Below are 63,295 nucleotides of genomic sequence, written 5' to 3'. Positions count from 1 at the left end.
GGGTGTTTCATCGTAGAGGCTGAATTTACCGACCGTCGTGCTAAAGATACCTTCTATTCACACCCTGACGTTAAAGTCGCCAAGCACGATTTTGACATCGTGGCGGGGGCAGCGCTAATAGGTGTGCTCCAAGCGCTCATAGAAGACATCTTTGGTCACATCGTCCTTCTCATCTGTCGGGGCGTGAGCGCAAATCAGCGATATGTTGAAGAACCTCGCTTTGTTGCGGGTTGTGGCTAGACGTTCATTCACCTCGGCGACGGAGTCTCTCTCCCACCACGGATCCCACACCAAACTTGCGCTCCTTTATATGGCCACTGTAGTAAATGCCACAAGGACCTACTCGTCTCCGTCCTTGTCCCGTTCATCGCAATTTCTTGGACGGCGGTGATGTCAGCCTTCACTTTAACGAGGACGTCAACCAGCTGGGCAGCGGCACCTTAAGGATCCGGACATTCCAAGTGCATGCCCTCAAATGATAGTCTTTATTTCGTTTGCTATGGTCGTCTTCAAAAGGGGGGTCACTCATCCGAGGCTGTCGTTTAGTTTTCATTGATACTGTTTTTTATACGGCGGCTTCCAAAACCTGCACACAACCCTGTGGAGGGAATGTGTCCCTTCTCACTTTAGCTCGCCTTCAAATGGATGTTCTTAAGCTACCCAGAGGATACTTGGTCAAAGACCGGAAGTCCTGAGCTGCTTGAGCCATATGTAAAATAATCGTTTCTGCTCACTCCCAAGTGAATGGCGATCAGAAAACTTTTCCCACTTGCGTGAACTTCTACACATGACTCCATCCACCATGGTACATATTACTACAGTCTAATATGTTTAGTGAAGGTCAATCGATAGCTTTAAACATATATTTGACTAATGTAGGAGACATGTTAAAAAACCAATTTGTATCTTCCGAAAAATGTTTAATCAATGCTATACTACTTTCCGTCGGCTTTGCTCAGCCCTATCTCTATATCACGTAAAAGTTTGTAGAGAGCAATATTATTGTTTACAGAAAGGTAAACATCAACTAATCGGGTTAGATATACGTTTATATGTATTTGTATAAATCATCAGCGTGAATTCCGAGTGACAGACTGTCCGTCCGTGCAAGCGATAATTTTAGTATAGATTAAGAAATCGCGGTACACGGGATCTCTGACATACTGAAGAGGTTGGCATTGCTAATGGAGCAAAAAACTATAAAGAGCTATAACTAAGCCACAATTTAGGTACAAAACTGTGATTTGGTTCAGCGAATCGCACTAGATACCGACTAAGTGGACCATAGTGTATATGATTGAAAAATATCGGAAACTACATATATTATTGGAATACGGAGAAAGTGTTTTTTTAGATCATAGTGTGACTTTGTGATAAAAATATGTAAAAGCGGATCAATACTTCTCCAAGCCCCCAACTGGAACGTACTCTAATATTATTGTATTAATTTTTTCTACCTGTTCGTTTTTGGACGCTGTGACAGCCATCTACGATTTTGAGTGTTTGAAAACTAATGAGGACTCGGATTCTAGCCAGCATCAACTGTACACATAGCACACTTTGAGTGTTATTGTGTACGGCATAAATTCCACCCAGGGCATCTGAGGCTTTCACACCAGGCCAACCATCGACAGGTGCGCCCTGGACGGTAAGTTTCCGTTCTTGTCTTGACGGTCAAGCCAACTCGTCTTTCTGGCACGGGTGGAAAAATGCGGTAAGGGTACTAATAGACAGTGTTGTAACTCGGTCTCGCAGGTTTGTCTCTTTAAAATACACGATTTGGTGGTGCACTGCAAGATGGGATGTCTTTCATTTAACGGTAAAATTAGTGTTCTCTATGCCTCTTTGTTATATATAGGCATGCCCGATATATCATCGAAGATCGTAGCGTTACTTACCTGTCTCACGGTGAAAATTTATATATTTTTAAGGCGATGACATGAATATCATTAGCCGTAACAACCGCGTCATTAATTCTATTTTCTCCATGTTGGACAAAGAAGCAAACCAAATGGGTTTTGTGGTGAATGACGACAAGGCGAAATATCTCCTGTCATCAAACAAACAGTCGTAACTTCGAAGTTGCAGATAATTTCGTCTATTTTGGAACCAGCCAACAACAACGTCAACCTTCAAATACAACACAGAATAACTCTTGCAAACATATTCTACTTCGGACTGAGAAGTAAGGTCCTCTTTTGACGAACAAATACCAAATTCAACAAGCCACCCATCATCCCCGTCCTGTTATATGGTGCAGAGGCTTGGACGATGACAACATCTGATAAATCGGCGTTACGAAGTATTGGATACCGTCTGTCAGTTTTTGCGCCGTCGTCTCCAATAAAATACACCTGCAAAAATTTATAGTGGTGGCAACAGTGATCCTATTTTGTGATGTACTTGGCCTAGCACTGGGAACGTACGGGAAAATTCAGTCATAGCGAAAATCTTGTCCTACTCGAATGTCGTCTTTTTTTACACGGTTTACTCGAGATTCATCATCATCTAATGTCTCAGAAGCACGCCATTAGCTGGCCATACTCTCGGCGTAGAAAAATTGCTACATCAGGTGTTTTAGTGGACCGCTGAGTGACCATATGCTGTGCGTTTTACCAGAATAGTATTTCTTAAAATAAGTCTTTTAAAATATAATATCAATTTTTACTTTAAACTAGTTATTAACGAATCGTTTAAAATCAAATATTTTAAGATTTTTTATTGCTTGAGGAACTTCCCAAAAACAAACAAAAAATACAATAATTGTCCTCTTTGTTTAAAAGTCGATAAATAAAACACAAAGATTATAATTTGTATGCGTTCGATAACGTCGTCTACACTCATGTGTCAGCCCGTATACGTCAACGTTATTTGTAGGAATATCAAAATTCGCTTACATCTGAACTTAGCCCATCCTTACTTGTTTAATATAAAATTTTGCCAGCACCTCAAGGAATTTCCTGACTCTTCCATACTTGTTCATAAAACATTTTACCAATACTTGAAGGAACTTAGCCGGATTTGATCCCTGTAAGCAGCAAAAGTATCACATGTTCGGTTACACCCGCACTTAGCCCTTAATTACTTTTTATACTCCTGCAACATGTTGCTGCCGAGTAAAGTTTTTTTCACCTAATGGTTGTTTGTATCACCTAAAACTAATAGAGTAATCTGATAAATGATCAGAATGAAAAACTAGTTGAATTTCGAGTGAATATCTGTCTGCCTACATATCTGTCCGTCTATGCAAGCGATAATTTAAGTAAAAGTTAAGATATTTTAATGAAACGTGGTTCGCGGATGAAATCGTCCATTACTCATAAAGCAAATCTTTTAAAAACTAATAAAAGAGCCAAGATGGTTTGAGAGGGCTTTATATGTAGGTATGTTAGGTTTAGTTAAGAGATTGACCTGAACAGGGACCTCACTTGGGCAGCTTATAACACCGGTCCGTTGTGGTACCGAAAAATACCCTTCTAATAACTATATCATAAGATGGCAGCTAATATCTTCAACTAACGCATAGTGAGGACAGATAGGCCTTCACTAGCTTTGAGCACATAGTTAGGGAGCTCAGAGCTAATATTACTGCTTTGCTGTCAGAGGGAATGCTTACCTCTCTGAAAAAAGCTGCATTTCGTAGCAGTACGTCTACCACCACCTTGACAGCAGCCACTTCTGTCTGAAAACCACTACGGTGGTCCGGTAGCCTAAATCTAAGATTGACGTAGAGGTGAAACTCCCTCTGCAACCTTCGTGTGTACTTTTCGAGCGCCTTCCACCAGATGAATTCACCTCAGAGCATTATTAACTTGATTACAGTTTCGTGCAGCCAAAACACCACCTTTGGTGAGAGTCCCCACCTTCTCCCTATAATCCCTCTGTAGCAATGTAAGGTAACCGATGCCTTTCTAACGCTTTCCTTAGTATTTGGCCTTGAAGAAAGCTTTCTATCAAGGATAAGTCGTAGGTATTTCACATTATCAACAGGTTGAAGACATTAACGCCGAAAGAGGGAAGAGGCATGTTGAGGATCTTATACCTTCTAGTAGGTAAAATCATGCCAGATTTACTTGGGTTGACGGCTAGGCGGCTTCTATTCACCCAGTTTAATACAACGTTGACACTACATCGCGCAAAGTTTTGTCGATCGACCTGCCTTTAATACAGTCATGCTGAGCACTTAACAGTTTACAAGTCGGTATTCTGTTCCCAACGTACAGATTCATAAGAATCTCCAACGTTTTAAACAGAACGAGCCCTGAAATCCTTGACATCAAGTGAGATCTTTCTGGACCTCGGTATAACGCAAACTTAACCAGTCTCAAGATCTTCAACACATGACCTTCTTTCACTGCTTGCGTAGATGATGGCCAGCTAATAACACATTAACCGTCCGCTGCAGTTTCGCCGGTATGATGCCATCAGGGCCCGGGTACTTGATAGCTTTGAAGAAATTCAGCGCCCAGGTAAGTTAACGTCTATCCAAAAGGTGTAAGAAGTACAACTTTTTGCTAGAATGCGACTAAAGCATGAGGATTCATGACAGCCCTCTTAAGTTCCGGAGAAGACTCTCTTAGGTTTCCTTAATTCGGACTTGTATAAAGCCAGACGTGCCTTATACAGCGCCTAATCGTCGCTAGAACCACTTCTACGGGCTCTATTGAAGAGCTTTAAAGTCTTCTGACCTAACGCCTGATCTCCGTTGTCTCTCTTTGCTTTTCTGAGTTTTCAGAGGACAAGAGTTGTCAACAGTAGCTCTACCAACAGAGCTAAACTCACAAAATTAAAGAAGTTTCCCCTACTAAGATAAAAAATATATTGATTTTCACTATATTCTGGTTCTTGTTCTATCTTAATAACAGGTCACCAATAGCTTGAGACTCTTATCCCTTAATTCACCACCTTACTTGATAGCTTTGAAGGAATTCAGCGCCCAAGTAAGTTAACGTCTATCCAAAAGCTGTAAGAAGTACAGCTTTTTGCTAGAATGCGACTAAAGCATGAGGATTCATGACAGCCCGGAGAAGACTCTCTTAGGTTTCCTTAATTCGGACTTGTATAAAGCCAGTCGTGCCTTATAGAGTAGCTCTACCAACAGAGCTAAACTCACAAAATTGAAGAAGTTTATCCTACTAAGATAAAAAATATATTGATTTTCACTATTTTCTGGTTCTTGTTCTATCTTAATAACAGGTCACCAAGAGCTTGAGACCCTTATCCCTTAATTCATCACCGGCCACCGCTTCGAGCATAACTCCCTTCCTTAACACCCGTTACACATCTTTATTCACCATAGAATATCTCTCCATCTCCCCTACTGTGGTCATATACACGACCAGCTCCACCCTTTTCGGAGGACGATAGGTGATAATGTCCCTCACGAGAGACTGTTCAATTTTACTGAGGTCTGTTTCGACCTACTTTCTCCGACGTCCCTATTAGAACCTTTGTCATTATTTACCTCCATTCAAAGCCGCTATTTACCTCTTATGATAAACTACCACGACCACCAGCCCAGGGTTCATACCAATCCCTCTAAAAGTCGAATCTGTGTCCATGTAAAGCTATTAAACATCTGTAAGAGTCTAAAAAGGCCGTCAAGGCCGCAGGTTATTTAGCGTTAAAACGATGGGAGCGTCATTTGTGTGAAAATGAATCGAAATGAAAATGACGGGCATCGGACTATGCCTACCACGCCTACTATGTACATAACAAAATTTTAAATTACAGATGATTCATTCACTTTCCAGTATGCAAATCAAGCACCATTTATCGAGGATATCGGGCAATCTGTGCAATATGTTGTTGAAATTCGGAACAAATCCATTTCTGTATGTCAAATATGCGTTAAATCAGATGAAGGCTTCCCCTTAGTCGCCATATACTTAATACAAAGATTTCCCAACGTCCGGTTTCCTTTAAATTATCTTAGTGAAAACGAGAGGACCTGTTTTACTAATAAGAGTTTATCTTTGCGCATATCGGACAACAACTGTTCAAGCCTAAAGACACCGAATATATGGACCCCAGTTCCTACAGCGAACATTTATCGAAAATATCGGCGAATTTATGAGATACAAGTATATTATTGAAAATCGAAGCAAATCCTTTCCTGAAAACAGGATGCTTGTATGCCAAAGATGTGAGTTATATATTTTTTAAATTACTTGTATGTCCCAAGATACCTGATCAATGTCCAAATTAGTACAATCATCTCATCACTTTCTCTGCCCTCAATATAGCATAGATAATGATTTAGTATTTTCCACCTGACTTTAAATCAAACAAGTCAAAACGTGTGCAATTAAATGGTCAAAAATTATATGATGTACCAATGAATATTAATGAAATTTTTGTAGATCTTGGTCTAAACTTCAAATGACTAATATAAACAATTTCGTTTTCCACATCAACTCAATACTTATTCGGTATAGTATGTATATCAAATTAAACTTTTTCGGTTCAGTTTATTTATGTATGTCACATATTATTGTGGGCAAGAAATAGTAAGACTTTTTAATTTCAATTGTGCGCGAATACCCTTTTTGTCGAATTTTTTTTCTATGTTGCTATGACTGTTAATGCCATCTGTGTCAACTGTCACATCAAACTTACTGTTATTTTTCTGAAGAACACAACATTTATTCTACTAAACGTGTTTTTGTAAGAATTAAATTTTGGAAAAATGTAGAAAACTTAAAAAAAATTGTAAAACCGTATCGTTTTGTTATCTCTAATTTAAAAGCGCTTTAGTAAAACAGCAGTCATTTCTGTTGAAAAAAAGGAATAATTTGCCGTCTTCGGACAATTCTGGTGGTGGAAAGTCGATGGCCAGAAAAGCATTGAAAAGATTGAGCTAGACAACAGAATATATCTTTCCTGTCCAAAAAAACATTGCAACTCGAGTTCAGTTCTGAAGAGAACGTAAAAGTATGTCAGTTAAGAACATGAACCATCAAAATTAAAACTTGTATCTGTAAAAGTTTTTTTGCGTTAACTGTTAAGTATTTCGGCACCTGCGATCCTTGCTGATTAGACCCGAACTTAGCCCTTCCTAACTTGTTTTTATTTAATAAACTGTCGGTAGTTCCGGATATATATTTTTATATAACGACTAATGTGCTGAACACATAGAGAGCGACAGACTTCAAGCGACATCTGTCAAATATTAATATGCACACGTTCTTATGGACACAGTTACTTAGACAGCTGCACGACAGCAGACTTTCAGTTGTCGCTCTCGCTAATTTAAAAATATTTCGAATTTTGTCGACGACAGTAGAGAGGAGTAGTCATGCCACTAATATGTAAAATTATTCAAAGCTCTAACAAACCTGACGTTATTTTACAAAGTGAAGCATAAAATAACTTTGTTTTATCATTTGTAATACCAATTGAGAATTTAAAACTAATAAATTTAAATAGGTAAATTAATAATAATTAATATTATTTTTTTCAGAAAAAATTTCACTTTGAACGAAATATTAAAATTTCAATGAAGTGAATGGTATTAGTATGGCAACAACGAAACTGTGTACGTACAAAATGGACAGCTGTGTTGTTTTGTGTACATGCCGGCCATGGTTATGCGGCTGCCTTCTTACAAATGTTCATGTAGTAGGCTTTACGACGCCATTTACAGTTCACTGTCTTGCTTCCTTGGTGTTCAGCACATATTTCTAGGAAATATTAAAAATATTGAATAATCCTTGCCTGTACTATTGGAAGACAGAACAACTGTGCAACAAGTTATTGAGCTATAATCTCTTAAATTCATGAATCTTCTTCGCATAAAGCTATATGTGTGGGTGCGTAGACCATAAGTGTAGTCGTATCAATGAAATTAGCTATGTGTTTTAAAAATAGCAACTGATAGAGGAGAATAATAAAAATATAAAAAAAATTGTCTCATCCAAAGCGTTAGACATATTATTATTATTACCGATGGTATACAAATGCGTATTTGTTATGTATGTACAACATTCATACATACCATATGTAAGTATGTATGTATTATACCTATGTGTACTCTCGTTTCCGCTGATTTATTTTTATACTCTTGCAACATGGTGCTACAGTGTATAATAGTTTTGTTTACATAACGGTTGTTTGTATAACTTTAAAATAATCGAATTAGATATAGGATTATATATATAAGTGAGCAGAATGATGAGACGAGTTGAAATCCGAGTGAATGTCTGTCTGTCCATCCATCCGTCCGATCAAGCTTAATACACGTGCTCCTTGGCAAAAAAAGTCAGGACGAGTTCGTAGATGAACGTAATTGGACCACTGTCTCGCCCACAAAACGCCATTAAATAAAAATCTATAAAGTGCCATAACCAAGCATTATATCAAGATATAATACCGTAATTTGGCACAGGGGATCGCAGTATCAAGGAACATTCGTGGGCTAAATTCTTTGAATTGAAGAGGTGTCATGTTCATACATATCTCCTAAACCACTTAAGATACAATATCCAAATTTACTGAGGACAAATACACCCAAACCAACACTGTTAAAATGTATGAAATCGGGTAACCCCGCCCACTTCCCATATGACGGTTCCGTTAAAAACTACTATAAGCACGATAAATCAATAAGTAAATACGCCAGCGACATTAAATTTTAAACCTAGTATGATACAAGATGAAATTAAAGCTGGACGATGAGTGTGGCACCGCACACATTTCCGTGAAAACCCTTATCTTAGTGCCTACCCGTTCGATATCGCCATATTTGGTACAAAATATTATCTTGCTATTCCCATGTTCCTGTGCGAATACAACCGAAAACGTACTACAATCGGACTTCTTCTTCTTCTTTATTGGCGTAGACACCGCTTACGCGATTATAGCCGAGTTAACAACAGTGTGCCTTTCGTTTCCTATTTTCGCTACGTGGCGCCAATTGGATATTCCAAGCGAAGCCAGGTCCTTCTCCACCTAGTCCTTCCAACGTAGTGGAAGTTTTCTAGCCTTGACAGACGGCAGCGTTAATCCGGATTAACTGCGCACTTAATCAGATCCAAATTTGTAGGTGACAGACGGCAGCTATGCGAATTTGAAACTCTTTTTTATAATATTTTCAATGAAAGTTGATAGAAGATAAACATTTCGGTTGTTTGCCGACCAATTTTTACCAAACCATTTTTTATTACAAAAGCATATCAACACATTATTTTTAAAACTGCATCATAACATAGAAGTTTTATTGATATTATATTGAGAATTTGATAAACAGCTGTCAGGGTTGCTTGTATTTCATTCACAATAGATGAAAATTGGCCATTTTTAACAATGTTGCCAACGAAAATCTCACAAACTCCCTAAAATTTTGAGAGTTATTTTTGGATTCAGCAATGGAGTTAGCTGTGGTAACTCCTGAATTAATCCCGAAAAATGCAATTAATCTGGTTTAACGCTGCTGTCTGTCAATACTATTCCTCTTCCTCCACTTTCCATTCGGACAACATTTAATTCGCTGAACTATGTCAATGTCGTCGTATATCTCATACAGCTCATCGTTTTATCGAATGCGATATTCGCCATAGCCAACGCGCAAAGGACCAAAAATCTTTCGCAGAACTTTTCTCTCGAAAACTCGCAACGTCGAGTCATCAGTTATTGTCATCGTCCATGCCTCTGCACCATATAGTAGGACGGGAATTATGAGTGACTTATAGAGTTTGGTTCTTGTTCGTATAGACAGGACTTTATTTCTCAATTGCCTACTCAGTCCGAAGTAGCACCTGTTGGCAAGAGTTATCCTGCGTTGGATTTCTGATATCTGGTTCCAAGATAGACGAAATGATCAACAACTTCAAAGTTATGACTGTCAACAGTGACGTGAGAGCCAAGTCGCGAGTGCGACGACAGTTTGTTTGATGACAGGAGATATTTCGTCTTGCCTCGTTCACTGCCAGACCCATCGGACTAATAATTAATAATTTCTTTTGCCCTATATACACTCGTGGCCACACAAATCTTACCACTATACTTCAATTTTGTTTTTTGTATGTGTTTGGTAAGCATAAGTAAACTAAATTATATTATCTAATTATAATTATAGTTTTTAATTTATTACGTTTGATGAGTAAAACACAAACTAACTTTTCTGTGCTTATACAAAAGCGCCCGATTTTGTTTTTTTTTAAGAAATACCGCGAATAAACTTCGTGTTATAATTAGAAAACATTTAATAAAACATTAATTGCAATTTTTATGTAAATGAAATTAAATTAAAAAAAAAAAATATCATTTTTTATCGCATGTCAGACTCTTACATTTCGAGCTCATTTTGTAAAGCTCACTAACTTTCAAATGATTTTGCATATAGCTTGGTTTTTAATTTTTAATATTTTTGATAAATAACGTGTCATTAACTTAATTCTAAATAAAAAATGTCTATACCGCAAAAATGACCGCTATAAAGTATACTCAAATTTGCACAATACTTGAACATTTTGAGTGGTAAGGTTAGCGTGGCCACGAGTGTACATGATAGAAATATTTTCGAACTTCCAGTTGACTTTATACCGCATACTATATATCGGTATTTACCCGGTTTTATTCCTAGAAAGTTCCGAGAATATGAAATGTTCGGTTACACCTGAACATAGCGTTTCCTTATTTGTTATTTGTTCAAACGAATTTTTAAAGTCAAGGCTTACGTTCATTATCAATTTTTGAATAAATAAACAAATAAAACATTATTAAATTAACTACAGACAAATAGTAAAGTTATACGATATATGAATTATTCCAAATTAGTTTAAATTTTCACCCTTCATTGGTTTAATGTACGTACATATGCCGACCAAATTTTTGAACATTTTAGAATCATCGGTTCGCTTGTCCGAAACTTCATGCGTGGAACATTCGCTTTTGGACAAATTAACAAAAAACTATATAATAAAAGTTTTTTTGGTAAATAAGCGATTTACATATGTTTAAGGACATCAATTTCAAATCTTTTGACACAAAAAGTAAAGCAAAAAGTTAAGTCAATGATCCATGAAACTGCTGCTACGTGACGCTGATAACCTTGATTATGTGGGCAAAGTTTTTTTTCTGTATTAAATTTCGTTGCAATTTTTCAGTTCTTCTTTAATTATGCACCGTTGCTAGCAAGCCCAAGGAATTGGTGATAAGATTCACCATGACATAAATATGGTGAAGGTTGTTCTGAATTGCAGAAAGAAGAATATTGCTACGTACATCCATACTTATATATAGATTTAATAAAGCAGACAAAGATGTTTGACGAATCCGGTTAAGGTCCATCTCAATATAATTAGAATTATAATTTTTTTACTTTCCTTGAAAAATAATCAACCAATTCTAAATAAATCAAGTAAGCAGAAATTGTTGAATACACTTACAGTATTGATCTTTACTTCCTTATGTAAAATTGCTTCCTGTTGTTTACTATAATATTAAATAATAACTAACTTCAAGTTAAGCGCTATTTGGAAATTAGAATCTGCATTTTCATTCCTAGACAGAGCGGAGAAGTTGGTAATTATAATAAATTCCATGACATTGAAATCTAAATTTAGGAATGTCCTCACTTAGCAGTCAACTTCAAACTTGCTAACGGGCGGCTTATTACACCGTACAGCGGTCAACAACATTTTAACATTCGCACGCACATACATATGTACATATGTAAGTATGTGCATACGTTATTTTTGATACTTTTATACCTCAAAATAAGAAAAGGAATAAAAAAAGTTCTGCATGTGATTTTATGTATAAAAATTAAAAAATTCAGCTCAATAAAAACATACAATAGACATTTTTTAATAGATAGAATGTTTAAATTTACAGTTTTCTTTTTCCCGTTTCTTCAATGAAAACTGGAAGTGTATTCGTTTCCAATACTGCGTACTGGCCTTTGTAACGTCTCCCTAATTCCATCCTGATGGAAGTGTTCTCCTTGTTCTTCCGAATAAGCTTCTATATTGTCTTTAAATTTACTTTTAAAATGAGAAGTAACATGCGCATCTTAAGAAACATTCTACATCCAATCATGGAGAAACGTAATCATGTCAGTAAGGGGAGAGCCTGCTTTAGAAGCTTCAAAAATCGTTTTATTTTTGCTTATTTAAGAATATGTCCTTTAAGTTATAAATGGGAATTCGAAGCTAGAAGGGAAATAGTGATCGAGCACTTAGCAGATATACATACTTATGTAATATATTAGCGCTTGGGCAGAGAGCGAAAACTTTGACGCGCGATTTCTCGCTTTTTCATTTTTACAAGTTTTTTAAATTGGCGGGCAGGAGAGAAATTGGGACAAAGTTTATTATCTTTGGTATTAATTATCTTCTATTTAAATTAAAAAAAACTAAGAAAAGTCAAGTTTAAACATATTTTTAAACAACATAAAATAAATTTTTTTTGGTCAAAAATCACTTTTTTCAATTTATAAAAAAAAATTCTGGAATTTTACACTTTTTTTTGGAATTTTCTTAGTTTAACTTGAAGATAAATTATTAAAAAATATGAATCTTTTTGAATTTTTTGTTTCCGATAGAAATTGCGACTTACATCCTGCCCGACGTCTGACAAATGCACATGCGAAATGCATCGGGCAATTGCTTCCCAATGGCAGAATATCAAAGATTTCGTATCCAAAAAATTTGTGAATGATGTTTAAATATATAACTATAAACCCTAGAAATTCGGCTTTAATCAATTATTTCTTTCCCTCCCAAAAAATCCTCAAAATAATCGATTTTTTGAAGCCTCTTAAGCAGGATCCCCTCTTAAATCAATAAAATTTTAATTTTGGTTTATGGATATTAAAAAACTGGATTTATTCACCACCAAAGGCCATATATGCATATATATGTATGTGAAAGAACACTTTTCTACTTCCCATAGTTCTCGTATCCCCAGGACTAAGGAGTCTCCTCGACCCTTTACAGACTACAGAGTTTGTCCGGAAAGCAATAGGGCAGATTTTCTTCGGCCGCGACTGTATTTTGGAGACGTTCCTAGAGGCTGGTCAGTTGTCTCCGAGCTCTTGGAGAGTCAGAACAAACATTTTCGCGCAACGTGTTTCTGTGAGTGGTGCAAGCCGAAAATGCAGCGTTCGTTAGAACAGCGGTACGCAATTAAATTTTATGGCAAACTCGGTAAATCTGCGACAGAGACGTTTGATATGATCAAGCAGGCTTACCCAGATGCTGATTCAGCAAAAAAATGGTGTGTTTCGGTGGCACCAGGGCTTTTTTTGTTCTTCCTGATCAAACTGTCAATGCCAAGTTTTACGTGGAAGTCCTCAAGAGACTCAAACGAAGGGTCAATCGGATCGGAGAAGACATCACAGCTGGGGAAGTTGCACCACAACCAGGAAGTTGCAACCAACAACCAGGCTCATACCGCCTTTCGTGTGAACAGCTACATAACTGAGGCTGGCATCCCAACGCTTCCGCAGCCGCCCTACAGCCCAGATGTGGTCCTCTCGGACCATAAATTTTTCGCACAACTTTTCTCTCGAAAACTCGACTCATCAGTTGATGTCATCGTCCAAGCCTCTGCATTATATAGCAGGATGGGAATTATGAGTGACCTATAGAGTTTGGTTTTTGTTCGTCGATAGAGAGCCTTACTTCTCAACTGCCTACTCAGTCCGAAGTAGTCCAAGCTGACATTGTTGGTGGTGTTTACACTGGTTCCCAAATATACGAAACTATCTACAACTTCAAAGTTATGACTGACAACAGTGACGTGAGTGCCATTCCGAGTGCGACGACTGTTTGTTTGATGACAGGAGATATTTCGTCTTGCCCTCGTTCACTGCCAGACCCATTTGCTTTGCTTCCTTGTCCAGTTTGGAGAAAGCAGAACTAACGGCGCGGGTCTTGAGGCATAAGCCAGTAGCTGTACACTCTTATAAAAGATTGTACCTGTTCGATTAAGTTCTGCAGCTCGAATTATTTTCTTCAGAAGCAAGTTGAAGAAGTCGCACGATAGGGAGTCGCCTTGTCTGAAATCTCGTTTGGTAGGCTCGGAGAGAAAGGTCCTTCCCGATCCTGACGGAGCTTTTGGTGTTGCGCAACTTCAGTTTACACAGCCGTGCTGTCGAAAGCAGCTTTGAAATCAGCGAAGAGGTGGTGTGTGTCAATTCTCCTTTCACGGGTCTTTTCCAAAATTTGGCACATGGTGAATACCTGGTTGGTTGTTTATTTTCCAGGTCTAAAGCCACACTGATAAGGTCCAATCAGTTCGTTGACGGTGGGCTTTTATATTTCATACAATACGCTCGATAGAACCTTAACCGCGATGTTAAGGAGGCGGTAGTTGGCGCAGATTGTGGGGTCTCCCTTTTTGTGGATTTGGCAGAGCACACTTAAATTCAAATCGTTGGGCATGCTTTCGTCACACCATATTTTACAAAGAAGTTGATGCATGCTCCTTATCAGTTCTTCACCGCCGTGTTTGAATAGCTCGGCCGGTAATACATCGGCCCACGCTGCTTTGTTGTTCTTCAGTCGTGTAATTGCTATTTGAGCTTCGTCACGGTCGGGCAATGGAAGGTCTGCTCCATCGTCATCGATTGGGGAATCGGGTTCGCCTTCTCCTGGCGTTGTGCGTTCACTGCCAGTCAGAAGGCTGAATAAGTGTTCCCTCCATAATTTAAGTATGTTCTAGGCATCGGCCACTAGATCACCTTTGGGGTTTCTACAAGAGTATGCTCCGGTCTTGAAACCTTCTGTTAGCCGCCTCATCTTTTCGTAGAATTTTCGAGCATTACCCCTGTCGGCCAGCTTATCAAGTTCTTCATACTCACGCATTTCGGCCTCTTTCTTTTTCTGTCTGCAAATGCGTCTCGCTTCCCTCTTCAACTCTCAGTAGGCGTTGATACGCAGCTTGTTTTCTTTCTGCTGCAACACGGCACTACTCGTCGTACCAGCTGTTCGTTTGCATTTTCCGAAAACCAATGGTTTCGGTTGCAGCTGTACGTAAGGAGCTTGAAATTCCGTCCCACAGTTCCCTTATACCGAGTTGTTGACAAAAAAGCCGAGTAGAAAATCGTTCGGCTATGTGTTGTGATTGCAGCTTCCGGACGTCGAACCTTCCTTGTGTTTGTTGACGAGCCTTTTTTGCTGCACAGAGGCGGTTGCGAATCTTTACTGCAACAAGATAGTAGTCCGAGTCGATGTTAGGACCTTGGAGCGCACGCACATCTTAAACACTGGAGACGTGTCTTCCGTCTATCACAGCATGATCGATCTGGTTGGTGGTTTTTCGATCCGGAGACACCAAAGTGGCTTGATGAATCTTCTTATGCTGGAATCTAGTACTACAGATAACCATATTTCGGGCCCCGGCGAAGTCGATCAGCCTCAACCTATTTGATGTTTGGGTGTTTCCTCGTGGAGGCTGAATTTACCGACCGTAGTGCCAAAGATACCTTCTTTGCCCACCCTGGCGTTAAAGTCGCCAAGCACGATTTTGACATCGTGGCGGGGGCAGCGCTCATAGGTGTGCTCCAAGCGCTCATAGAAGGTATCTTTGGTCACATCGTCCTTCTCTTCCGTCGGGGCGTGGGCGCAAATCAGCGATATGTTGAAGAACATCGCTTTGATGCGGATTGTGGCTAGACGTTCATTCACCGGAGTGAATGATAGTACTCGGCGACGGAGTCTCTCTCCCACCACGAATCCAACACCAAACTTGCGCTCCTTTATATGGCCACTGTAGTATATGTCACAAGGACCTACTCGTCTCTGTCCTTGACCCGTCCATCGCATTTCTTGGACGGCGGTGACGTCAGCCTTTATTTTCACGAGGACATCAACCAGCTGGGCAGCGGCACCTTCCCAATTAAGGGTCCGGACATTCCAGGTGCATGCCCTGATATCATAGTCCTTATTTCGTTGGCCATGGTCGTCATCAAAAGGGGGTCGCTCATCCGAGGCTTGTTGTTATTTTTCATTGGGGGTGTTTTTTTAAGTGGCGGGTCCCAAACCCAGCGCTCAACCCTATGTAGGGGATGTTTCGCCTTCTCATTTTAGCTCGCCTTCGAACGGATGTTCTTAGGCTACCCAGAGGATACTTGGTCAAAGACCGGAAGTCGTGAGCTGCTTGAGCCATATGTAAAAAAATCGTTTCTGGCCACTCCCAAGTGAATGGCGATCAGAGAACTTTCCTCACTTGCGTGAACTTCTACACATGAACCCATCCTCCTTCGTGATGCCTTCAATGTAAGGAAATCGCGCTGGCAGCGCTGCATCGCCGCAGAAGAGCGTATTTTGAAAGTTTTTGAAGAATTGTAACGATTGGTTCCAGATTTTTTTTTTAAATCGACTCAGTCTTAATACTTTCCGGACAAACCCTGTATTTTGATTTGGTTCAGAAAAATGTTCATTAAAGATTTTGGGTTGTGTTATTGAACGAAAAAAATTCGTTTTTAATATAAAACTAATAATTGGTAGAATAACTGCCTTAACACTAATGCAAATATACGATACTATACATATGTACTATATTTAATTATGAAGGATGTGAATGGCAATAAATAGAATTTTCCTTGCACTTAACGTTCAGATGACTGCAAAATTAAATGTGTATACATAAACATATTAAAATAGAATCATTGTCATATTTACATAATGTATGTACATCTCTACTTAAGTACGAGTGCTATACTACATAATAATAATATTCCATAATACATATATACATATGTACAAGTATGTACAGTACACTCACAGTGACTTGAACAAATAAAAGCCAAGTGAGCTCACAAAACATAAGAAACCGTATACGTACACATGATTTAATTCATTAATTTTACACACTTTAAAGTAAAAGGCTTTTATTATTGATATTAAGATACAGGACTGAAATTAAAAAAATTAAAATTTTAAGAGAAATAATTGGAGCTCAAAGTATTGCAAGGCTAATTTCCCATCAGTGTTATGCATTGAAAAAGTCGGCTATCTTTTTCTGCTGTGTTTTTCTAACATCTTAAGAACTGCTTTTTCCCTTAAGCGGCTAAGTACATTCATATAACTTTGATCCGCCATTGCATCCGCAGCCCATTGTAATGCTTTGTTAAAAATTTCAATTGCCTCTTTTGCCGCAATTTTCTCTATTTGCTTATCGTTAAAATCCTCGTCGTTACCATATTCGTTTCCTTCAATTTCTTGAATATCTGTGGAGTTATCAACAAAAGGATCATCATTCCACTTTTCAATCATTGATTGTGAAATTTCCACCCATAAAGTTTGAAAAACAAGTATTAGCTTGTCCTTTCTCGGTGTGTCGTAGTATGCTTAGTCTTTCAATTGAACTAAATGCGTTGACATTTGAAGGGAATAGGCACACATTTTTCAATATAAGGGGATTCCACGAACTTTAAATATCAAATTTAATAGATTTCAGAGTTGTTCATATACATACATATGTATGTGGCGGAAAAAATTTGTTTCACGTTACCGAGCCTTCAGAGTTTGTTCACGATACAGAGTAGTCATGCAAGAAAAAAGTGTGTTCACGTTAAGCGGTGTTCACGTTAGACGATGTTCACGTTACTGCGAGTGCACTGTATATAGCTAATCTAGTACTCTGTAGTAGCTGAGATGAATATTTATTATCTTCGATGGAGGTTTTTTGTTCTAGGTCAAAAGGTATTCATTAATTTCAGTTTCATCGTTCAAAGTCATACTTGATTACATACTCATATTATGTAGAGTATGTAAATATATGTATGTATGTGTCTATTGTGGCCAACAATGCGATCCGCTCTATTTCCAACACAACACCATCGAGTTCCTTATCAGAACACTGTTTTGAGATCTCCTGAAAATACTCACACCAGCATACGTACATACATATGTATAAATATATTCGTACATACGTACATGTGTATAAAAAGCTTGAGAAGATTTCCGAGAATTAAGTTGTAAACCTTTATAACATTCACTTTTCAATTCATTAATAAAAAGTTTGCGACGTTGAGAAGACGTTGTGGTGCCCCGAAAGATTTTATAAAAAGTGAAAAGTTAATTATATTGTGTAAACACAAAGATGAAGATATTCACAGCCATTGTTTTGGCAATCTGTGTCTGCATAGTCTCTGCAGGTAAATTAACAAAATTCATATTAATTAACCCCCAAATCGTTTATTTCGATATAAAAAAAAAACATATTTTGGATAGTAAGCAAGTTGCGATCGGGAGTTAACAAAAATAAAAACTGAATTAAAATTAGTATGTTATTCTAAATGAATTTAATCAGAATATGAAGAGAGGTTTATTATCCTGGGGTATAATAATAAAAATGGATTAATGGGAAATGATTGATTGATTGATTCTTTGATGAGCCAACCTTTCCAAATAAAAATATATCGTCTGAGTAATTAAAGTAGATATTTTATTATACATATGTACATATAATAAAAATAGTGTATAATATTTGGGAGAAATTGTTCATTAGACATAGCAAATTGCGAGTTTTTAGATTCTCGCAAAATTTTGCTATAGAGCTATATATGCATACATACATACACGATCAGGATGACGAGACGAGTTAAATAACGAGTGACTATATTTTTGTCCGCCGGTGCAAACGACAACTTGAGTAAAAATTAAGGTATTAAAATGAAATTTGGTACACATGTTTCTTAGCACCATAAGAAAGTTTGTATGACAATGAGCAAAATACAAGGTGCGTTCCAAAGTAAACAGGACTTAAAAAAACAGAACAAATGGTTTTTTTGGCAAAATCAATTTATTTTATTCAAAATAGTCTCCTTCTGCTTCAATACAGCTTTTTGCACGGTCCAAAAGCATGTCGAACGAGTGTTTTATCTCGTTGGACGGTAAAGCCGCCAGTATGCCGGTGCAAGCATTTTGAATGGCCTAAGTCTGCATAACGCTTTGATTTCATGGGCAATTGCATCTTTCCGAAAAGGAAGAAGTCGCACGGTGCCATATCAAGTGAATACGGGGAGTGGTTAATGGTTAAAATGTGATTTTTGGTCAAATAATCGGTCACAAGATGTCCTTCGATTGTTGGATTCTGAGCAATTTTTGGTCGTCAGTCAATTTGTGCGAAACAGACCGTGTACACACCTTTCGTAAGCCCAAATGTTCTGTCAAAATGCAATAAATCGATGTTTTGGAGATGTTCAATTCCATTTCCATGAATTTCAATGATGATTTCGGCTGATTTTTGATGAATTCACGCAAAGTTCCGATGGAATTTCCAGTGATCATAGATTTTGATTGACCCACATGTTGATCGTCATTTATGTCCTTACGACCACTTTGAAAACGTTGAAACCACTCGTGCACATCACCACTCGCCATGAACTTGTTTCATCAATTGAAACGTTTCGGTAAAAGTTTTACCAATTTTAAAACAAAATTTAATGTTGGCTCTTTTTTCGAAGCTCATTTTCGCACCACAAACATACTGACCCTTCGATAACACAAACATACTGACCCTTAAAACGCAATAACTTCACTTCCAATCGATGAAAGGTCATGCAATTCACTGGAAATCGGTAGAGATAGCAGATTCTAACGCACCAGTTGACATATAGATGGCGCCACCATGGGCGATCGTAATGTGTTATCTTCATAAAATGGTAGGAAACATGCCCGCGAATATACTTAAGTAATGCCCCAAGCTAACGCACTTAGGCCAGACCTTTTTTTAGCCCAAATGCACATATCGGCTGATTTCCAATTTCAGCTGACCACTGACTATAGCTGTTTATGTTGGTAAAACTAAGTAATAAGTTAAAAAAAAATTAAGAGGATTTCATAAAGTTAATATGGTCTAGCGTTGATTATAATTGTTACCGATCTAGACCGTGGTCTAACCCCTATATCCCTGGTATAATGATTCCCGTTTCACTAGTTGATTTTTTTTTTATATACCACATATACATATTTAATGTAGCCACTTTCGTTGAGTTTATATCACATATTTCTCATTTAAGTCTACTAAGTTTATTTGAATACCAATATTTTTTGTATGAAGCAAACTATACTATTAATGAAGCTATGTACCACCTATAATTTAAGTTAATAAGATTACAAAAACGATTGTAATCCTTTCACATTTTCGTCAAATAATGATTAAGGAATTCATTTGAACAATTTTTTATTAAATATAAATTTTTGCAAACACCTAAATGTGTTTCCCCGGTTTTGATCCAAGCAATTAACGAGTGTATAAACTATTCCTCCCTTACTTGTTCCTTTTAAAATCACGTGATTGTAATTATATTTTACCCGAAATTTAATTATAAGTTTTCAATTATTTATTTCGTAGTTCTATTGCTTTCAACAGTTGAGTTAAAAATTATTATTCTTATAGTTGACTATTAAAGAGACATAGAACTGCACGCTATAATAATTATGTCCAAAAACGAAGCAACAGTCAGCCGTACATACATATATTTCTTTATTAAAATGCATTATACGCGTAAAATCTTCTTTCAAATTCAAAAATACATGCATATACATATGTACATACATATGTACATACATACGTTAGATTAGGTCCATACGTGTGCAAAGCAACTAAATATGGTATCATTTTGGTTTCGATTACTGATAACTTTTGACCTTGGCAGACAATCTCGCCAATGCATTAATGCCGGACGTACATTGGTCCGTATAGTCGAGTACATATGTACATATATACAATACTATTTTTTTTGTATTTTAGGTAAGCATACATACATAGATTCTTATATAATTAGTTAGCTTGTTTAATCTATTTCTGAGCGACGCTACATAAAAGATAGAGAGAAATTATACTACCTTAAATGCGCTAGTTGAGATTTTTTTGTTTACATAACATACATATGTACATATATCATTATAAAATATCAATTTTAAAGCAATGTTTCAATCATATTTTAAGGGTCTTAAAACACCTAACCCCATATCCTCAACATATGAATGTCCTAAAGGGGCTGAAAAGTCCTTGGCAAGGAAATGAAATAACGTTTTTTAAATTAAACAAGAAAAACGTTAACTTTGGCTGCACCGAAACTAATATACCCTTCACAGGTGCATTTCTTTTAGCAATTATGTGTTCAGTTTGTATGGAAGCTACATATATGGTATAGCAATCCGATCTGAACAATTTTTTCGGAGATTATATTATTACCTTAAGCAATAATCCATGTAAAATTTCGTGAAGATACCACATCAAATGCGAAAGTTTTCCATATTAGCCCTTGATTCCGATCGTTTGGTTTGTATGGCAACTATATGCTATAGTAAGCCGATCTGAACAATTTCTTCCGATATTACATTATTTCTATGAACAATAACTCATACCAAATTTCGTGAAGATATATCGTCAAATGAGGAAGTTTCCTATGCAAGCATTTGATTCCGATCATTCAGTTTGTATGGCAGCTACATGCTATAGTTAACCGATCCTTAGAAAATAATCTATAACAAATTTCATGAATATATCTTATCAAATGCAAAAGTTTTCCATACCAGCACTAGATTCCGATCGTTCAGCTATATGTTATAGTGATCCGACATCGGCAGTTCCGACAAATGAGCAGCTTCTTGAAGAGAAAATGACGTTTGCAAAATTTTAAAAACAATATCTTAAAAACTGAGAAACTAGTTCGTATATATACAGACAGACGGACGGACGGACAGACGGACAGATGAACTTGGCTAAATCGACTCAGCTCAACATACTGATCATTTATATATGTATATATTTTATAGTGTCTCCGACGCTTCCTTATGGGTGTTACAAACTTCGTGACAAACTTAATATACCCTGTTCAGTGTATAGAAATTGCTTTTTTGTTCGATATAATCCATAGTTATAGCAATGCCTTTGTTGTGAGGGTATTTCATCTAAACCAAATAAGGAATTTGAGTGAAATATTTGTCCTGTGGGTCGCTATTTGACTCTTGAAGAGAAAGAAATAAAATATAAAATGTTAATTAAGATTTTTTTTCTTATCAGGAAACAATCTCTTATAAAAACTCGAGATTCCTTTTAGTTCATTGTAAATTAAAATAGCAAAGACGGCTTAACTTCGAAACTAATAACTTGAAAACGATTAGATGACTATCTTATAGTTTAGTTAACATTTTTCGATTTTTATAAAACCATAAACTCATTAAACAGGTTTAGAAATCATTCGCAAATATCGTCTGCAATACTTTAAGATCTACCGGAAGGCTTTGCCATTGTGCCCTCTACCGTTCCATCTTCAATTAAGATGGGTTATCACTTCAGACCTTAGCTTGTACAAAACTGTAGAATTTTTGAGTCAACACAATTAATATTATTTCGTAGTTCTTCTTCTTCTTTACTGGCGTGGATACCGCTTACGCGGTTATAGCCGCGTTAACAACAGCGCGCCAGTCGTTTCTGCTTTTCGCAAGGTTGGCGCCAATTGGAGATTCCAAGCGAATCCAGGTCTTTCTCCACTTGGTCCTTACAACGGAGTCGAGACCTTCCTCTTCCCTTGCTTCCCCCGGCGGGTACTGCGTCGAATATTTTCAGAGCTGTGGAGTGTTTTCGTCCATTTGGACTATATGACCTATCCAGCGTAGCCGCTGTCTTTTAATTCGCTGAACTATGACAATGTCGTCGTATATGTATCTCATTCAGCTCATCGTTCCATCGAATGAGATATTCGCCGTCGCCAACGCGCAAAGGACCATACATCTTTCGCAGAACTTTTCTCTCCAAAACTCGCATCGTCCTTGCCTCTACACCATAGCAGGACAGGAATAATGAGTAACTTATAGAGTTTTGTTTTTGATCGTCGAGAGAAGACCTTACTTCTCAACTGCCTACTTAGTCCGAAGTAGCACCTGTTGGCAAGAGAGGAGCAGAATACGTTGGATTTCGAGGCTGACGTTGTTGTTGGGGTTGATGTTGGTTCCTAAATAGACGAAATTATCAACAACTTCGTAGTTATGGCTGTCAACAGTGACGTGGGTGCCTGGTCGAGAGTGCGACGACTGTTAGTTTGATGACAGGAGATATTTCGTCTTGCCCTAGTTCACCACCAGACCAATTTGCTTCGCTGCCTTATCCATTCTGGAGAAAGCGGAACTAACGGCGCGGTTGTTAAGGCCAATGATGTCAATATCATTAGCATACGCCAGCAGCTGTACACTCTTATAGAAAATTTTACCTTCTCGGTTTAGTTCTGCAGTTCGAACTACTTTCTCCTTGGGCTTGGACAGAGCACACTTAAATTCCAATCGTTGGACATGCTTTCGTCCGACCATATTTTACAAAGAAGCTGACGCATGCTCCTTATCAGTTCTTCGCCGCCGTGTTTGAATAGCTCGGTCGGCAATCCATCGGCCCCCGCCTCTTTTTTGTCCTACAGACGGGTGATTGCTATTCGAACTTCTTCATGGTCGCGCATTGGAAGCCCCATCGTCATCGATTGTGGAATCGGATCGCCTTCTCCTGGCGTTATGCATTCACTGCCATTCAGCAGGCTGGAGAAGTCTTCCCTCCCTTAATTTTAGTATGCTCAGGGCATCGGTTACTAGGTCATCTCCTTGGGTTCTACAAGAGTATGCTCCGGTCTTGAAACCTTCTGTTAGGCGCCGCATTTTTTCGTAGAATTTTCGAGCATTACCCCTGTCGGCCAGCTTGTCAAGCTCTTCATACTCACGCATTTCAGCCTCTTTCTTTTTCTGTCTACAAATGCGTAGTTACCTTTTAGAATTTATAGTTGTTGACATATTGGTACTTAAGAATAAATAAGAAAAATTCTTAACAAAGTGGGCGTGGCCCCGCCCTCGAATAAATTTAATGTACATACATATCTTCTAAACCATTAAAGCCATAATAACCAATTACGTTGGAAGCATAACTTTTAGAGACCTACTCACCCTGTGAAAATGGATGAAATCAGATTATAACCCCGACCTCTCCCCATACAAATGTTTCGTTAAGAACTACTAAAACTTCGACAAATTAATAACTGAATGCGCCAAAGGCATTAAATTTTACTGGCAGGATGATACAAGATGAGAAATCAAGCACTAATGATTATATTCGGATAAATTTTGCACAAAGAGTGGGTAAAAACTTGCCTAAAAACTTAGCCATCCTTGCTTGTTTATAATTATATAAGAATATTGAATTGTGAAGCAATTAAATTTATTACAACAATATTTCTTTTTTTTTAGAAGAGCTCGAGAACAGGTAAGATTATACTCACATGGTATTCTCATACTCATGCAAATGTTTTACTTTTTATATCTAAATAGTATTTTAACTTTTTTCACCTTAAAACAAATTTGATAACATGTATTTACTTGAATCTCTTTATTCCTCTTCAAGGCGTGATTTTCACAAACTGTAAGTACCTAAACAATAAAGGAATAATTTAGTCACGATAATCTACATATATTCCTAATTGGCTTGGTACAAAATTTTCTAAAACAAAATATCGGTTTCGTTAAATTATAAAATAATGTTGAATAAAATCTAATCAAACATGTTTATTAAAATACTTGCCTTATCGCCTTTAGACACTACAGTCAACACCAACAAACTGTTCAAGAGGCTAAACAAAAGTTGGGTGACGCAGCTACCGGATTCGATGGGTAAGTTTATACTTAATAAACTCGATACCTAAAAGCTTTCGAAAACTGTTTTCTAGCGAGTAAATCGGTTTACAATATTTTATTATTAGTCTACTGAAGTTTACAATCGTAATGAGACTTCTAAAGTTTAAAAATATATTCAGTTTTTAATATTTATATATATGTACATTAATATTCTATTGTAGTCAACATCATGCTTCCTTTGAAGAGGTCAGCTCTTATGGTGGTGTGGGCACTGTCGGACTTTCTAGTGGTAACAGCGGCTATGGCAGCAGTGGTTATGGTAGCAGCAGCTACGGTAGCGGTGGTTATTCTGGTCTTCAAAGCTCAGCTGGTCTTTCAGCTCTTTCGGCTGCTGAATTGGCAAGTGCTTCATCTTTCGGTGCATCCAGTAACAGCGCTGCCTCGTTCGGTGCAAGTCAATCAGCGAGCTTTGGTAGCTCTTCATCATTCGGCGCTAACTCAAACTTTGCCAGCGGAGCCAGCAACGGAGCTTCTGTTGTGATACCGGTCTCAGGTGGTGCATCAACCAGTTTTTCAGAACAAACCGAAAATGTTCATCAGCAAGTCATACCGGAAGTCGTCGCTTCGGGAAGTGGCTCCAGTGGTCATGAAAGTTATATCCACCATGAAGAACGCCGAACTGAAAGTCAACCTGTCGTTACTTATACCGCACCTGTTGGTGGCTCTGAAAACTATGTTCACCACGAGGAACGTCGTGTACAGTCACAAACTGCAACACCAATAGTTACATATGCACCATCGGGTGGCCACGAAAGCTATGTACACCATGAGGAACGTCGTACACAAAGCCAACCTGTTATCCAGTACACTGCACCAAGTGGGGGCTCTGAAAACTACTATCGCCATGAAGAACGTCGCGTTGCTGCCCAGCCTGTTATTCAGTACACTGTGCCTAGCGGTGGTGCTGAAAACTATGTTCACCACGAAGAAAGACGCGTGCAAAGCCAAGCCGTGCCTGTAATTCAATACACCGCACCATCTGGTGGCTCCGAAAAATACGTAACCATTAAAGAAGAGCGCATTCAACAAGCTGCACCCGTTCAAATTATTGCTCCTTCAGGTCATGAGTCTTATGTTAAGTATCGTAAAGTAACCACTTCAGCCCAACCACAAGTTATTGTACCATCAGTTGGTGGCTCCCACTCATCTTACGTTCAACACTCTGCTGCTTCAAATACAGCTTCGCAATTAAGCAATCTGTTAAGTGGTGCATTGACTACAGGCCAAACAGCTTTCGGTAGCCTTGGTATGGTTCAAAAATATTATTATTTATCCTAAAAACTGAAGCTTTAATCAACTCATATCATATTTTAGGTTCAAGTGCTCTTACAGCTGCCAATTCTGGCTATGGATCCCAAAGTCATTTTGGAGCCCAAAGCGGTTTCGGTGCTCAAAGTGGATATAGCGCTCATCATGGATTTGGTGCTCAAAGCCAATTTGGAGCGCAACATGGTGCAAGTAGTGGATTCGGTGCGGCCAGCAATGCTGCGCTTACACAGGGTGCTGGTTTCGGCAGTGGCTTTGGCGCACAGTCCAAATTTGGGTCACAATTTGGTGCTGAATCTAGCTTTAACTCTAAATTCGGTTCAAGTTTTGGTGCAGATTCTTCATTCGGAGCAAGTTCAGGTCTGTCTGCTGGTGCAGGTTCTTCAGGCTTGCATCATTACATTGCCGAATCCGAGCGTTTGGCTAAAGCGCAAGCCCAAGATATAGGCTACGGTGGCGTACGCTCTGGCGGTAGTCAATTGGCTGACTTGTCAACAGGTTATGGTAGCAATGCCGGTCTTTCAGGCGGTTATGGCGGTTCTGCTGGCGGTTTTAAAACTAAATCTTGGGAAAAGGCTTCAAAATGGTCTTCACAATCAGAGGTAAGAATTTTCTTACTTCTGAGACGAGCTTTCAATCATATTTTATTTATTTTTTTGGTTCTAACAGTTTGGTCCCGACGGACAAGTAAAAAATTTTAAAGAACTCTCGACTGGTGAAAGCGAAAACTACGACATCAACGGCAAGCGCGTAGGCTACAAGGCAGCCACGACAACATTGGATGATAACGGCAAAGTCAGCAGCTACAGCCTTCATACATAAGCATCACTCCTGCTGTACAGTTTAAATACTTTTATGTGTTCTTTTACGCTAAGCTAATCCGCGTTTTTTTAATTCAATGTAAACATATAAAATACACTTTCGAAAATAAACGAAAATCTGTAAGATAAAATTATACATATACTTATTCAGTGGCGGATCCAGAGTAGAATTTTGGGAGGACTTTGTAATTTTGTACTTGCAACTCAAAGTCCCTATCTTCACGGAGTGTCACTTATGATGGAAATAATGTAAAACTTTCAACTTTTTTTTTCGGGTGACTCTGCGCAGTTCCCACCCCGTGGATCCGCCCCTGGCTTATCATTTACGCTTTTCGAACCTTATGCAATTAATTGCTTGAAAAGGGTTTCGCCAATTTCGCATCTACAACGTTAAGGACTGTATTTGTAGGTTGTGGAGCTTCTTTCATTCCATGCGTGTTCTCTCGACGCCTTCGATTATCTACAGCAGAGGTCATGCAGTAGCAAGGTTTCCAACTAGGCGTCCTATGACCAGCCACTGTATTGGGTCTATATTGCTCGCTGTAACTACGTTCAGTTGTCCATATGCTGGAAGAGGGCACATAACTATTCCAGCCATCTCCTCGCCTGTATCCCATACCACTACCGCCTCCACGTCCATCTCCAGTAGCTACGTAAACGGGCACATTATTTGGGTAGTATTGTGGGTAGTAGTAAGCTGGGCCTGTCGCATGACTTCCGCCTTCGTAACTACGTCGCTCCGAAGAGAAATTAGGATTCCATTGGTTTTTGGGATCGTACGGCTTTCGCGTCTTTTGCGTAGGACGACTCCGTCCTTTAAAAATGGGCACACTGGCATCCTCTAGAGAAATAATTTTATTAATGTTAAAAACAAATTGTATTGAAAATCACCTTTATCGCCATCTTGCGTTGCACTTGTTGCATTGCCGTCACTATCACCATCCGTCGATATTTCAAATGTTATATCCGTATGTATGCCGACACGCTTCTTGTGCTTTCCTACATCAGTTATCTCCACACTCTCTGTGTTCTCTAATTGGCATTTTTTTAGCAAAAAACTTTAAACGATTTTTCTAAATTGTTAAGATATAGTATAAAATAGTTTACCTTTCGACTTTCGTGTGTCTCCTGTATCGACAGTCACTCGCACACCATGAATTTTTGGACCGGATTTACCATTTCCACTGGAACCACCATTGTTGGTATTGGTGACTACATCAATTTCCCTTCCGCCCTGTTCTTTCCCACTTCTATTTTGATTGTCATCCACTCTGCCGCCTTGTCCCGTGCCAGGCACTACTGGCACATCTGAGCTGTTTTTATTTTCCGCTTCGTCAAAATCCAATTTCGGAGAAACCTTATTCGCTTGTGCTAAGAACAAAGTGAAAACAGAATACCAAATTAGTTAATTTGCAAAGTCGGGCAAGTTGTCATCATATGCATGTAAGCGAAAAATAAAAATTCAATGTTTTTGCTCATTCAAAACAGTTGATTCAGAAATCTCACATATCATGAAAAAAATGCTTGTAATTGAAATAAGTAAGGATGGGCTAAGATAGGTTGTAACCGAACATTTTATACTCTCGCAACTTGACAGAATTAAGGCCAGCTAAATACCTTCTAAGGCAGCTCTGTAATCTCCGAAGAAATTGTTCAGATCAGTTAACTATAGCATATAGCTGCCATACAAACTGAACGATCGGAATCAAGTTCTTGTATGGACAACTTTCACTTTTGACAAGATATATTCACGAAATTTGGTATATGTTATTTTCGAAAGCAACAATCTAATCTCCGAAGAAATTGTTCAGATCGGATTACTGTAGCATATAGCTTCCATACAAACTGAACACATAGTTACTAACAGAAATGCACCTGTGAAGGGTATTTAGCTTCGGTGCAACCGAAGTTAAAGTTGTTCCTTCTTCTTCCTGTTAACGGGGACACTCTTTTTTTTGTTTGGTTCTTGATTTATAATATATTATATTATATTATACTGGAATGTGAAAGAATCAGATGGAATTTAAAATGTGTTATATGAGGAGTAAGCGTGGTTGAAGTCGGTTATGCACTGCGGCATAGAAATATCATAACATCGATCAAAAGTTAATTATAGGTACCGGAATCTAAATATTCGGTACCTAAGGGCTTGAACAGCTTTATTTGGACTTAAACAATTTTTGATCATAAGATGGCACACAATAAAGACATTATCCATGCAAAGTTTTGTATGATTTGTGTACTGGGAAGTGAAAGAATCAAGTGGAATTTATAATTGTGCTATAAGGGTAGTAGGCGTAGTTGTTGTTCGATTTCGTCCATTTTCACAAGGTGACATAAAAATGTCAGAAGAATGTCATGTAGTAAATTTTGTCGAAATTGGTTAGTGAGCGGTGCCACGCCCATCGTCCAATTTTCACACCAGCTCCCATAAAGCTCTCTCATACCATCTCGGTGTTTTTTAACTATACCGTAATATGGGGAGTGAGCGGGGTTATCTTCCAATTTCATTCATTTTCACACTATCGGTAGAAGTTCTTATAAGATTTGTATTCAGCAAATTTGGTTATTGAGGCAGTATTCCGATTACACCCATCAACGAATTCTTATTTTTTGTGTATTAAGGATCCTACATACAAAGTTTCATCGAGATATCTCAATTTTTACTCGAGTTACAGCTTGCACGGACGGATGGACGAACGAACGAACAGACGGACAGACAGACAGCCAACCGGATTTCAATTTTTCTCGTCATCCTGATCGTTTATATATAACCTTATAACCTTTTGTTTTAAAATTGGTAAAGTTTTTACCGAAACGATTTAATTGATGAAACAAGTTTATGGCGAGTGGTGAAGTGCACGAGTGGTTTCAACGTTTTCAAAGTGGTCGTGAGGACATAAATGACGATCATGTGGGCCAATCCAAATTCGTGATCACTGGAAATTCCATCGAAACTGTGCGTGAATTCATCAAAAATCATCATTGAAATTTATGGAAATGGAATTGAACATCTTCAAAACATCGATTTATTGCATTTTGACCGAACATTTCGGCTTACGAAAGGTGTGTACACGGTTTGTTCCGCACAAATTCCAACATTCGAAGGACGCTTGTGACCGATTATTTGACCAAAAATCACATTTTAACCATTAACCACTCCCTGTATTCACCTGATATGGCACCGTGCGACTTCTTCCTTTTAGGAAAAATACATTAGTCCATGAAAGGAAAGCGTTATGCAGACGTAGAGGCCATTCAAAAGGCTTGCGCCGGCATACTGGCGGCCATACCGACCAACGAGCTAAAACACTCGTTGGACATGCTTTGGATCGTGCAAAAAGCTGTATTGAAGCAGAAGGAGACTATTTTGAATAAAATAAATTGATTTTTCCAAAAAACCGTTTGTTCTGTTTTTTTTAAGTCATGTTAACTTCGGAATGCAACTTGTATCTATCTCGCTTACTTTTAGGTGATACGCACAACCGTTAAGTGAATAAAAATTATAATATTTTGTAGCAACTGGTTGGAAAAGTATAAAAAATAGCGACATAGTTGCAGTATTAAGAAAAAGAACAACATAGTATTTGATCAGTGCGTAACAGCTCAGAAATATTCTAGAAGCATTGCACAGAGCAATCCAAGATTTAAATGACAGCAATTAATAACTATTGTCCGATAATTTCCGACAGATTCCTTATTAAAAATGGGCATATGTTGCTAGCAAAGTGATATCAAACTGATATCAGTAATATCTCCGTATTGATCCGATAGACGAAAAACTTGTTTCTTCGAATTTACAGTAAATATCAGTAATATATTCCTTCTATGACAGATCCTCCTATTGTGTTTCACGTTTCTTTGTTTTTTTGTTTTTTTTTTAAATACTAACTTCATTTCTTATTATGTTATTAATCACATTTATCTTTTACAAGAATAACGACTTAATAGCACACCTTCGACATTTCGCGGCAACAACGCGACAAAAATCAATATTAATAAGAAAGAGATCGATGTTGCCCCCGATGCCGAAAGTTGCACTTTCATTGTACGAGATTTATCCAATCACAAGACAATTTACTGGTATTTTACACAAAAGCTTTGTTTCGTCTAGAACAACGCTAAAAAGCTGGGTTTGTACAACACGATTACTTGCCGTTCACTCTTAAAGTTGGCTAACAACTAACGCAACCGATTGTTCAAGTGGTTCGCAGAACCATTTGTTGTTCGTCAGAAAATAAACAAAATCTCCAAACGATACGTACAATAGATTTGTGCATATATACTTAACTATGTATGTACTTTTGAAGTATTTGGATTTAATAAAAGGAAACGTACCTACAAAAAAGTGAGCAACACCATACAAATCAGTAAGAAACAATTTAGAATTGTAGAAGCAAAAAATCACAAAATTTTTAAATATCCGCTCTAAGCTCTGAGCTTCTAAGTTTTCGTGTTTGAAATTACCCGTAGTTAATTCTCTTATTAAACTGCCGCATCTTTATTCGCGCGCACAACCAACACCTCTACCGCCCACCGCCTAGCTATGGGCGCTTTCAACAGAACTATCGGTCAGCTTCACGTCGCTTGTAGTTAAGTAGATGTGCGTGCGAAGATACGTCGAATTCAAGCGGTAGTTGATAAAATCTTTAAGTTACCGTGCGCACCACTGGCGGTCCATCTACTAACAGCAAAGTGGTAGTGGCAACAAAAATGTATGTATTTTATTTTTGAATTGTTGTAACGACTGATATTGAGACTTCGATGTATGATGTTAACGTGTGTTCAACTAATGAGGTTGGTGTTGATGTGATGGCATCTCTGAATAAAGTATATTCCCGCGAAATTCAATAGTGAAATAGAGACGCGCTTGCATACTCGTAATAATACATTTATTAGTTCGTCGAAACTAACTAATGTTCGTTTTGTTGCGAAAATGTCAATAGTATAAGTTACTAAGTGGTCTGTATATGGTGAGTAAGTTGAGAAATTGTTTCGAAGCGCAAAACATCCTGGGCATGCATCAAAATACCCTCTTGCATCGACCAAGCTGTTTTAACCTCAGACAGTCTTAACAGTTATCTTCCGTTCAGATATTTAGTTTCCCTACATGGGTGAAATTCTTACATCTGAAGACGTTTGTAATCGCACAACTGTTATAACTAAACATAGTTAAAAGCAACGCTTACTTCGATTGCACCGAAGCTTCGCAAATACAAAAGATTCCTTACAAGAACTTGATTTTTATCGGACAGTTTGCGTGGCAGGTATATGCTATAGTGTCTCGACCTGAACAATTTCTTCTGGTACCATTGCCTTAGACAATTATCCATGCCAAATTTCTCTAAATTGTCTTATCAAATTAAAAAGTTTTCCTACAAGTACTTGATTTCGATTGATCAGTTTATATGGCAGCTTTTATGATATAGTGGTTCCATATCGACGTTTTCTTTTGCGTGTTACGAACTTCGCGGAAAATTTAATGACCCCAGCTTAGGGAATAATTCTTCTGAAGAGAATGCAATTATGAGCAGAATCTCTACTACATGCGGACGAACTTTTGTCAATCCGATCCCATTAGTATAACTCACCTTACGTGTACCTTAGAGTAAAGTTCTACTTATGAAACATTCAAATAGTAAACTTGAAAAATATTGACCAGAATTTACAGAGTAATTACATTTAATCATTTATGAAATCTCGTTTACTGTCAAACACATAACAATTACAATTATACATTCATATGTATGTTTAAACACCCTACTACGAGTACTTACAGTCCGCGGAAGTTGGATTAGTTGAGTGCGCAAATGCTATTCTGTGGATGATTGGTTTGAATCCCAGCTTAAATTTCGAATAAATCGTGGAGTGATCATGTTTATAAACAAAGAATTATCGGAATGACTAAAATTTGTTTAAATATACGTTCGCAGTATAATGTCGCGCACTTTAATATTTCGAACATAGATTCTTTCTCTATTTTGAAATATATTGAACAATCAGAAATTGAGGTGGTAATTTTATTTGTGTTTATGCAAGTGAAATGGTAAGATTTGGATTCCTCAGAGAAAGAATATTTTGCTTCCAGCTCTGTGCTAAATATTTAAAAAATATGGGCATTATCAGTAAATACAAAAACATTTGAACTTTTCTGAATGAATGAATGAATTCCATCATATGTAGAAAGATGTAAGACGTTATCCGCAAACGTTTTTTGAATATATAATACAGTTAAACTTCCCTAACTCGAATCACTATAATCCACAAAAAAATTCGAGACAGCGAGAGAGGCTTTGAGTTATGGAGAACTTCGGATTATAGATAGTTCGAATGCAACTTCAACTGTATATGAGTTATTTCAACACTATATGGATGGGCGCCGAAAAAAAACCGTTTTCTCGCACTGATTAGCTTGACGTTCGGCATCGGCCAGCCTCTATTCTGCGCTGGCTGTGCGATTTCGCGTGAAAATGTATGCACACAATTTTGACGCTTCTTTCTCCTATTCGTTAGCTTTGCGCTCGGCTCGGCTTTGAAGGCACCCTTAGGAGATTTGTGTCGGACTAAGATTTTATGCTTTGTAAGAAGAAGAAACGCGACAAAAATTAAAACATTTTGTTTCTTCTGAACTTTTAAGAACATAAAGTGGATTACGGATGATAATGGCGAGGCGCGGCTTTCATGATTTTGTAAATTTTTATCAGGCACTTCGCCACCGTTACTGCTAATCATTAACATAGCTTTGGTCAGCTCTAAATGCATAGAAAGTCGTGATGGACACACATCGTAACCAAGATATTTTTGGAATCATTTAAAAATCAAAGATTAATAAAAAGTACAAAGAAGCGCAAACTTACTAAGGATTGGAAACAGTCATTCACTAAGGGCTGTAAATTTTCATGATCATAGTTTCGGAGAAGCGAAGTTCAAGCGAAATGATTAAGCGGAACAGGAATAATGACCATCTCACTCGATAATTGGAAACGAGTATTGATAGCTACATACTTATATTTACTTTTGTTATGAAATTGGGAAACTTTCAATGGATAAGTATGTTGTTTTCAAAAGCGTCTCTCAAGAGTCTTTGTTGTTATTATCAATACTAATTGCTTTTCTTACAAGATTTAATCCATCCCTACGCAATTTTTGGATGTACAAAAAGCGTTATTTTAATTGCTCAAGTTTGATATTCGAAATTCGTATTGGAAATCTGCTACATACATACATATGTATAAAACAAGCTAGGTTTAATTTTTTGTGTGGTTAGGCAGTTCATATAAAAAAAGAAAGCAGCAGTATCTTCAGAGATTGTATTACTGTTAAAGAGGAGGATTCAATAATTGATGTGTAGCCCTCATGGATAGCGAAAAATATCTTTAAATCTATTGGAAACTGTAATTTTGCGACCGTCATCGTGCACTTTGGTCAACGCTAATTCCGTAAAATGAGGTCAAATATCAGTAATGCAATTCCTCTTCTTAACAATCAGGGACTTTAATCTGATGGAGATCATAATATTATTTTGTCTGGGTCTTTAGCGACAATTCTTTTTTCTACACAATATTGTTAAGAATAAAATATAAATTGACACTAAATCAACACTTCACAAGCAAATATGTAATTTAAAAGAATTTAATTTGTTTTTAAAAATTTCTAATTTTTATGTTCATTTACTGACGAAAACCAGTTTGCCAAAATTAACGAAATAATAATTCTTTGTTTTTTTCCGCAATTAAAATTTTAATGAGTGACATTGTTTGGCTTGTTTCTAACAACACACACATTTTTTGTACATACATACATATGTACGTTCATACATATACATATATTATTTAATACGCAAAATAAAGTCAGTTAAGCGGCATCTTTACAATAATTGGATTTTGCATAAGCACAATTGAAATTAAGTAAAAAATCTACAAAGTAAAAACAAAGGAAACTACCAAGAACAATAACACAACAAAAAATATTGTTGATCTTATCGGACCGCAGCGAACATAAGCTGACATTGACATCACGTAGGCGTCGTCGCCTCAACCGGTGCCTGGAGCGTTTGAGGCAGCGTGAAGTGTTTCATTTCCCTATCGTACATCCCCAGCTAGCGAGGTGATGAATATGCCCTGTCAGCGCAGCTAGTTGCAACTTTAGCCGCATTGAGCCGTCGTATTATCAGCCTATTCCAATAAGTGGCTCCCATTTGCTTATTTTTCATTGGACACACATATGTACATAGATGTTTGAAGTACAAAACGTAGTGTGGGAGCGCCAGTGGCATTACAGTTCATCTTACCGAAAATTAAAAAAAATAAAATTTTTATAGCCAGTTCGCTCATTTGGCCATTTAACAGCAGTCAATTACTATAACCTTGCAACCGAAAAACGAAGACTGCGTCTAGAATGGTAGAGTAACCGACTCCCATTAACTAAATTGAAATTAATAGTTGCTGAGAAAAAATTAAGGAAAGCTTTAAAAGGTAAAGAAGAAGCGCACTTAGGGTGTATTAAGGTTTATTTCTACTTTGACGTCGAGCTCTTCTCATAGAAACTCACTATGAAAGGTAGAGAAAAACTTTAAGCCACCAGTAGAAATTGAGAGACTACTCAGAGAAAAAACCGGTGTAGGGCCTATTCCGAAGAAGAAAAGGAAAGGAAAGGAAGATCTGGCAGATCATATTTGCGAAATATTTTACCCTCACACGGCAGTGAACAACCGGGAAAAGACGCAACGCATCATATCGACCAATCTACCCAAAATATCTTTTTTTTTGAATACGAAACTATTCCAAATCATCAGTTCGATTTTCGCGAGAAACATTGTACTATTGAGTAAATTCGCATTTGAGTTAAAAGAGTAGTGCTCAGCGATACATAAAGTTAAAATGACTTTGCCAGAAAACTTTCATCAGCTGTTCATATCAGAACTTACTAACAGGCGAATTTATCTTAAAGGGGTCGGCTTTAGTATACGATCCCACGATTTCAGGGTTAAAAGTGGTATGGTTGGATAGGGCTGATGCTCCAGATTATGAAAATATATAATTGTTGCCGCCGCAAACTTTTAGTTTCCGAGATATTTGCATTTAAAGTTGAAAATTTTGCAAATTTTATCTTGCAATCTCTCGATTGCTAGTAATTATTTAATTCATATTATGCCTTTTTTATGCACTTACACTTCACTACATTGTTTCTACATATTTTTTTCCAGTAATTATTTAGTTATTTGCTTAAAATAAACATTTTATATTTTACACAATTTTCATTTCATGCACAATAAAAAAAGTATTCCGTGTTGACAGATAATAAGTGTTGCCATAATTACACATTTATCAAACGAATAAAAATGAATAAAAAATAGGACTATACCCCAAATACATAAATCATTGCCCTTTTTCTAGATATATCAAGATTTTTGATACACCTCGGTGTTGGATCGGCCAGGGTTATTTTTTTGAAGCGCGGCCGAAGGCCGCCAATGCAGAAAGAAGTGGGACGCGAATGGACTAATGTTTACCCTAGTGTTGGATTGGCCAGGGTTTTGTAAGCGTGGCCGAAGGCTGCTAATGCACAAAGGTAATCTAAAAGTTATGTTAAATAGGGTATATCTCCCTCTTTATACTACATTTTCTATAATGGATATTGTTACAACTAAACAAGGTACCGTTCTTTTTGTTGTCCGTTTTGTCATTATATTCACATTTATCAATTCCGCGTTTCCCGTTTTTAAACTACATTTTCTATAACGGGTATTGTTACAACTAAACAAGGTACCGTTCCTTTTTCCCGTTTTGAAATAAGTTTCATATTTATTTCATTTGAATTCCGCGATTAGATGCAGCCATATATTCAGGATACAAATTTAAAGAGCATAAAATTTAAAATATATATAAATACATATATAATTATTAAAAGTTGAATTTTAATAAATGAGTGCAAATTCATCAGGTAAGTAACATAAGTTTTAAACTGAAAAAGATATAACTTAAGGTATTTAAATAGATTGTGTCGGAGCATCAAACAGCCGAGGTGTTATAAAGCGAACCAATGTGCTTAAAGCGGCGGAAGTGAAGTCAATGTGGAATATTGTAAAAGTACTCCAAACATTTGACACAAAAGAGAAATGTATTTCCTTTGCCGAAGAATAAGGTTTGATTTTAAAAGCCAAAATTTGCCGTACGCATAAAATGCCAGTGACGCTGTCGTTAAAAAAAAGTAGCAGTGTTGGGGTGTTCCGATGCCGGAAAGGGGGTTGTCGGAACTGAAGTGCGTTGGCAAGGTCGAGCGATACCTGGTTCGAAAACGTCAAAATCCCACTTCCGTAGGTATTTTATCTAATGTAAGTATGCGTATGCGTCTCATTGGTCACATGCGGAAGTGAGGAAAAACAGTTTTATCAGGGAAGCAGTTTTATCTAGCGCTACAATATGTGAGTGGTATAATTACTGCCGCGAAGCTGTAGTATTATACCAGGTTGACCATCAGGTAGCGGTAGGTAAAATTGGTGGCCTTGGTAAAACTGTTCAAATAGACGAAAGCAAATTTGGGAAGAGAAAATACTACAAAGGTAATAATAAAAATGTATTTTTTTTTATGTAATTAATATATCTTTTCTTATTTTAGGGCGGAGAGTCGAGGGCCACTGAGTTCTTGGGATGGTTGAGGATGGGAGTGACGACCTTAGGCTGGAGGTATGTCCCGGCAATGTCAGGTCTGTTGAGGTGCTCATACCTTTGATAAAGAAGCACGTGGCAAAAGGCAGTATTATATGTACTGATTGCTGGAGGGCATACGACTGTCTAGCCAGTCACGGGTATGAGCAGCGACCCCGATAATCCGTTCGTTGCCGAGGACGGGACGCATACTCAACGCATTGAGTCCCAGTGGCGAGTAATTAAACGTTTTTTTATTAAGGACAATTACAATAATAGCGAAGATTTTTCTAATTTCATTTATGAATATACTTGGAGAAAAAATATTGCAAATAATCATCACGATCCTTTTGTAAAATTATTAGATGCAATTAAATATACATATAAGCCTTAAAACTTTTTTTATTACAATGGAAAATTTATTTCAGATGGTATTTGTCTCTTGGTTTGAGTTTCTATATTCATTTTTATTCGTTTGATAAATGTGTAATTATAGCAACACTTATTATTTGTCAACAAGGAATAGTTTTGTTTTTGTGCATGGAATGAATGTTGCGTAAAATATAAAATGCTTATTTTAAGCAAATAATTACTGGAAAAAAAAATATGTAGCAACAATGTAGGAAGTGTAAGTGCATAAAAAAGGCATAATATGAATTAAATAATTACTAGAAATTTGCAAAATTTTCAACTTTAAATGCAAATATCTCGGAAACTATAAGTTTGCGGCGGCAACAATTATATATTTTCTTAATCTGGAGCATCAGCCCTATCCAACCATACCACTTTTAACCCTGAAATCGTGGGATCGTATACTAAAGTTTCCCCTCTTAAAGAAGTATGCAATTATGGATATTTTTTATCTCAGATATTCCAACGAGTGCAAAAGTACTAATCTCAACATTCGCAGACGATACCGCTACTATACTTTTGTCGAAGCAAATGCCTAGTGAAAACCACAAGCACGCAAGCAAGGTGGCTGTCAAATTGGCGCATAAAAGTAAACTAAAGGTGTGAACTTTCAAAACTGAATAGAACTATACTACATAGAGCATATGAAACGTGACTAAATGTATTCTTGCTTCAAGCGTTTGAAGTTAGAAATAGCTCTATGTAAAATTTGCCAACGCTTTTGACAATAGATGGTTGCAAGTCGGTACTTTTTTTCTTTTTATATTAGAAATATTTAATATACACATGTATATACATTAGGGCGGGTCGATTTAAAAATCGCCCATTGCTCTATGAAAATCATATTCTAGGGATCAACATAAGAAACTTTGCCGAAGGAACCATACCTCTAAAACGAATTTTGATGTCCCCTAATTTGGGTCGAACTTTTGGGTAGGGGCAAATTTTGAAAAATCCCACTTTGACCTATTTAGAGTGCTCCAATCGAGTCCAAATGTATGTCCGACCCCCACTAACTTTGGACGGCCGATCCACCCATGCCAGTGGCACACCTCCTGGAACTCCCCTGGGGGGTTCCCCATACAATCATTTCAAAAAATCACCATTTTTGGCCTTTACATGAAAAAATCAGCTAAATGGCTATGTTTTTTCTTTATTTTTATTTATTTATTTATTTATAATAATATAAGTATCTTTTTTCTCTTAAGAAATTTATTTAGTCAGAACATATGTAAATGAAAAAATTAATTTAAAGAAGTTTGAAATCTTTTTTACTGTCAAGTCTGGGCAATTCCGCACGGCTCTCTTGTATGTGTGATGGAATTTTTGGATCATTAACGGTGGATCATCTTGATTTAAATATTCTTTTAATGTATCGTACGGAATACTTCGCGTGAATGGTGGTTCAAATACGATATTTATATCATTCAAATTGATCATTTCCGAATAACTTGTGCAATTAAAGTTTATATCGGGTTTTTCATAAACTCTTAAGTTCCATTGGCTCGTCAACATCGGTTCGATAGCGTAGAATTTTCTTGATGGCACAGTCGCGCTTTTCTTTTCTATCATCAAACAACATTGATAACAAGATATTTTCCGAATGCGCATAATATGAATTATCTTTAATTACTTGATTGACAATTTTGCGTAAACGAGGTTCTAGAAATCGTGACCAACCAATGAACTTGAAGAATAATACACTGCCGTACACGACAGAGCTGTAATACTTGATATTAAAGTACATTGGCACATAAAGCTTAGTACGCAGCTCTCAAGAAACGTAAAAACTTCATATAAAAAAACGCTTAAGAAACGGTCAAGATACTTTCCTGCGACAAACTTACTTGTGCTAGTACGCAGCTCTCAAGAAATCTAGTACCAATTTTTGATACTTTTTTCCAGTAAAATGTGAATATGGCAAACCTTGTTTTGCGAAGAAACATCAAATCAACAATTGTTTCTTGAAGGAAATTCGAAGTAATCGTCAAATTCATCCTAAATTAGTTGAAATCATTATTATGAAGTATATTCCATTTTGAGATGTTGTATAAAACCTACCATTCATCAACAACATTTCTTAAATCTCAATGAAAATATTTATGTTACCATATACATACAAAAAAAAGTTTGTTTTCTTTGTTTATTCTCTCTTGCTCTTCTAATGTAGATCATTCACAATGCGTAACCAGCTGCCAAAATTACTTGAGAAATAATGTATTTTTTTTCTTGAGCAATTACTTGAGAGCTGCGTACCAACCTTAACATTTAATTATAAATTCAACCAGAATCCTTAAATTTGCATCTGGATTTTCCGTTGTCACATATAATCGCAATAATCTAGCGGCCTTGATGAGCCACCGAGAATGTACAATTTTTCCTGGTTTGATGTTAGCCAGATCCACCGGAACCACGCCGCTAGAAATTGCATGGGCCATGTCGTATAAGTACTTCGAATCGGTGGAAAATTCTTTTTTTTCTGGAGCGGGGGCATATTTTACAACTCAATTTTCTGGAAGCCGTCCACCACCTAAAAAATATATAATAATAAAATAATTAAAAATGGTTGACAATTATAATAAATGAGTGATAGCAATAACTTACCGGAAGAGTTTCACAAGTTTCGATTTGACGGCTCAGTTTTCCGGTTGCCGATCTTGGTCCAGTGCTGGTTGATTTATCCAAAGCTTCAAACAAATGCCGAAACGGAAGTTCGTTGAAGTGTAGAAGGCAAACAAACTGGGTTCTCTCAAAATAACAAGATGAGGTTCCGTTACCATCCTAGTATGATACTTCTCATCAATTTTATCTATCGTTAAAGTATCATCTTTTCTGCCATGGAATGAAAACGCTAACAAATTGGTATCATCTAACCGTTTGCGAACCACTTCTTGTCTGCATTTCTCTTTTTCTCTGCGAACTTTCAATTTATCCATGATGAGAGGTTTCCCATGCTTATCTTTAATTTTAAAATCTTGCAAAAGAGCGGTTCCCAATGCTGATGCTACTCTGTCAGGCACACCAAATCTGTCACATACCAAGGCAAAGTTAAAACAATCGTATCTCTCTGTGTATTGTGAACTTGTGCTTCTATCCATATCTTCTTGAACCGGTGGCGGTACGTATGTTGAATCATCGGGATCTTGGTATGTTGGCATTGATGACATAGACGTTGCTTCTTGCTTTTCAGTTTCCATCATAAATGCATTCATTGTTAGTCTTTTCTGATTATGTTGATAGTGCATGAACTCTTTGAGGCGTTCGGGAACCCAGCCGCATGCACATGGAGCTGCCTTCAAATCGCATTTACATGTTCCAATGTAAAAAAATGTTTCCAGAGATTTTACATACTCTGTAAATTGTTGGGTGTTGTTTCTTCTCTTGTTGTGCTCTTGATACTTGTCAAGCAATTTATTCAATTTATTACATACACTTTTTTTCAGCATTATTTCCATACCAAGTTTTTCCCAAATTCCAATCAACTTATCTTGTACTTGAATAGTGAATGATTTATGGGAACACTTTTTTGTTTTAGCACATTCGCTTAAGTAAAAATAATATCTCAAGATATCCAGATGGGTTGGTAAATTAAGATCAGTCAAATCAGTAGACACACCAAGAACAGTAACATCATGCTTGGGTATATGACTCATTGGGTTTTCGATAGTTGTTGATGTAGTTGCTTCATCTTGCGGTGTAGAGGACGGTGGATTCATTGTAAACTTTTTGATTTGGAATGTTCACTTCACTTATTATTTTTTTTTGAAATACCATAGTGGTTATTGCTTTAGTTCTCCTCACTTTCAGAGGTAATAAGAATGAAATGGTAATTTCAATTCTATTTCAAAATTTGCCCCTACCCAAAAGTTCGACCCAAATTGGGGGACATCAGAATTCGTTTCAGAGGTATGGTTCCTTCGGTAAAGTTTCTTATTTTGATCCCTAGAATGTGATTTTCATAGAGCAATGGGCCATTTGTTTGCCTTCCCACAAATCGACTCGGCATAATGTACATATATGTATGTATACATAATAAAGTAACGTTTGAAAAAAACTAGTTCAAATTAAATTTAAAAAAATACTCAAACTATAACTAATGTTTTACTTCGCGTTTTGATCCACAAGATATTATGTAAGTGGCAAACGTGCTTGTAACATATCAAAGCGCTTATTTGGTCATAAAAGCATTCAAAGTACAAAAAGTCAACGAAAGCAAGTAAAGCCGGCCAGCATTGGGCATAGACCTTAACAAAAGTGCAAGCATTACGCATTCAATGAAATTAAAAAAGGTAGTGACGAAGTTAAATTCCTTGGCATTCACTTTGATAGGGGTTTGATTTTATGACCTCAAACTTGAAACCGCCAGCCTAAATTGGTTATTAGGGAAATATAGGTTTGAATATTTACCCAATAACCAATTTAGGCCCTAAAAATTTTATTTACAATTCATCTATAAAGTCAGTATTGATGTATGGTTTACAATTATGAGGCTCTGCCTGTGCAACTAGTATCCATAAAATATAACGATTCCAATTAAAAACGCTACGAGACCTGACAGGTGCACTGTGGTACGCAACGAACTCTTGCTCTTGCAAAACCCTTAGATGGATTTCAGAGTTTCCCCATTGGTGCAACGACACAACAACAAGGCACACGCAGAAAAATATTTGCAATGGCTGGAAAATATTTTGGACCATGTTTGTTTTCGTGCAATGACACGTAAAAAATAATTGCAACCCTGTGCCAGCTGACATAAGACATTTTTCACTGTAAAATTATTTGGGAAGGTTAAATTGTTGAGGCTAAATTGTAAAGGAAGGTAAGTTGTTATAGTTTTTGCTAAGAACGAATGGAGAAGGTGCGCCACCCGATTAGAGGAAAAGGCAGCAGCGAAATAAAAACTGGAAGGAGAGTGAGGTGATCTCTCCAATTGCGCAATTGTTTTATAAGCGATTTTTGTAAAAATCGCATTTGGGTGCCTCATGTGATCTAGTCCATTTGAAGGTTTTGCATTTGAAAGCGCAGTACCGTAAAGCCAATGACTATCTCGCGTCAACTGGTGCAGGACTGCAAGAGGAAGCTGATGGTAAAACCATCGAAGGTTAGTATAATATTGATATTGTTAATTTATTGTAGATAAATAATTTTTTAATAATTTTAGTAAAAATAACTACAATGTAAACCTGATGCGCCATCAGATGCCGCACCTTCCATCGCACCAATTGTCCCCGCCCCCCTATCAACATTACAACGGTCAATCAAAATCTTCCATTGTACAATTAGAGGCTATCCATCTGCCAAAATTGCAGTGGAAACAAAGAAACTTGAATTTGAAAAATAAAAGTTTGAAAAATAGAAGAAAATTCTAGAAAAAATTGGTATGGATTAAAAAAATTAGAAACGGAAGAAAAATATAAATTGTTAGATTTAGAAGTGAAAGAAAAAGTGGCTAAGTACGAAATTGATAAAAAATAAAAAGTAATTGAATATACTAGGTTATATTTCCATTTATTTATGATTATTTATGGCATTTAGCTTACATAAAAATTAATGTGCATACATATGTATATCAAAAATAGAGTTGGTATACCTAATACCACTATTCACATACTTATGTATGTACCTATGTATATTCTATTCTGTAGTCAATTAAAACAAGAAAAACGTTAACTTCGGCTGCACCGAAGCTAACATACCCTTCACAGGTGCATTTCTTTTTGTAACTATGTGTTCAGTTTGTATGGAAGCAATATGCTATAGTAATCCGATCTGAATAAATTTTTCGGAGATTATACCACTACCCTAAGCAGTAATCCATGTAAAATTTCGTGAAGTTACCACTACAAATGCGAAAATTTTCCATACAAGAACTTGATTCCGATCGTTCGGTTTGTATGGCAGCTATATGTTATAGTGGTCCGATATCGGCAGTTCCGTCAAATGAGCAGCTTCTTAAAGAGAAAATGACGTTTCCAGAATTTCAAAACGATATCTCAAATACTGGGGGACTAGTTCGTATATGTACAGACAGACAGACGGACATGGCTAAATCGACTCAGCTCAACATACTGATCATTTATATATGTATATACTTTATAGGGTCTTCACTTCCTTCTGGGTGTTACAAACTTCGTGGCAAACTTAATATACCCTGTTCAGGGTTATGTATTTGTATATAAATTTGTATACAAAGATTTACGCTTGGCTGAATATGCACCCGATTCTTCGTCGCTATCGACAACCATATTGTATACGTATTCAATATCGTTAGAAGCTAGTAAGATGTTTTGCAATATATACATTACATTGTATATATGTAGCAAACAATGAACAAGTCGAAACGTACATATATATGTATGTGTACTTTGACTTCCTTCGTTCTGAATACGTATTTGTCGGGGATTTTGTTCTTAGATGATTCTATAATTTAACACTTTACACATTTTTTATTACTCCAACTCAATAACTTCATTTCATACTTTTTATTAATATAGCACAGCAAGATCTGATCCTTTTCGAACTGAAGTGCTGAACACATGCAGCGCGATACGACATGACAGCACGACAGTGAAATGTAAATGGTGTCGTGAATCCTTTTACATGAACATTTGTAAGATGGCAGCAACATAACAATGGCCGGCATATATACACAACACAACACAGCTGCCCATTTTGCATGTACACAATTTCGTTGTGGCCATAATAATACCTTTCACTTCAATGAAATTTTAATATTTTGTTCAAAGTGAAATTTTTTATGCAAAAAATAAGTAAACAGGTAAATTTATTTGTTTTAAATTATAAATTGTTATTACAAATGATATAACAGAGCTATTTTATGCTTTTATTTGTAAACTAACGTCAGGTTTATTAGAGCTTTGAATAATTTTACATTTTACATATTAGTGGCATCACTCCTCTCTACTGTCGTCGGCAAATTTAAGAATATTTTCAAATCAGCGAAAGCGACAACTGGCGGTCTGCAGTCGGGTAGTCGTGCAGCTGTCTAAATAACTGTGTCCATAAGAACGTGTGTATTGTAATATTTGACAGATGTCGCTTGCAGTCTGTCGCGCTCTATGTGTTCTGCACTTGATTTTGCGAGGACACAGCGCCTAATTATTACGCACTCTTTCATTACTCTAAAAGTACCTAACGCTTTCAGCCTATGTTCTCTCTATTCGCAGAATACGATCAGACCTCTCTCAGTAACAGTTTCTCTATTCTTGCTACTATGCTTATTTGCGCATTTACAATCCAAAGAATCGTAATATATGCCGCATATGTGTCGTCTATTTCAAATAACGCTCTGGCACACACAGTTGACTACAAAATATTAGCACTCTGACAAACAAAATACAAGTCCTACCATTCCGACATATTCTTAATTATTTGAGGCTGCCAAAGCGTTCTTTTAGAATCCCAAAGCAATGTTTAATACTCACGCGATATCTGATATGACGCACGTTGAAAGCTTTAAGCTTCGAATCAGTGTTGGTACATGTAGGGAAAATTCCCTACACGTAGGGATTTAAGTCGAAAAAAAGTGGACGTGGAAAAAAGGAGAGATTTTTATATGTACTTATATATAAGTAAAATGTAGGGATTTTTCGACAAAGCAAAATCGAAATTTCTATGTAATTTTTTTTCGGACAAAATGCAAATAAGTCTATTTGGCAACTTTTTATCAAGAATATGTTCGAATGGCAGTATTAAATCGGTTTCAACTTTACGTTGTCAAAGGCAGCACTCTGAAAAAGTGTTTGTATGGCAGCATGCTGGCGTCGCATATAATTCGTTTGCCGCTTTTAATTTGATTGCTGACTTTTTGTGAGGTAAGTCTGAAGTAAATTTAAAAGCTTTTGCTTTTATTGACAAAAACCATTTTTACAGAAATGAGTTCTCAACAGAATCGGACGAGAGTATTGCAAAGAGCCGCAAGTATCTTAAACAAAAGTTTACAAATAAGTGGCTAGGAAACGAAAGATGCAAGGGTTGGTTACAAGCTTTGGCCGGTGAGTCGTTTAAATGCAAATGCGCTGCCTGCAACAAAATTTTAAATTGCGGCAAGTCCGATTTATTGGAACACGCAGAAACAAAAGCACACCAGAACAAGTAAGGAAGGCCTAAGTTCGGGTGTCACCGAACATTTTATACTCTCGCATGATAAAGTGATAATCGAGATTTCATTATACGTCATTTATATGTTTTTCAAATACCGTATTTGTGTAAAGTTTTATTCCGCTATCATCACTGGTTCCTGATGTATATACTCGTATTATACAGAGAAGGCATCAGATGGAATTCGAAATAGCGTTATATTGGAAGAAGCCGTGGTTGTGAACCGATTTCACCCATATTTCGTGCGTGTCATCAGGGTGTTAAGAAAATATTATATACCGAATTTCATTGAAATCGGTTTAGTAGTTCCTGAGATATGGTTTTTGGTCCATAAGTGGGCGAGGCCACGCCCATTTTCAATTTTTAAAAAATGCCTGGGTGCAGCTTTCTTCTGCCATTTCTTCCGTAAAATTTTGTGTTTCTGACGTTTTTTGTTAGTCGGTTAACGGACTTTTAGTGATTTTCAACATAACCTTTGTATGGGAGGTGGGCGTGGTTATTATCCGATTTCTTCCATTTTTGAACTGTATATAGAAATGCCTGAAGAAAACGACTCTGTAGAGTTTGGTAGACATAGCTATAGTAGTTTCCGAGATATGTGCAAAAAACTTATTAGGGGGCGGGGCCACGCCCACTTTTCCAAAAAAATTACGTCCTAATATGCCCCTCCCTAATGCGATCCTTTCTGCCAAATTTCACTTTAATATCTTTATTTATGGCTTAGTTATGACACTTTATAGGTTTTCGGTTTCCGCCATATTGTGGGCGTGGCAAGGGGCCGATTTTGCCCATCTTCGAACTTAACCTTCTTATGGAGCCAAGGAATACGTGTACCAAGTTTCATCATGATATCTCAATTTTTACTCAAGTTACAGCTTGCACGGACGGACGGACAGACGGACGGACGGACAGACAGACATCCGGATTTCGACTCTACTCGTCCCCCTGATCACTTTGGTATATATAACCCTATATCTGACTCTTTTAGTTTTAGGACTTACAAACAACCGTTATGTGAACAAAACTATAATACTCTCGTTAGCAACATTGTTGCGAGAGTATAAAAATGTAGTAGCAAAAGAAGAAAGTACAACTTGGTTAATAAGTTAAAAGTAAACCCGCTTTCCGTAATGATCGACGAGAGCACAGATATCGGCCTCAATAAGCATATGTGCATCCTGACCAGGTTTTACGACGAAGAAAAGGGACGAGTCGTGGTAAAGTTGTTGAATCTACTACCAATAGGAGCTGATTGCACTGCAGATGCTCTGTACAAGACTTTTAAGGAATTAATTTTATCCCTAGGAATTCCATTTAATAACATAATTGGTAAATAAAATAAAATGGTCATATGTATATTCTTCACATATATGAATATGTAAGTATGTATAAACATAAATTTTAAAGTTGTTTTTTATTCCTTGTATTTTTAAGGCATGTGCAGCGACGGCGCAAATGTTATGGTCGGGAAATGCAATTCATTCGCTTCCAGCTTGATTAATGACATTCCAAACGTGGTCGTTGTAAAATGTATGTGCCATTCGGCCGCAATTATTGCAAGTAAAGCTTGCTTAGCACTGCCAAGAGCACCCGAAGATCTTTTGCGGCAAATCGGTTCGTATGTCTCTGGAAGTTCCAAGAGATGTGCGCAATTGGAAGCTCTGCAGGAAATGTTAGGTGGAAGGAAGAAAAAGATCCTAAGGATGAGTGCAACTAGATGGCTGTCACATCATAGGTGCGTCGAAAGTGTTTTAGAAAACTGGGAAGTGCTTTTAGAATTTTTTAAGCAAGCTGCCGCGCAAGATAAGTTGAAATCTACAGAAATTATTTCGTTTGAACTCAATAACGAGTATAATAGAGCTTATTTACTTCTTCTTAAGTATGTCCTCAACTATTTTAATACTCTAAATGCACTTTTTCAGTCCAAAGTGCCACTAATACATGTTCTTCAACGGGAATCAGAAAAATTATTTTTGAGTCTAGGTCAAAATTTCATTAAAAAGTCGGAACTTAATACTACTTGTGCTGTTAGATCACCGCATATTTCTCTACCTATCGAAGAAGAATTTATTTTTGGGCATGAGTGCATCGATCTCTTAACAACTGTTCCGAAGGCTGCTGCAAACAAAATAAGAATGGATTGCCTGCAGTTTTACATTATTGCTTTAGAAGAAATACAGCGAAGATTGCCCCTTGGAACAGGTATATTCACAGAAATGGAGTTTTTAAGTCCCGAAATTGCAATGGGGGTAAAAGGAAACAAAAATGATTTCACATTTAAAAATATTTGCAGCAGATTTAATGTAGATGCTTACGCTCTTCTACAAAAGTGGAGAAATTTTCAGTTTAATTTTAAGAGCGATGAAAAAGATAATCTTTTAAAGATTGGCACTGAAGAGTTTTGGAGCAATATCACTAAAATGAAAAACTTTAATGACAATTTTCTTTTTCCTACTATATCAAAATTAGCCAAGTTTATTTTAACACTACCACATGCTAATGCAGATTCCGAAAGAATTTTTTCTATAGTTCCAGATGTTCGTACGAAAAATAGAAATAAGTTAAGCCATGCAAATTTAACTTCGATATGCATAATCCGCTCTTTTTTGCAAGACGAAAATCTAAATTGTTGCATTTTTCAGTGCAAGGAATCGCATCTAAAAAAAATTATAAAAAAAATCATTAATATTATTTTTTTTTGCACTGTGGTTACATCATGCTTAAAGTATATGTTTACTTGTTTTTTGTTTGTTTAGTTTTTTTTAACCAAATAAATTAATGAATTGAATGAAATGAATTTTTATCTTTATTTATTTTATATATATATATATATGTATGTGTACACATACAAGGCAATGGTGCACATATTATATTTTTATGTATTATACATATTTAATATTATAATAAATGTTCCAAATGTCTAACCTTTTGTACTTTAAGGTCAAACTTTTTTGTTTTCTTTTAATATTGTAAGAAATGATTGGTAAAACTTGTAGGGAATTTTGTGGGGAGAAATTTTAAACAGCGTAGGTAAAAGTGGTGATTTTTTTCTTCTTTGGTGGGGATTTTCCAAAAAATTATGTACCATCACTTTTTCGAATAGTCCATTTGTTGTGAATTTTATCGAAAAAGCGTGATAAGAGTGGTCAAAATGAATAAGCAGAAACTCCTTCTAGCCAAAGTGAATCTTCCTGAGTGGAGAGAGCACTAGTACGAAAGTGTCCCACCATTACATGCCGAATCCTTAATCGTTAATCGCATACAACTTGTGCCTTTATGGAATAGATTCCACTTAATAAGCTGAATGGTTAACAACTGGTGCTTCTGTAAGTTTCAATTGAGTACAATCAATATACCCTATACAAAGCGGCATCTCATTGTACTTACACTTAACCACAAAAGTGAACATACGATAACAATTTTGTGATTATCTAATGTAATAACACAAATTTGATAGTTTTTTAAATGCATTTTATTTTTGTTGGTCTTGTACCACTGACTACAACACGAAACTACCAATTTCCTATTGGCACTGCATAAAAAACGAATGAAAAAGGGAAATCCCATATAATGAAATCTCACAAAAGTGTACATACGCTTTACTGATATTTGATTTACCGTTATGCAATTGATTTTGTTTTTTGTTTATGAATTTTTTTGGGTTTGCGTGGTTAGTTCTTTTGTAATTGCGGCCGTGAAAACATTATCTTTTGTTTATATATAAGTAGTTGCAAAATGTTAAAAAGAAAAGAAACATCGTTAGATCTACGAAAAGTCGTAATAAAACTCAAAAGCGAATGAAAATCCCTTGGGGAAATTGGAAAAATTACAAATTTATCGAAAGCAACAGTTTAGGTGATAATTAATAATTTCAACGAGACAGGTAGCTGTGAAAATAAGCCTCGCCCTGGTCGCCCACTGGATTTGAGGATGCAAAGGCAAATTATTCGTACAATCAACGTTTGTCCTAGGGAAAATGTCGTTCATATCGCGAAAGGCATCGGAAATGATTATGGAGTTTATATGCATCCTAAAACCGTTCGAAGATATTTAAAAAAGTATGATTTAGATTGCAGAGTAGCGAGAAGAAAACCATTGTTAAGAGATGCAAATATTGCTAAGCGGCTTAGCTACGCAAAAAAATACGAAAACATTCACCAAACTGACCCAACCTTCTGGGAACGTGTCATTTTCCCCGATGAGTGTAAATTTAATGTTTTCTCCAACGATGGTCACACCAATGTCTGCCGTAAAAAAAATACTTCGCTGCAGCGAGAAAATATTGTTACCACCGTTAAGCATGATGGAGGATCTGTGATGGTGTATGGTTGTATGGCGGCTAGTGGTGTCGAACACATAAGATTTATCGATGGAATAATGGATAAACATATTTATGTATGTATATTGATATTCTTAAGGACACCTACATCCCAAGTCTCGAGAAACTTGATTTGCAAGGTGAGCCTATCATGCTTCAAGACAATGATTCGAAGCACACTTCTGTATTGGTGAAGGAATGGTTGTTGTACAACGTGAAATCGAAGACGGAACAGCCGCTACAATCTCCTGACTTAAATGTTATTGAGCATTTATATAAAAAAAATTTAAACTTTGAATTATTTTGTTAGAAAATCGAAAAATTGTCATCGTATGTTCACTTTTGTGGTTAAGTGTATGTAAGTTGTTTTAATAATATCTTGCCTTACATTCGTATTAGGCCAAGTGATATAAATGTTTAGATTTTAACTCCAAAAAACGAAAATACCCGCTTTGTGATCTTGTAAAGCTTTTTATTATCTCCTACTCAAACGGTGTAGCTACTTTCCGAATCGCCGCATTTTCTCGATGAACCCAAACGGTATAAGATTATACAATAGTTGTCAGCTTATTTGATGCAGGCAAAATAACTTTTTTAAATAAATATAGCTCTTAAACTACGTATGCTATTTAAAAAATTCAAAATGCAATTTGAAAGTAAATTAAAATTATAAATTCTTTTAATTAATACTTAACATTATTTTAAAGAAAAATGAGACTAAAAAAAAGAACTTCATATTTAAATAAGGCAACTTATTTGATGCAAAATGTTATAAAAATGGTTTTTTTAGACTTTTGTTTTAAACTTTTTGGTTAGTATTTTGTATGATAGCCTTTTTGCTCCAGCACAGCTTTCAAACGATTTGAGATTGAGTCAACCAATTTTTGTGTTATGTCTGGTGCTATTTTCTTCCATTCTTCAAGCAAGGCACGTTTCAACGTTTCTCTACTAGTAATCTGGTGATTTCTTACATTATTTTTTAAAAACGCCCATACACACATTTTCTATCAGATTTAAATCTGGAGACTGCAGGTAGTTCCATCACATGAGGGCAGTTCCATATGAGCCACGTCTGAACTGCCCTCATGTTTATGTTTTGGGTCGTTATCTTGATAAAAACGAAAGTTCATTCTAAGACCATTTGGTCAGCACTTTCAACCAAATTTTTTTTTGAGAATGTTTAAATACATGGTTTTATCCATGTTTCCTTCAATAAAAACCAGGTTTCCAACATCTGATGCGGCCATACAAGCCCTAACCATAACGCTTCCTCCCCCGTGTTTAACAGTCGCACGAAGGTTCTCAGATTTGAGCTGAGTAATTGGCTTCCGCCATACATAGGACTTTCAATCTGATCCAAAGATATTAATTTTCGACTCGTCTGAGTATATCACAGTATTCCAGAAAGCCAATCCTTTGGAAATGTGTGCCTTTGCAAACGCCAATCATGAGCATTTGTTTTTCTGACTAATAAATGGCTTCTTGAGTAGTACTCGGCGATGAAAGTCATGCAAACGTAAAACACGCCGAATTGTTGATGCATTGCAGGTCTTGCCAATACCTTTAGCCACTTCATCCGCTATTTTTTGTGCCGGTAATCTTGGGTTTTCCTTAATTTTTCTGACTATCCAACGTTCGTCAGTTGCAGAAAAAATTTTGTTAGGAGCAGTTCTACCCTTATTTTCTATTCTATTTTCCTTTGAATAACGCTCTCTTATATGCTGGACAGTAGAGGACGGTAAATTTAACATTTCTCCAATGTTACGCTGTGTTTTTCCAGCTTTGAAATGATGTATAACCAACCCCCAAATTTCTATTTTTGTCCTACGAACCATATTCAAAAACTAGGTAATATTTTCTTTAAAAACTGAAAACGACAATAAATATACAACACTTAATACCGAAATTCCAACAAGAAGTCAAATTAAAAATAAGTTCATATTTATTTGCAAATATAACGGCATTACTACAGTTAAAACTTGTTTGCATCGAATAACCGACAGATTCAATATGACTTTTCTTTTTGTTTTTGCTATTTTTTTGCAGTGAAATAGCAATATAAAAACAAATTAAAGCATTTAGTTGTTGGATATACTTACATATGTGATGTAATAAAGTGTATTAGTTTTATTTGGACATTCGACACAATTCCGATTTCTTTGGCGCCGCGATTAAAAAATATACGGGGTCATAGGTGCCGCAAACGCTTAGTTTACGAGATATTCGACCTTAAAGTTTAAAAATTCGCAAAATTCGAACATTTCAAGAAGCTATTTCACCACGTTAAACCTACTTTATTCACATTTTTCTCTTCAAATTAATTAAATTACACTATAATCTTTTAAATAAATCCACATTTTACACTTTAAGCAGGTTTTTTATTTAAAAAAATCTTTACTTTAAAAATTACACTTTACACTCGTTTGAACCTCATTTGTTTACCAAAAATTACGAAGAAATGGAGCGCTGCCATGTGATGACAAGGCAATTCGCTGAAATTCTTTTTTTTTCTTTTTCGCAAAAGTTCCTCTATTCATGCATATGGATATTTTCTTTTTTAAATTTATTAAGCAAATAAGTAATATTATATACATGTATTAGTAATATTATATAATAATATTATATATACATATGAATATGTAATATTATATAATAATGTAATAAAGTGTAAGGTTACAGTACAGTACGAAAACTCAAATTTTGTTTCAATATGAGTGCATGATAACCGTAAAATATTTTTTTAAGAGCTTGATAACTTTTTTTTAAAAAAAAACGCATAAAATTTGCAAAATCTCATCGGTTCTTTATTTGAAACGTTAGATTTTTGAAGATAATTTCATTTAAATGTTGACCGCGGCTGCGTCTTAGGTGGTCCATTCGGAAAGTCCAATTTTGGGCAACTTTTTCGAAACCAATCTAACATTTCAAATAAAGAACCGATGAGATTTTGCAAATTTTATGCGTTTTTTAAAAAAAAAAAGTTATCAAGCTCTTAAAAAATCACCCGATATAACCACTTTATATCCAAAACTCATATTTTAAATAATAATATATGTATATATCGTCACCTAAAATGCAAACCAATGTATCATAAAAAATAAATTGAAATCGCTGACAGATATAATAACCAAAATGTATAAATTTTATAACGAAAACTTAAATTTTGTTTGAATATTGGATATAAAGTGGTTATATTTTTTGGTTATCATGCACTCATATTGAAACAAAATTTGAGTTTTGGATATAAAGTAGTTATATTTTTTGGTTGTTATTCACTTAAACTCACATTTTAAATATAATATGTATATGTATATATATGTATATGTATATCGTCACCTAATATACAAACCAATGTATCATAAAAAATAAATAGAAATCGTTGACAGAAATAATAATCAAAATTTATCAATTTTATAACGAAAACTGAAATTTTGTTTGAATATGAGTGCATAATAACCAAAGAATATAACCACTTTCACCACTTTTTAACAAAAAGTCAATATATTTTTTTATTTTTAACGCAGAATGGAGTACTACGCGAAAGTACTTGAGTCACCCCGGGTATTCGCTTGGCCAGAGTTATTTTTTTAGAGCTCGGCCGAAGTCCGTCAACGCAGAAAGGAGTACTACGCGAAAGTATTTCAGTCACCCCGGGTATTCGCTCGACCAGAGTTATTTTTTAAAGCGCGGCCGAAGGCCGCCACGCAGAAAGGAGTACTTCGCGAAAGTACTTCAGTCACATAAATTACGTATTACACATATACATATGTATGTAGAAAGTATTTTTTTTATAGTTAATATAGAAAAAAGAATCACGCGATAAAACCAACAAAGAAAAATTGTTAAAAATCCTTCATATTTACTGTTTAAGATGTGGCAAGGCTCGTTTTCCACATAATTGTAAACAATCTAACCTTTTCAACAGTGAGTGTGCGAAGTGATTTTTAAATTAATAAATTTAGGTAAAATATAGCAAAATAAAAGTGAAATGTAAGCTTATTTCAAAGCTTAGAGTGTGTATTTAAATATACAAAGTAAAAAATGTGAAAAAATTTTGTGAAACATAGAGAAATAACATGTTTTCTTAGTGCAAATTTTTGAACTTTTAATCGTGAATATTTTAAAAAATATTAGTAATTTTTACATTATTTTTGGATATTCCTCTTCTGGAGAAGCTCCCCTATCCGTACATACCCCATTTATACGGAAATTCGGTGTTTTTACCCCTCCGCCAAAGTAATCGGAATCGTGCCGGATATTCAATGCATTTGCTGAGTTACATTGATTTAAAGCTTTTAGATTTGCTTGCATCAAATAAGCTGACAACCACTGTATATCTAGCTGTAGATTTATCGAAAATTGCTTAATGGATTAAGTGTTGTTAAGCTGTGCGCTATCTTTGATCAAGTACAATATGTAGCCACGTAAAATGATCTCTTAAGACTCAAAGCATTTGTTGGAATCTCTTGCTCTTGCAAGATTGGACGATGACACAAAATGCAAAAATCCTATACCAAAATATGCAAGGCCACGAGAGCACCCATTGCAGAAACTGGTGATATGTGAACAGCTGATTCGGTCAATTTATTGTGAATAACAATTATAATGATTATTGTGAATGACTATTATAATGAGTATTGCGAATGAATAAATATAGAAACAAAACAAACTGGGAAAAATTAACAAAAAAAAACACGTTCTCTCATTTTCGTTCAGATAACTTACATCTTCTACTTAACAACAGCGCGCCAGTCGTTTATTCTTTTCGCTACGTGGCGCCAATTGGATATTCCAAGCGAAGCCAGGTCCTTCTCCACTTGGTCCTTCCAACGGAGTGGAGATCTTCCTCTTCCTCTGCTTCCCCCGGCGGTAACTGCGTCCAACACTTTCAGAGCTGGAGTGTTTTCGTCCATCCGGACAACATGACCTAGCCAGCGTACCCGCTGTCTTTTAATTCGCTGAACTATGTCAATGTCGTCGTATATCTCGAACAGCTCATCGTTCCATCGAATGCGATATTCACCGTGGCCAATACGCAAAGGACCATAAATCTTTCGCAGAATTTTTCTCTCGAAAACTCGTAACGTCGACTCATCGCCCAAGCCTCTGCACCATATAGCAGGACGGGAATTATGAGCGACTTTACTTTTCAATTGCCTACTCAGTCCGAAGTAGCATCTGTTGGCAAGAGCAATCCTGCGTTGGATTTCCAGGCTGACATTGTTGGTGGTGTTAATACTGGTTCCTAAATAGACGAAATTATCTACAACTTCAAAGTTATGGCTGTCAACTGTGACGTCAGAGCCAAGTCGCGAGTGCGACGACTGTTTGTTTGATGACAGGAGATATTTCGTCTTGCCCTCGTTCACTGCCAGACCCATTTTCTGTGCTTCCTTGTCCTGTCTGGAGAAACGGCGCGGTTGTAAAGGCCAATGATATCAATATATTCGGCATACGCCAGCAGCTGTACACCTTTATAAAAGATTGTACTTGTCAATTCAGTTCTGCAGCTCGAACTATTTTCTCCAGAAGCAGGTTGAAGAAGTCGCACGATAGAGGGTCGCCTTGTCTGAAACCTCGTTTGATATCGAACGGCTCAGAGAGTTCCTTCCCGATCCTGACGGAGCTTTTCGTGCTGCTCAACGTCAGTTTACACAGCCGTATTAGTTTTGCGGGGATACCAAATTCAGACATCGCGGCATAAAGGCAGCTCCTTTTCGTGCTGTCGAAAGCAGCTTTGAAATCGACGAAGAGGAGGTGTGTGTCGATTCTCCTTTTACGGGTATTTTCCAAGATTTGGCGCATGGTGAATATCTGGTCGGTTGTTGATTTTCCAGGTCTAAAGCCACACTGATAAGGTCCAATCAGTTTGTTGACGGTGGGCTTTAATCTTTCACACAATACGCTCGATAGAACCTTATATGCGATGTTGAGGAGGCTAATCCCACGATAGTTGGCGCAGATTGTGGGGTCTCCTTTTTTATTGATTGGGCATAGCACACTTAAATTCCAATCGTTGGGCATGCTTTCGTCCGACCATATTTTACAAAGAAGCTGTTGAATGCTCCTTATCAGTTCTTTGCCGCCGTGTTTGAATAGCACGGCCGGCAATCCGTCGGCCCCTGCCGCTTTGTTGTTCTTCAGGCGGGCAATTGCTATTCGAACTTCTTCATGGTCGGGTGATGGAAAGTCTGCTCCATCGTCATCGATTGGGGAATCGGGTTCTCCTTCTCCTGGTGTTGTGCGTTCACTGCCATTCAGTAGGCTGGAGAAGTGTTCCCTCCATAATCTAAGTATGCTCTGGGCATCGGTGACTAGATCACCTTTGGAGGTTCTACAAGGGTATGCTTCTGTAAGCCGCCGCATTTTTTCGTAGAATTTTCGAGCATTACCCCTGTCGGCCAGCTTATCAAGCTCTTCGTACTCACGCATTTCGGTCTCTTTCTTTTTCTGTCTGCAAATGCGTCTCGCTTCCCTCTTCAACTCTCGGTATTTATCCCATTCCGCACGTGTAGTGGTCGATCGTAACGTTGCGAGGTAGGCAGCCTGTTTTTTCTGCTGCGACTCGCCACTCCTCGTCGTACCAGCTGTTCTTTTGCACTTTCCAAAAACCAAAGGTTTCAGTTGCAGCTGTACGTAAGGAGCTTGAAATGCCGTCCCACAGTTCCCTTATACCTAGTTGTTGACGACTGCTCTCAGAAAGCAGGAGTGCAAGTCGAGCAGAAAATCGTTCGGTTATCTGTTGTGATTGCAGCTTCTCGACGTCGAACCTTCCTTGTGTTTGTTGACGTGCGTTTTTTGCTGCACAGAGGCGGTTGCGAATCTTTACTGCAACAATATAGTAGTCCGAGTCGATGTTAGGACCGCGGAGCGTACGCGCATCTAAAGCACTGGAGACGTGTCTTCCGTCTATCACAACATGATCGATCTGGTTGGTGGCTTTTCGATCCGGAGACTGCCAGGTAGCTTGATGTATCTTCTTGAGCTGGAATCTAGTACCACAGATAACCATATTTCGGGCCCCGGCGAAGTCAATCAGCCTCAACCCATTTGGGGATGTTTCGCCCTGGAGGCTGAATTTGCTGACCGTAGTGCCAAATATACCTTCTTTGCCCACCTTGGCGTTAAAGTCGCCAAGCACGAATTTGACATCGTGGCGGGGGCAGCGCTCATAGGTGTGCTCCAAGCGCTCATAGAAGGCATTTTTGGTCACATCGTCCTTCTCTTCCGTCAGAGCGTGGGCGCAAATCAGCGATATGTTGAAGAACATCGCTTTGATGCGGATTGTGGCTAGATGTTCATTCACCGGAGTGAATGATAGTACTCGGCGACTGAGTCTCTCTCCCACCACGAATCCAACACCAAACTTGCGCTCCTTTATATGGCCACTGTAGTAAATGTCACAAGGACCTACTCGTCTCTGTCCTTGTCCCGTCCATCGCATTTCTTGGACGGCAGTGATGTCAGCCTTTATTTTTGCGAGGACATCAACCAGCTGGGCAGCGGCACCTTCCCAATTAAGGGCCCGGACATTCCAGGTGCATGCCCTCAAATCGTAGTCCTTATTTCGCTTGCCATGGTCGTCATCAAAATGGGGGTCTCTCATCCGAGGCTGTGTTTTCTATGTCATTGGTACTGATTTTTACGTGGCGGGTCCCAAACCCAGCGCAGAACCCTATGAAGGGCATGTTTCGCCTTCTCACTTTAGCTCGCCTTCGAATGGATGTTTTTAGGATACCCAGAGGATACTTGGTCAAAGACCGGAAGTTGTGAGCTGCTTGAGCCATGTGTAAAAGAATCGTTTCTGGCCACTCCCAAGTGAATGGCGATCAGAGAACTTTCATCACTTGTGTAAACATCTACACATGACTCCATCCTCCTTTGCATGTATTACTGTGAATTAATATTATTATTTAATTGGTTTTGATGTGAAGTATTTTAGCGCTTTATTTATTTATTTTTTATGTATGTATGTATGTGTAGTACATTTGTATTTATTTATGCATATGTACATACATATAGTGACGTATTCATTTCACACTCCACTTAAGGGGTCCCGGTGGTCTAGAATTTTCAAAAAATCTATTTTTTTTGTTTTGATAGTTCGAAAGTATAATCCTTTAAGAATATACTGTAAAATTTTTGGAAGGATATTCACATTATTTTAGCTTCTACCGCCGTTTTAGCAGGTAGCGCTATATATATACATATGTGCTTATATATATAGACACTCTAAACTTTTAACTCATTTATATCAAAACTACTTTTTTCGGCGTGCTGTTGATGAAAAAAAAACTATCCATCCGAATCACTTGAAATTTTAATATGGTGTTTATAAGATCAATATCTATCGCTGGGACTACGATCAAATTTTAATTTTAAGAACTTTGATTTTTTTCGATCTAAAATTGGTCCAAATATAGCTGTTTTCAGAATCTGAACTTCAAAAGTGCGAAATTTTTTTTTTGTTGTAGTTCCAGCGATAGCTGCACTCCCACTGATTAATAATTTATTTGGTTTTTATGTTTCAGATGTTCAGAAGAGTCAAAATCAACAACGACACCGGGAGTCATTTTATAAGATAGCTTTTTTTGGACGCCATTTTTGATATTGTTAAAAAACTTTTTTATTTAACAAAAAAATATTTTTGTACTTTTTATAAGTGTATAAATAAACTGTCAAAATTTTAAATTGATTGCTCTTTTTTTAAACCTTAAAAACCATTCAGAAAACACTCTTAATTGGAGTGTTCTAGACCACCGGGACCCCTTAAATGAATTCAATTACTGTGGCACAGCCACTTTTAAATAAGCAAATAAATATCAAATGTAACAATAAAAGATTCACAAAACATAAACAAATAACCAATAGTCAGTATAGTATACTTAATGTAAATAAATACGCAATAGTAAGTATAATTAAGATTCTCTGTTCACCCAAAAAGCAGTCTCAAGCCGAATCAGAAATAATAAAGACGTGCACTCACAATTTTGTGTCTATGTTTAATTTATTAGGGATTTGTGCGTTGTCCTTACTCAATAAGACAGGACATTTATTTGACTCATTTTACTGGCGAGTGAATAATAAATTTACCTTTATAATTCGGTACTCGCAAAAAGTTGTTGCTCTGTTCGCGCTTTAACTGGGAGAATAAATCCAATTCGGTTATCCCAACAAAGTTGAAGCAAAACGAATTACAACTTCAAAAGTCCAAAGCGAAAGAAAGAGTTAAATAAAGTGAAATAATAGAACAAAATGACACAACTAGCTATAATTTTAAATGAGGCCAATCTCAGTGAGACCCGCGGACAATTAAAGGATATTCCTCCGTTCAAGGGAGAACCAGAAAGTCTATTTACGTTCATCAGTAGAGTTGACTACATTTTGTCGCTTTACCAAACAAATGACGTACGACAACAGCGCATTCTACTCGGCGCTGTCGAACGAAATCTTGTTGGAATTGTAACAAGATCATTGGGCTTACCAAACATCGAAGACTGGCCAACCCTGAAACATAGATTGATTGCGGAGTACAAACCCCAGACGCCAAACTACAAATTGTTGGAGGACTACCGCGAGACACCTTACAAGGGGAGTTTGCGAGCATTATGCGAGGAAGCTGAGAGACGACGACAAATACTGGTATAAAAACTACATCTAGAAGGTAATCAGGCAAACCTCGTCATTTATTTGCAAGCGATTAGGGACGCAATAAAGGTATTAATTCGTAAACTTCCAATTCAATTATTTACCATTTTGGCTCACCATGATATTGCAGATTTAAATTCATTGATTAATATAGCACAAAACGAGGCAATTTATGAAGAACATGTTAATTTTGAAAGAAATAAATACGTTGAAAATAAAAATAAGTTTCAAAATCCAAAACCATTAAATCCAACCAATCAAACCCAATATCAACCAAGATACTCCCAATATCCACAACCAATGCAACCAAATTATAATTCATACATGCAATCTCCCAGAAACATCCAAACACAGCAAATGTTTAGCAATACACCTATGGGATACAGACAAAATTATTTCGTACCCAATAGGTACCCAAACAATCAACCCTATTTTAACAGAAACCCAGTTTCCCAATTTAATTTTAATAAAAATTCACCTCATCAACCACAACAAGCACCCACACCAAACAACCCAAATATCCAAGGAACACATGGAATAAAACGACCAAGGCCATCGGCCAGTGAACAAACTAAAATGTCCATTGATGAACTCAGACTACAAAAACAATCAAGAACTTTATGACCAAGAATATCCTGACTATATTCAACATCAAGATCAGATTAATATTGAACTATGCGAAGCACCAACCGATCAAAATGAGCTTAAGTTTGACGAAAATTTTCACTTACCAGCCCCCGGAAAATATCAATATTTCGAAATCAAGCACAGAAATTGTATTTATAAATGCTTGATTGACACAAATTTTTCTCTCTTCTAATCCAAAATATAGAATGCGAAGTTTTTACATCAAACGGCTCCATGATACTTAACAATTCCGTTACCATACCCAATAACATAAGTATTTGGAACATCCGAACAATTTTACTTGCATGATTTTTCTAAAGATTACGATATGTTAATTGGCAGGAAACTCCTTAACAAAGCACAAGCTATAATAAAATATAAAACTCGGACAATTTCACTTTTTGATAAGACATACCAGTTGGTAGATGTCGAAGGTAAACAGAATTTAATTGCCGACGCATTGTCCAGAATTAAGCTCGAGGAGAACTAAGTACATATTTTAGTGAGGTCACCTAACATAGCGCAGAAGAAGACAGTAGCGAATTTATTCAGTTAATAGAAAAACTAATAAACTTATTCAAAAGGCAAATAATATTCATCAAATCAGAACAAAATATTGTAAAAAAAACAAATATTTTTGAAAATTCTATAACCACAATTTTTTACGACAAAATGACAATTGAAAGTGCTAAACAATTTCAATATTGCAATGTACATTAAAAGCGATACCGATTTCGAAATCATCCAGGCAGCTTATAGGGAGATTATTAATACTTCGTATACTAAGGTGATTCGTAGTCTCATTCTGCTTAAAAATGTAAACTCATATGCAGAATTTAAAGAAATAATACTTCAATCCCATGAAAAACTTTTACACCAAGGCATCCAAAAAATAACCAAATTATTTAAAGAAAATCATTATTTCCCAAAAAGCCAGTTATTAATTCAAAACATTATAAATGAGCAATGTGTGTAACTTGGCCAAGACAGAACAGAGAGACACTAAAATGCCATTAAAATTACCCCCCAGGCCAGAATTTTGTCGCGATAAATTCGTTGTAGACATCTATTCGTCTGAAGGAAAACATTACCTTAGTTGCATAGACACCTACTCGAAATTCGCCACTCTTGAACAAATTAAAACAAAAGATTGGATTGAATGCAAAAATGTAAAAATACTGTTAAAAACAGATAGAGACGGTACATTCTCCAGTCATTCTCTTAAGCAATGGCTAGAAAGCGAGGGCATTGAATTACAATTAAATACAGCAAAGCTAGGAGTAGCAGATGTTGAGAGATTGCACAAAGCAATAAATGAAATAATTCGTATAATCAATTCCTCCAATGACAATGAACTTAAATTAGGCAAAATGGAAAATATCCTTTACATATGCAATCACAAACCCAAGCATGACACTACTGGACAGACACCTGCCCACATATTTCTCTACACCGGACAATCAACATTAGATACGCAAAAAATTAAAGAACAAAAAATAAACAAAATAAATGTTGACCGCCAAGAATACAACATTGACACTAGATACAGAAATGGTCCTCTTCAGAAAGGAAAATTAGAAAATCCATTTAAAGAAAAGAAAAATAACTAACTATTACAAAACACAGTTTACAAAACGAAAAAAAATTAATGAAATCCAAATTCCACAGGTTCGTGGCGAACATTGGCGATATTATTCCTATTATTCACGATAGGACATGCCCAACAAATTGAAATAAACAACATCGATAACATGGTCATGGTTATATTCTTTTTCTAGCAAACCAGTTCAAATGCCATCAGTATTCATACACCATTGTTTAACAATCAACTTAACAGAAATCACTACAATAACGACATACATACTTATTTTGGCAATAAAATTCAAAACAGTACAGACACACTTCGGATAAAATATTTATACAATAAACTAATAAAATAATTAAGTGGAATAACTTTGCATAGGGAACAAAGACAAAAACGAGGCCTTCTTAACATTGTAGGCTCCGCTTTCACATATCTTTTCGGTACACTTGACGAATCTGATCGAGAAATAATTCAAAAGAAATTAAACGCGGTCGCTGAAAATTCAATAACAAAGCCTGAGTTTAACGACATAATAAAATTCGTTAATGATGGACTAAAGAGAATTAAACACTTTGAATATAACAGAAACAGTATTGATACACTCGTTTACGAACTCACGCAATTTATTGAATATTTTGAAGACTTGGAAATGGGTATGCAGCTTTCGCGACTAGCACTGTTTAACCCAAAATTACTAAATTAAGACAAACTCAGCAACGTTAACAGCCAAAACATACTACTAATAAAAACATCGACCTGGATTAATCATAAAAATAATTAATTACTAATAATATCACATATCCCCATTCATTACGAATTCAACACAATTCAAGTAATTCCCTATCCCGATCATAATGGTTATCAGTTAGATTACTCAAACACACAATCATACTTTGAAAAGGATAATGAAGTTTATAATCAAGAAAGTAAAGAAATAAATTAAGCAACGTTAATGCGCATTGAAATTTTATTGTGACAGACGGCAGACTTGAGCATTTGGACAGCTGATAGTGAAATTTGTTTATTTATTAAAACAAAAAGTGAAATGAAAATGTGTGAAGAAGTGAAGAATATTGGAAAAATGGATAGCAAACTTTGCGTTGTTTATTTTCTGCCATCTAAAAATATTAAAATTTGTTTTTGTTAATAAACTTGCACATAATTTAATTAGCAATATAAAAACTGTTTACCTCTGAAGCTGTAAACACAAACAAGGCGGCAGA

The 63,295-nt window shown here is 36.6% G+C and overlaps 2 protein-coding genes and 1 pseudogene across 3 annotated transcripts; 2 read left to right on the top strand and 1 right to left on the bottom strand.

The window, feature by feature from the left end:
* The first annotated feature begins 17,956 nt into the window (after positions 1 to 17,956).
* On the top strand, positions 17,957 to 26,843 carry LOC120768155 (filaggrin-2). Of its 2 annotated transcripts, none has more exons than XM_040094717.1 (7): positions 17,957 to 18,106; positions 24,189 to 24,201; positions 24,340 to 24,357; positions 24,531 to 24,605; positions 24,791 to 25,875; positions 25,944 to 26,497; positions 26,565 to 26,843. In XM_040094717.1, exons 1-7 carry the CDS (start codon positions 18,052 to 18,054, stop codon positions 26,715 to 26,717), a joined length of 1,953 nt encoding a protein of 650 aa, XP_039950651.1. In that variant the 5' UTR covers positions 17,957 to 18,051; the 3' UTR covers positions 26,718 to 26,843. The 2 variants fall into 2 exon arrangements, with proteins under 2 accessions (XP_039950651.1, XP_039950650.1); XM_040094716.1 differs by having other exon boundaries at positions 24,186 to 24,201.
* A 74-nt stretch (positions 26,844 to 26,917) lies between these two features.
* On the bottom strand, positions 26,918 to 30,915 carry LOC120768157. The gene is made up of 4 exons (XM_040094718.1): positions 30,673 to 30,915; positions 27,824 to 28,087; positions 27,608 to 27,748; positions 26,918 to 27,557 (listed from the first exon to the last, which is right to left on the bottom strand). Exons 1-4 carry the CDS (start codon positions 30,761 to 30,763, stop codon positions 27,064 to 27,066), a joined length of 990 nt encoding a protein of 329 aa, XP_039950652.1. The 5' UTR covers positions 30,764 to 30,915; the 3' UTR covers positions 26,918 to 27,063.
* Positions 30,916 to 36,786: 5,871 nt separating this feature from the next.
* On the top strand, positions 36,787 to 37,891 carry LOC120768158 (annotated as a pseudogene).
* The last annotated feature ends 25,404 nt before the right edge of the window (positions 37,892 to 63,295 follow it).

The sequence above is a fragment of the Bactrocera tryoni genome, chromosome 2 (genome assembly GCF_016617805.1).
Source record: "Bactrocera tryoni isolate S06 chromosome 2, CSIRO_BtryS06_freeze2, whole genome shotgun sequence".
NCBI lineage: Eukaryota > Metazoa > Arthropoda > Insecta > Diptera > Tephritidae > Bactrocera > Bactrocera tryoni.
Note: the sequence above shows the minus strand (reverse complement) of the source record. Positions and strands in the feature narration are given on the sequence as shown.

Bases quoted from the DNA above. Each gene is read 5' to 3' on its own strand.
- LOC120768155 (XM_040094716.1), top strand. From the start codon at position 18,052: ATGAAGATATTCACAGCCATTGTTTTGGCAATCTGTGTCTGCATAGTC. The intron at 24,606-24,790 runs GTAAGTTTATAC...ATTCTATTGTAG, and splicing joins GCAGCTACCGGATTCGATGG to TCAACATCATGCTTCCTTTG. The intron at 26,498-26,564 runs GTAAGAATTTTC...TGGTTCTAACAG, and splicing joins AATGGTCTTCACAATCAGAG to TTTGGTCCCGACGGACAAGT.
- LOC120768157 (XM_040094718.1), bottom strand. From the start codon at position 30,763: ATGAAAGTGCAACTTTCGGCATCGGGGGCAACATCGATCTCTTTCTTA. The intron at 28,088-30,672 runs GTGTGCTATTAA...CTTTGTTCTTAG, and splicing joins GTTGCCGCGAAATGTCGAAG to CACAAGCGAATAAGGTTTCT. The intron at 27,749-27,823 runs GTAAACTATTTT...AATGCCAATTAG, and splicing joins AGACACACGAAAGTCGAAAG to AGAACACAGAGAGTGTGGAG.